General features: G+C 35.9%; 2 protein-coding genes across 2 annotated transcripts; one reads left to right on the top strand and one right to left on the bottom strand.

The window, feature by feature from the left end:
* Positions 1 to 7,257: 7,257 nt before the first annotated feature.
* Positions 7,258 to 10,258, bottom strand: NDHM (subunit NDH-M of NAD(P)H:plastoquinone dehydrogenase complex). Its single transcript, XM_086431914.1, has 2 exons — positions 9,737 to 10,258; positions 7,258 to 7,760 (listed from the first exon to the last, which is right to left on the bottom strand). Exons 1-2 carry the CDS (start codon positions 10,157 to 10,159, stop codon positions 7,578 to 7,580), a joined length of 606 nt encoding a protein of 201 aa, XP_086288040.1. The 5' UTR covers positions 10,160 to 10,258; the 3' UTR covers positions 7,258 to 7,577.
* Positions 10,259 to 17,769: 7,511 nt separating this feature from the next.
* LOC147409840 (Glutathione S-transferase family protein) lies at positions 17,770 to 28,975 on the top strand. The gene is made up of 3 exons (XM_086431913.1): positions 17,770 to 17,922; positions 27,775 to 28,109; positions 28,195 to 28,975. Exons 2-3 carry the CDS (start codon positions 27,901 to 27,903, stop codon positions 28,787 to 28,789), a joined length of 804 nt encoding a protein of 267 aa, XP_086288039.1. The 5' UTR covers positions 17,770 to 17,922; positions 27,775 to 27,900; the 3' UTR covers positions 28,790 to 28,975.
* The last annotated feature ends 31,973 nt before the right edge of the window (positions 28,976 to 60,948 follow it).

The raw sequence follows: 60,948 nt of genomic DNA, 5'->3' as shown, positions 1-60,948 counted from the left end.
GACCAATCTGCTCTTGTAGAATTGTCCCATCCTCAACTCTCATATTATCATTTATAAACCTAGCACCATAACAATTGTGCTTCTTCAGGCTTCTAAATAAGATTGAATCACCCAAGTTCCCAATCTTAGTCATAGGGCATAAAATGGGTTGGCCTTGGGACATATCTAAGTACATTAAAATTTGGATCCAAACCCAAATTATTTTTTTTATATTGGTTTGGATCTAAATTAATAATACCATTTTCGGATCCAACATGGGTCTAGTTGAGTTGGATAATTTTGGAACGTTGGACTTTTTATTTTTATTTTTAATGCATTTTACCTCTTTTGGATGAGTCGACCTCAAAGTTGATCTGCAATGTGTTAAATCAACTGAGCTATGAGTCTAAAGCATAATCTTTCATTTTGTAAGAATTCATGTCATAGAAAAGTAGTAGAAAATAATATTTTAAAAAACTTAAAAATATAATTTTCAAAACAATACATATTCAATCCAAGTGAATCTAGAGATGGATCCATATCTGACCCATGTCTGAGTATGGTCAAGGGACATTAAAACCGCTTTAGCAATTCGAACAAAATTTAATACATGAAATTTGAGTTGTATTTGATTTTGGGTTGAAAAAATTGAGTCAAACATTCGCTGAATGGAAAAAATGTGGCATGTACTTTGTCACGTCTGATTTACGACGATTCTAGGGTTTACGACCTCTTACAACCGAATTTATCCATTTTTTTGCCTTTTGACCTCAAATTTCTTACAATGTACGTGATAATCTCTGAATTTCTTCATTCTGTATGATAGTTTAATGTTTTGGGTTAGATTATAGGTAAATTGGGTTATAGATTGGGTTCAATTTTATTGGGATTGAGTTGGTTTTCGGTAGTTGATGGGTGTAGGGAATGAATTGGAGTTGGATTGAAGGATTAAGATGTGTAGGAAGATGATTTAATGGCTTGAGAGGGGCTATTTCATTTCGACACCCCACGTGTTCGATGAAATGATTTAAAGAAATGATGAGGTTTGAAGATATGTACGGTATTGGATAGGATTAAGTAAGGGTCTGGATGGTTTATGTGATATTTTTATTGACTTAGGGCGATTAATTCATGTCGAGCATGCCACTTGTTAAGCAAAATACTTTAATGGGGGGCAAATAGCTTGAGGTTTAAATTAGTTAAGGCATGATATTTTTGGTGTTTTGACATTTTTAAAAATTTTTGTGATTTTTTAGGTATAACTCTCGGTTGGCTTCTAAACTACATGTCACTCCTCAATAAGAGCCTAAAATCGCTTACTATTCCGTAATAAGAGTCTAAAATTGCTCGTGGCTCCTTTGCAAAAGTAAAAAATTACATTTTGCTCCTTAATAAGAGTCTAAAACTGTTCATCACTCCTCAATAAGATCTTAAAACTGTTTGTTGTTCCTTAACAAAAACTTAAACTACATGTTACTCCTCAACAAGAGCTTAAATTGTATGACGCTTTTTAGTAAGAATCTAAAATTACTTATTGTTCCTCAATAAGAGCCTAAAACTGCTCATTGTTCCTTAGTAAGAACTTAAACTGTATGATACTCCCCAGTACAAACCTAAACTACATGATGCTCTTTAGCAATAACTTAAAATTGCTCATCGCTCCTTAGTAAAAGCCTAAAATTGCTTGTGACTCCTTTGCAAGAGCCTAAATTGCATGTTACTCCTTAAAAAAAACTTAACCTGTATGATATTCTCTAATACGAATCTAAATTACATATTGCTCTTTAGTAAGAGCTTAAACTATATGTTGCTCATTGTCTCATGAGTATAAATTGCACGATATTCTTAGTCTTTTAAAAAATAAAAACAAAATCAAAAATAGAAAATAGAAAAAAAAATTGATCTCTTTTGGATTTTATAAGTTCGTCGTTTAAAGTAAAAGATGTTAAATCATTATCGTCGAAACACACTTAGATTGCAAATCTCATTTCCACTATTCATAATCAGTTCAATCCCTATCCAACTCCTAGTCTGAGAGACCGATTTATTTATAACAGATTTCATCCCTGTCAGACTCAAAGCTTGGGCTGATTATGTTTTCTTTTATTTTTCCAATCATTGCAATCAGAGAGTATTATGGTGAGTTTGGAAGATTCTTCCCTGCAGACTTATTAAAAGATCATCACAAGCCCCTTAGTTTCTCCAAAAGGTTTTTACTATTTGAATGTATCTCAATAAAAAAATAAAAAATCAAGAATTTAAAAAAAAAAATTTATTTTTGAGTTACATTCAATCCCAATTTGTCGAAACATGACCAAAAGTACCAGAATTTCAAAATTCATCAGACTTTCATCAAATTCGAGATCTCAAATGAGCTCCATGCCACGAGATCGAGGAATTCCAAAGTCAGTCCTGTCAGACCCCCCATGCTTGGATAGCCACTTTTAAAAAAATCATCAATTCATTCGATGTTTTAAAATCGTATTTTCAACAAAAATTTTAGACTCGTACAAACAAGGTTAAATATATTCTTTATAGTTCTTTGCACGCAAATCCTACAAAGACAAATAACTATAGACACCCCAATTTAAACGGGCCATACTAAAAAAAAACTAAAAAGGAGATTTTATCTGAATAGGCCTAAGGGCCCAAAATCCTCAAAATAATGATTTTATTTCAAAAAAATGCCTAAGGTCTCTTGTTTGACCCATGGGCTGATAAATATTGTGGGTCATCCCTCACCACCTCACTTCTTAACCCAACCCAATCCTACCATAATTAAATGCAACCCAACTTCCAAACTCATTAGACTTAAAACCCAACCCTATACACACACAACCCACCATCAAGTCCATCAGACTCAAAGCCCAACCACTATCCTAAACCCAAGTATCAAGCCAATAATCACAACTGATCACCACAATAACTCAAGATTATCACAAGTGGACATATGTCACCACACCCTTCACCCTTACAAACAAATCTACAACCTCTCCCATACATCCCTATTCTTCTAACTAAAACCCACTCATTTCAATTCACCTAACACTCAATCTACAATCACTCCTTTACGCTCCTATTCTTCTAACCAAAACACACTCATCCCATTTAGATTATAAACAGTTCATTTACACCTCTTCATACAAATATCCTTCCACCACCTTTAAATTACACACATCATATTCATAAACCTCACACCATTCTACATTTTTTCACCTGCTCATCTCACTTTATCCCTAAAAGTTATCTCCAAAATCCTATAAAACTCTCACTCCTTCTCAACGCAACCCCCTAATGAAAAAAAAGACTTGAACTCCCCCAAGACTTGAGTTCCCTATCAAGCATCACTCTCTCTTAACTCACTATCAAACACTTCCTTCTATCAATTCTCTATCAAACCCTACACATCGAATATTGAGGCAAAAAAGCTCATCACTTGAAAGCCAAAAAGAAAGTCAAAGAGAAAGAAGAAGATAGGATATGGATTAAAAAGAAAAAAAATATCTTCCTACCTCTTTCTCTCCTCCAATTTTCCCTCTTCTACTTCTCCCTTTCTCCTTATACTTATGCACACATCACAAAAAGTTTGAGATTAAGGCCTTGGGTTCTTTTCCTATGAAAATGGGCCCTTGACTAAAAGGTCTACACTTTTAAAATTTACTCAAAAGTTTGAACTATAAAAGGCTCCTTCCTCAAAAAGAAAGTCCTTAATGGTTTAAATAGAAATCAAAATCCCTCGCACTCGAAGGCACAAATCGGATCTTTCCGACTTTCACTCTTCTTTTCAAAATCGATCGAAGTGAGGTTATCACTTATGATGAAATGAGTGTGGTGTCTAACACCTTCTCTACTCCCTAATATCGACTCTCTTACCTAGATCTAGGATGGATCAATGGATCTTATCTATACGAGAGTCACTATTAAATGATTTTTTACAAAATCACTTTTAAGGAGCCTATTCACACAATTTTTTTAAAAAAGAATGGTGATGACTCCAAACCCAAGTAGGAGAGATCTTCAAACTTGAAAAATCTCATGTCTACACTACCCAAATCCCTTTCTAGTCTCTCAAGCCTCCCTATTCTCTTAAATCTCTTCCAAAATTCATTAAAGAAAGAATCTAAGAAAAAGAAAACGAAGAAGAAGAAGAAAGAAAATAAAACTAAGGTAGGGTTAAACCCTCAATTTCTCCCCTCAAATCTCCTCCTTCTTATTACCTCCAATATTTATTTTAAGTATTTTTCATATTTGCAAGTTTACTTTCATACTTTTTAATATAATTTTTTAAATATTTAATCTATAGGCTTGAGGAAAGAGAGTAATCCCTCTTACAAGTTATTTCACCCAATAAGTTTTCAATAAGCTCCTTGAGAACATTAGATTATGATGTTTTACTTTTATTTACCTTTATGCAATTTAAAGTTCATAATATAATAGTTTACATTTCATTTAGTTTTCTTGCAAATTTAATTTTTTAAACTAGATATGTATTTTTTTTTTCTTTTCTTTGATGGAAATAAAGCTAAAATGTAAACCCTCTTAAGAGGTAATCTTCTCTTGATGAATCCATCACATGCGTACACTCACTTCTAAAATGATTACAAGTAATTGTATAGGTCCCTATGGACATATATTCAACATTTAAAGCCAACAAAAATAATCCAAAAATTGACAAAAGTTTCATGCATAAGGTTTAGTTCCAATATGGGTTTTGCTCAATCCTTGAACATCACTTAAGAACCAAACTAACTAATAAAGTCTCCTAAGGGAGCACATAAACTTGTCTGGTAGTTTTGGGAACCTAAAATGATGAAATTCAAGTGGTTTTTCGTCAAAATCATTGGCTCACAAAAAAATCCAGCAAATAGCTACTAGTAGGGGCTTGTTCATTACTTTAATTTGCTTATTTTTGAGAAATAAGCTATCGTCAATTTTTATTTTTTTTTAATTTCTATAATTTCCTCTATCCTTAAAATCTCAAAAAATGAGTTTCTAATTTCACTTTTGATCAACAATTGGTAACCATCTTAGAATGGGAGGAACAAGATGCCTAACACCTTCATTGTCCCTCAATCGAACTCCCTTACTATAGAATCTCTAGGTAGACCTCTTCCCTTATCATTGGATATGGGTGTCATTACAAGCCAAAGAAAAATAGATTTCAAAACTTTTTAGTAGTGTCCATTCATACCTTAATTGAATGGTGGCGATTCCTAAATCCATGTAGATGAGCTCAAAACCTCAAAGGTTTCAAAGCCCACGTATCTACACAAAGATTTTAGCTTCAACAGATTGCTTAGTGAAATTCCTATAAACCTTTAGGGGTTGTCAAAAATAAATTTTATGTAAGAAAATAAGTATTTAGAATAAGTAATAATGTAACATATTAATGTTCATCTTGTAATAAAAGGAGCCTATGATGGTGGGGCTTATATCAATTTCTTTATTTTTAATTATTATTATTTTTTACTTTGACTAGGTTACATATGTGATATTTCTTTATATTTAGGAAACAAAATATTCATTTAATTGTTGTCTCATATGTCCATGGCTGGAGCATTCAATTAAATGTGTGAATTTGTGATAGTTGATTGCATTTCTTGTTTGAAATTAAACTCTTAGTCTTTTGTCTATAACAATTGGTATACCAGAAAGTTGGATGCAATTAGTCATTTATATGTGAAGTTAATCCCTGTTTGATGGTTTAATTGTGGCAGGTGAAGAAATATGTAATCCTGTTTTTCCACCCCTCTTGTTTTTAAAATTTGTAATATTAAATTCCAACTTACATGTCAGTTTCCTTCTTAAAAGTTTAAAGTTTGTATATTCTTTGTGGAGTGAGATTCGACAGTCAAGAAATAAAATGTTTAGAGATTGAGAATAGTAGAGATGTGGTGGGAAATACAGTGAAGGTCATCTTGTTAATGGATTGATACCTTATGTAAGGACAGAGTGATGGAGATGATATTTACCTGCGTTCTTGGATGGATACCATACCATAATTGGTCCACACAATTTTTTAACATCTCATATATTTTCTTTAAATCTACCACATAATTGTTAAGAAGTCTACTTCCATAGTCCCATCTGCCTTTCTTGTTAGTTTTTATTTTGTAAGTATATATTTATGGGAAGCGTTCAGAGGCTCTAAAGAGAGCCAAACATTGTGCCAAATATTTTTTCAAAATAGGGGTTAAAAGTTTCAGAATGGGTTAATTTTTTATGAGGATGATCTCTATGGTGAAGAGATCGTGGACCGTCCGATTTTTGTAAATCACTTTTGATGGGGTTAGAAGTTTCGGAATAGCTGATTTTTGGTGAGGATAATCTCCTCATTATAGAGATCATCCTCACAGAAAATCAGCTCATTCGGAAACTTGTAACCCATACATTGAAAAAATGTTTGGCACAATGTTTGGTTCTCTTTATGGTCTCCGAACACCACCCTATCTTAATTGATAGAAAAAGGGTAGTTGAGATGCATTAAGTTGTAGTTTGTGATCTTCCTAGCTATTATTATTTTTCAATTCTGGGTCTTCTAATATTAAAGATATAAAAAAATTGATTGTAACACTAGATGGTTTTTTACTTCTTTTTTCTGAACTTATTTTTTGATGCAATGGTCCCATTTGGATGAATGCCAGGCAAGAGAAATCCAAAATATTTGCCTAATTTTTTTTCTTTTTTGCTTAACATGAATTCTCTGGTTGGTGCATCTCATCAAAAGTGTGTTGATATCGACTTTCACGTATCTCAAATCCATGTTTTCTTCTCTTGCCACTTTACAACCTTAAAGTTGCACATCCTTTTCTAATTGGGGCTGTCATTTGCCTTTGTTGCAATGGAAAAAACTCCTAATTTTTGAAACCATACAAACCCATAACCACCTGTATTATTTACATGATTGTGCTGCCAGTGCAAATTACAGTACCATTAATGGACCCTAATCCAGGTTTTTGATCTTTTACGGAGCTATTCGCTATAACTTGATCATATGCAACAAAAACCAATTACAACCCTAGTTAGAAGGAACATGTACGTCGAAGAATTTAGACAAAATTGAATCGCGTAACAAAGAACAAGATTCATTCAACAACAACAAAGTCTCATCCCAAAGGTTTGGGGAATCCTGATCCCCCATTCCACTCTGTCTAAAGCCAAATCTTCTATGATTGAGAGAGTTGGTTTTTTTTTTTTTTTGGAAGGTAAATTGGGTCTTAAGCAGCCCCCCACCGACAAGATTAATAGAAAAACTAACAAGGATACAAGATCCACCCATTACAACCTTAAATGGATATATATAGCCCTTCTCTTGCCCTGTAACAGGAGATTACAAAGAAAAGGAGAAAACAGATTTCTATGATTGACAGAGTTGATATCTGCTTTCACTATTCACATTTGTTTAGGTCCTCCTCTCACCCTTTGGGGACCTTTTTAACTCGAATATTTTGGGGTAATTTGATTATGACGATGATAATGATTATGACAAGCTATAATTTACATACTTTGACATTTATTGGGCATGATTGAAAGTTATGAATATGTGCTTAGTAGTATTTTGCCGAAACCAGAAATCTGTTTGTTTCTATTTGCAACTCTTACGGTACATCTTGAACTTGGGCATCACTGTTATTAAAGTTAATGCGAGGCTTCCCCATACTGAAATTGAGAACCCTGGCATTCATGTTATACTTGATCTCCCCATCATATAACAGCTTCCGAATGTAATGCTCGATGTCTGAACCGATCAAACGTAATGTATATTCTGTCAATGGAGCACCCTGATTGCATACAACATATTTAATTGTGTCAGATGTGCTAAAGATGAGCAAAACATGAACTATATAAGATCTATAAGCTAGATAATGATGATTCAAATTGATTCCGACTTTAGGTTAACATTTGAAAAGGAAATCAAATACAACTTAACTATTTTATTTAATCTTTGGGTAATGCTTTTCAATGATTAATCTTTGGTGTCATGCCAATGCGTCAACTCAAATTGTCATAGATGTATGTGCGCACATCACTGGTAAAAGAGAGAACAAAGTACAGTAAGTCAAATCCAAGGTTTATTTTTCAAAACATTTGTATTTAAATCGTTAATCTTCCCAACACAAATTAAGGTTAGAAATCGTGTTAAACAATTAAGATCCCTAGATACAACGAACTGATCAATTCTACAGCTGTTTACAAGTTCAATTTGTGGAATTTAAGATTCATCCACAAACACTATTACTTTCAAGTACCTTGAGACAAACATATTCGTAGAACATAGATTATGAATTCAAAAATTCAAAATAATTTTGGAAAAAAGTCCATTTTTGTTTAAAATATCTAACTCTCTTACGTACCCAGATCCTGGAAAGATTACTTCATCACATTGGTTTTTATGCAAAGCTATTAAAGCTTTCCAGTTGATGCTTGTATTAAGGATCTTAGTCGACAATGCCCATGTTAACAGAACTACGATTCTAGAATCCATCAGCCTCTATGCTCCAAACATAAGGATCCTTGTTCATAGGGGATGGAGAGTTTCTATGGGGTCCAACAAATAAATGAAGCCAATTCTCCCATGCCTCTCTTCCAACTTTCTCCTAAAATAAAGCATGTTTTTTTTTTTCTTGGAAGAGTCTGATTTTGAACACCGTCGTCCAGTTTCTTCCACCACTTAAATATTCCATAATTCATTTTCTTCTTCAGTTTTTTTCATCCTACATTCCTACTTTGACTTAATAGAGTAATAATAGATCATGAAGCATTGCAATAAGGTGGCATGACGGGAAGTTGTGAATTTAGTCCTACATCAACTAAGTAGATGTCTAAAGCCTGAGCTACAAGGGTAAGCTTGACAATATCTTGTAAGACCCATTTTTAAGCCATGCAGGGTACAATCTAAAGAGCACAATATCCTAAAAGTGTAGGCCAGGGGCACTGCAATTACAACGATTTCCTTTTGTTTTCTATATATATTTATAAACTAAACTGTTAGGTTCTTGTAATGAGAATCAATCAAATTATTAAGGAATTCTTTTATTGACTACTCTGCTTCATAGTGTCAATACAAATCTTGGTGGTTTACTTCAAAAAGAATTTAGCCAAAAAAACTCAATAATCTTAAAGAGACAAAAAATATCAAGTCCCTTTAGTCTTAATATTGTCTTAAACTTGTGGGATACCCATTTATCAAATAATATTGTTAGGGAAGTTCACAAACTTCCTTGTCTGATAGAAGCACTTTTGAAGTATAGAAGTTTGTGTGAAGATGAGTAGAGTGACCCTAGAAGCAATTCTGGGAATTTTTGTCATTTAACTGAAAAATGGGGATATCTTCTCATCCCAAAATCCAAAACTATTAGTCATTTACAGTTCTAGGTTTCATGGCCACTTTTTCGCTTTTTAACTTTTGTGGGAATCCGGAAACCAAGTCCCTAGCAAACATGATTTTGACTCCTAAATATACTTCTGATGGTCTAGAGAAGCGCTTCCAGAAGTTTGTGCTGTTTGATGAAATTAACTAAAGAAGCAGGTTCTGTGTTCTAGATTTATATATCCTGGAATTTTTGTCTTTAGGGGTATTTTAATCCCAAGATCCAATATTTTTTAGTCCATCTAAATTACTACAAAATTTATGGCCCTTTTTGGCTTCTGACATTTGTGAGTATATGAAAGCCAAGTGCCCATCAAACATGGTTTTGATGCCAAACTACGATAACGTTAATTTGAAAGACTATACAAATAACAAAAATTAAATTACCTCGTAGTGATCGACAAGCTCCTGAAAGTAAGCATAAACTTTATTACACTTTTCGGGTGTCCACAAGAACTCATTAGTAGGATCAAGGATAAGGGTGAGCTTATCCATTTGGGTTTGATCGAAGGCGTGAGTTACGGGGTCGATGTAGGCTGCATAGATTCTCACATGGCGAGTAACACTGCTAAGCCATTGTCCTCCGTATTCTCTACTCATGTTCTTGCTCTTCACATTATATTGTTGTGATGGTTGCTTCACATTTACTTCCTCTTGTTGTTGTTGTGGTGCATTTACTTGTGATTGTTGTACTTCTGCTTGTTGAGCTGATATGAAGCATACCCTTTTACTTCTCTGTCCTCTATTCCCTCCAACCCAACCCAACATTGAGAAACTTGTTGAAGCCATAAAGGTGGAGGTGGAAGCCATGGAAGTTTGATTTTTTTATTTTTTGTTTCTTTTTTTCCCTTTTAAATATTGATTTCTTTGTGAAGGATAGTTGTGAGCATTGTTGATGTATTTTGGAAAATTTTCAAGAGCCAAGCCAAGCCTTTCATTCCCTTATATTTATGGATAAGGCTACTTTTATTTTGGCCTATCAATCCCTCAAAATAATAATAATAAATAAATAAATAAATAATCGACTAGGGGAGAGAGTGATGGAGAAAACACATAAAATGTCACCCTCAACCACAATTGAATTGTTAATGTGATACTTATATAAACAAGATGTTTGTAAATATTATCTCTAATTATGATTGATATAGTTTTCCATCGATCAGGGATAGCTGTTTGATTGATGGGCCTTTAATCTTCTGGATGATCTTAACCATATAATAAATATCGCCAATCTTATATGGCACATCCAAAGGGCTGCCCTAGCTGGATAACCATGTATAGATTTTAATTTGATTAAATCGGATTAGGGTTGTCAATGGATCGGATCAGACTCAAAATCCAATTTCAATAATTATTGGTTGGAGCCAAGGGTTTGGATTTCAATAAACCCCCATCAAGCAAGAATCCAAGTTGATAACTTATAAAGTCAGTTTTGGATCAATCATCTACCAAATCGATATGGGTCTGATCTGATAATATGTTTGATATAACAAATTAAGGATTTATATACTTAAATTTCAACGTGACATTAGATCCTGATCGTTAGATCGAACACGATCTAATAGTTGAGATGAATTGGGTGACTGTTGCTCCTTAAGTTGGCTGTCGAATGCTTCTCATATATATATATATAGGGTAGCATTCAATAGACAATCTTAGGTGGTCAATGCTAGGAGACAATACTTGTCCTATATGGTTTAAAAGTTTCGAATTGGACTAATTTTTTTTTATAGTAGATCATCCTCACAAAAAATCAATCCAATCTGAAACTTCTAACCCTTCAAAAGTGGTTTACAAAGTTGAAGAGTTGTGGACCATCTATTTTTATTGTTAATTTGTACTTTTGATGGGGTTAGAAGTTTCAGATTGGGCTAATTTTTTGTGAGGATGATCTCCCCATCATAGAGATCATCTTCACAAAAAAATCTGCCTAATCTGAAATTTTTAAGTCATATGAGACAAAGTTTGACTCTCAACAATGTCTACAGAACACTACTCATATATATGCTTTTATTAAATCTGGTCAGAATGGGACCGATCCCAAAATTTTGATTTTTAAATTCAATCAGATCGGGTCAAAATAATTTCTTACCAGATTGGTTCTAATCGGATACGAAAAAAGGCAACTCACCCCAAAGCTTATACATTTTCACTTCAATATAAAATCCTCGAAAAATACATGTTTGAATTCTTTATGAACTTGGACTAGAGATACAACTTAGCTTCTACCATCATATCATCAGATTATACTTCAATTGAAATAGAAGATTGAGTAATTTATGATTATAAGCATAGGTTTAAAACTTGAAAACTTGACTTGACTCCACTCGAATGTCCACCAAGTCAAGTCTAAAAACCTGTGATTCAACTTGGATGTATCAAATAAAAGTATATAAACTTTTTAAATAAATAATCATTTTTATTTTCTGATCTTCACAAAAGTATTTGCACTTTGAACAAAAACTTTGGGAGAGGTAAATCCGTTAGCAGCCCTTCTCATGGCTGATCTCGAACCATTTTAATAAAAGGCGAATTGATATACTTCTCCATCGATTTGGGCTATTTTATTTATTTTTGATAACCAAGTATCCCTACAGACAACGGACTAGGCCCGTATCTGAGCTTTGCGCAATCAATAAATCATGGTCTTATCCAAGGACTAGTTCCGGTGCACGTACAATGCTAGAACATCACATGTACTAGGTAAGTGAGGGTGCGCCCTTGCGGGTGGCCCCTGAGGAATTAATGCTCATACTGGGTATCGAACTCATGAACTACGGGCATTAACCGCTTATCGGTCCGAAATTGCGATTGAGCCAACCCCTTAGGGTTGATCTGGGCTTTTTGATCGATGAGTAATCTTCTGGATGATCTTAACCATCTAATAAATATCATCTTATCGATTGAATTTCAAGGTCTGGTGCATCAAAAGGATTGCCTATGGTTGTATATCTATAACTCAGATTTGGGCTGTCGGTGGATTCAATCGACCCGAAGTCCAAATAGATATCTATGGATCCGGATCAAAGATTAGGGTTTCAAGAAGGACCCGATCTATTACGATCTGATTTGATAATTTATCCTATAATTTTGGATCAACAATCACATAATCTGACAATGGAACAATCTGATAATGTGATTGGAATATCTAAAGGATGTATACTTATATTTTACTTAGACATATGCATACTTATTAAAATGAATCGCTTTGGATTAGGACCAATCCAAAAATATTGATTTTTTTGGATCGTAATCAAAATTCAAAACAATACAATCATAATGGATTGGGTCCAAATTTAAAATGATGGACTCGATCAGATATAATCAAATACATTTCTTATTCCATGGAGACGAATCCAATCCAAATCAGCAACCTAACTCAGCCCAAAAGTAGTAGACTCATATTGTGGAATAGAAGACAAGTAATTTACTATCATGAGCATGATTTTAAATTTTGTCCGAGACCAAGACAACTTGTCCGATACGTCTCAGTATCATCCACACAAGACAGATAGACAAGTCAAACATATTGGACAAGATTTAAAATCACAGTCCATTTTTCTCATTGTAAAACGAGACGACTCAAACATATCGAAATACTCGGCCAAGATTACTTAGTCTCGTTCATGGAAGAGACAAGACGCTAGACTAAGTTTTAAAACCATGATCATGAGCATAATTTTAGAACTCATAAGGCTGACTCGACTCAAATATCCATCAAGTCAAGTATATAAATTCAAAAAACTTGAGTCAACTAGATCAGTCAAATAAAAATATATTAAATTTATTTTTAAAATAAGTAAAAAATAACTAACAATAATTATTTTTTTACAAAAATATTATGTATAGTCGAATAATTTCCGTTGAATTAATAAACATATGTTACATTTTCTTAACTAAGATTTTAATTTTAAATTACAAAAAGGCATTTACAGTAGAAATTACAAAAATAGTCTTTAATTATGTTATCTTCAAAATCATTGTAGAGAGATAAAAATTCATTTTCATCTGAACCATTCATTCACATTATCACACACATCTCAAGGTAAACACATGGCACAGTTTAAGGGTGGAAATATATGTAATTAGGGAAGAATCCCAATTTAAAAGGATTCTTCCATTTTAGATAATTATCTTATTTGATAGAGTTAAAATGACATTTTCAATTTAATTAGAATTGAGATTTTTCTATTTAGAGGGTACTAAGGCCATTATAAAAGAGAAGAAGAAAATGGAGAGGAAAATAGGAGGAAAAGAGGAGGGGAGATCATGTAAAATATTTAGAATATAGTGGAACAGTTCTTCTAGCTCATGGATATAAGCACAACGTGCCGAACCACATAAAAAATCATGTGTGTTCTTTATCAACGTGTCGAATCATGTAAAAAAATCATGAGTTCTTTATTTTATTTTTTATGTTTTTCCATTATTTGTATAATTTATTTGGATACGATCTTTGATAGAATTACAAATTTCGAAACTTATCGCAAAAAAGACCTCTATAATTGATGTAATCCATGTGAATGAATCAAGAACACTCACGAAAAACACAATGGTGAGATTCAGATCAAGAAACCATGATTAAGAATCTAGATTTTGTATTATGTGTTGGGAGCTGTCATTTAGATTTCCAATCTGATCTCGCGGAGAAATGGTGTATAATCACGTGGTCAAGAGGGCATTTGGTCCAGGAAAGGCGCAGGTAGTGACTATGTGTAGGCATGGTGGAAATGAGATGTGCAATAGCGCTAGTTATTGTGCATGTGCAGGTAGGGTCTAAGGTTCCACATGTGTGAAAGAGAGACGTATGCAAAAAAATAGGGTAGGATACGAGGTTGCATATGCGCAGGATACTTGTTGAGGAGGCTAATGTAGAATCGTGTTTTGTTGGGATGAGAAAAAAAGATCAGGGTTACTCTTGGTGAGTTTAGGATAATAATGGTTTTTTTTTTTTTTTTTTTCAGATGAAGCACTAATGAAAAGTTGTGGTTATGCACATGAAATGTTCGACAAAAAAAAAAGTTTATTAGACTCATCTCCTCATCCTGGCCTTAGGATAAAGAAATAGAATTCATGGTGGATTGTATCGTACATTGGAGAGATAGAAAGGTGAAGGAAGTATCACATCGGCTGTGATATTACAAGCTATTTTATATTATGTTCAAGCTTTTCAAAAGATAAAGGTTTAGTTGCCTTGCATGCACATCGTTTTTTATGTGCATTGAATGCATCTTGTTAATAAAAGGTAATGGCTGATGCAATAAAACTGAACAGTAACATAAAAAGTGATAAGTGGGAATTGGGTTAAAATTAGTCGCTTCGCCTCTACATCATAATTGATGTATAGGATCCCTTCCCCTTGATTGAAAGAAAAATAATTTACTATTATTATTATTATTATTTTTGATTGGCGGGGGGGGGGAATGCCTTAGGTGCACACCAATTCTGTTTTCCATTGGGGCTTCTCATTGTGACGAAATCAAAATGGTATAAAAAGTAAAGGGTTGACATTAAATTTGATGTTCATTGGGACCCAATTGAGTTAGTGGGACTTATTGGTTGATCCATGACTCAATCGAGTTATGAGGGTTTGATTCAACCCGATTTGTAATTTTGTGACTTGATCGAGTTGAATAGAATAAATTGGGGTTAATCCAATTGAACTCGATAAGCCGAATTACTTACTTGTTGACTCAATTGAGTCAACCAATATTTTGTGCCGAGCTATTTAATTTTTCAGTGACTTAATCACGTTGAGCCAATTTTTGATTGTTGGGTCAACTTGATAAATAAGGTTGGAAGCTAATCTCATGCCCAATTTGACCATGTCTAGGAACTCTGTTGAGTTAAGAGGTTCAGTTCATAAAGTAATTTCTGATCTATCGTGGTATACTTGGGAGTTCAGTTTAAGTCCTGACTCTAAGAGCTACTGCTTAATTTCTACTTAGGGGCTCAGCCTAAGTATAATCTGGAACTTGGATTCAGGGTTACATATAAACGTATTTTTAATCAGATTTTAAGAAGAACTATTTTCTTTGAGGTTTTAAATAAGGTATAAAAAACGTTTTTGGTTTCTTTTCAATTTTATAAAGAAGAATGATTATATTATATGAACCTGTGTTAATAAAATAATTTTTCAATAAATCATATTGACCTCTTATTGTTCAACTTTTTCAGGTCGATTCAACGAACCAAACTTTGCTTTTGAAAGAAAATATGGCAAAAGATACAGTTAAGGTCAGTTCAACAAACTTAACCGAACTCATCGATTCAACGAATCGAAAAAGGCAAAAGAAAATGTACGGTCAGTTCAACGAATTAAAAAAGAAAATAAAAATCAATTTAACAAATTGAGTTACATTATTCAGTTCAACAAATCAAAAAGGTAAAGGTTAAGGTTAGTTCAATGAATCGATCCTTGCTCTCGAGGAAAAGCAAGGCAAAAAAGTTTAAGGTTTAATCTCAATTCTATTATTTATCTATGTCTTGGATCATTTTGGTATCCAAACCTGATCTATGACTTCGATTGATTCTTGTATTATTTATCTAAGTATTAGATCATTCTGAGATCTAAACCTGATTTGGGATTTCAATCGATTTTTTATATTATTTATCAAAGTCTTGGATTATTCTAGGATCTAAGTCTGATTTAGGACTTTAGTTAATTATTGTATTATTTATCAAAGTCTTAGATTGTTTTAAGATCGAAGTTTGATTTGAAACTTTGGTCAGTTCTTCTATTATTTATTTAAATTTTGATCATTTTAGGATCCAAGCCTGATCTAGGACTTTGCTCAGTTTTTTTTTTTTTTTTTTTTTCAAAATCTTGGATCATTCTAGGATTTAAATCCGACATAACACGTGGGTTGGTTCTTCTATCATTTGTCAAAGTCTTTGCTCATTAAGGGAGTCAAGTTCGATTTGTAAGATATTCAATTTTATTATTTGAGATGGTGCTCACTTTGGTTGGAAGGATTTCTCGAAGGCGGAGGATATCGATACATCAATTTCTACCTTCAAGTGGGAGCTATTGTGGAGGGATAAAAATTCACTCTCATTTGGACTATTTATTTGCATCATCAACAAATATCTCAGGGTAGACACATGACAAAGTTTGGGTGAAATTTTATGAAATTAGGAAATAATTCCAATTTAAAAGAATTCTTTTCTTTTAGATAATTATTTTATTTGACAGTGGTAAAAATGACATTTTCAATTTTATTAAAATTATGATTAAATTTTTTCTATTTAAAGGGGACTAAGGTCATTGTAAAAGAGAAGAAAGAAAAGGGGAGGGAGAAAGGAGATCATGTAACAAATTCAGAATATAGTGGAACGGCTCTCCAAACCCGTGGATATATGCACAACGTGCCAAATCACATGAACAATCGTGTGTTCTCTATTTTCTATGTTTTTCTATTATTTGTATGATTTATTTGAGTGTGATCTTGATTGAATTGCAGATTTCAAGGCTTGTCACAAAATCGACCTCTACAATCACCTTATTTAATATTTTAAATTACAAAAGTACATTTATAATGTTAATTTTTTAAAATAATTATAAAATATCTGATAGAACTGTTATTGACACCCTAATTTTTACTTATTACACCTCAATTTCTTAAATCATTTATTATACTTCAAATAAAGATTAAAACACACTTTTCAAATATTACTAAGGTTTGGCTCAAATTATATTTTGAACATTAAAGAACATCGTTATACTCGTTCAAACAATTTCAATCATCATTTAAAATTATGATTAGGCTTATATATGAATTCATTGCTTATATAAAAATAAATAAAAATTGATTAGGCTTATATAAAATCCTAAACCCATAAAATAAAGAGAGAGAGAGAGAGAGAGAGAGAGAGAGAGAGAGAGAGAGAGCACTTCTATTGGCACCCCAACTTTTACTTACTTTCAATAATTCACTAATTTTTTTTATTTTTTTAATTGGAGTGTAATAAGTAAAATTTGGGTTGCCAATAGTATATCTCAATATTTTAATCATGCCTCAATCATAATTTTGTTTTTTTTTAAGTACATGTATATTTGCATATGCCACCAACTAGTCAATGTTAATGAAATAATAGTGACACCTTTCCATTATAGTGGTGATTTGAAACCTTGGCCAAACAGTTCCATGTAGTGGAAAGGAGATCTGCTGTTTTAAAGGTTACGTACTAAGCTAATGAACAAATGGTAAGTCGCCACGTATATTACAAAAAAAAAAAAAAAAAAGACAAAAATGATTGGTCGGCGAAGAGAAAATTTCTGAGCGGTTAGAGTGCTTCGATTTTACCTATTTTCTCAATAAACGTTTCGGCCTTCCGTTGGTTCATCAGATTAGCCATTAAAATTCAAAATGTAGTGGGTCCCACCTTCACTTTTCCAACCGTGATTCTCTACAAACCTTTTTAAGAGTCCTTTTAACTGTCATCATTCTGCTTTTTTATTTCCTCCTCTCTGGAAAACGTTTTTGCTGCCAATTTTCCCTCTTTTGGAGCACTTTGTTATTTTGTCAACCCAAATTTTATCTTTTGCTGTCTTTCTATTTCTATTTTTTCTGGTAAGATGGATCTCTCTACCTGATTCAATTCTTCTTTCTTGATTTTAAATTCAATGTCTTTTTAAAAAAAAATTGATTATTGTTGAGCTGAGATGAAAATGATGGTTCGAATCTAACAATTTTGGTTTATAGTCTGCTTATTGTTTGAAATTTCTGGAATTTAAGTTGAATTATGGTTGAATTTGTTGATATTTTTTACTTTAATTATTAGAACTTGGAAGTTAGAACCTAGGGTTTGATTGTTCTTGGTTAGGGTATGAAGAATTTAGTGAGTAAATGCCTTTAATTTGCAGTCTGAAGAATGTTGGTGTTCATGAACTTGCTTTTGAGAATCTTTTGTGCTCAAGGAATAAAAAATTGACAAGTATGCTCAAATAGATAGCTTGACTATCACACCGAAAATTCAACTTGATGTCCCTAAAAACCTCAAAGAGAGAGCTTAATTGGTTGACTCTTTATACGCAACCATAAGGTCAAGATTTTGGGGTTTAATCTGATAAACAAAATAGATCTAGTGCACAATTAGCTCGAATCATTCATTTAATCTGATATGCCTTTGTTTCTCTTATCTAGTCACCTTATAGGCTGCCTTTGTCACTGCTCTACTATTACAGGATCCTAATTTCTAGACACACACTTTAGGAGATGTGTATTTCTGGATCTTATATCCAGAGTTTCCAACATGGTTGCAGAGATTTTAAGCAGGAAAACAGGAAATCAATGCCCCTCCAACACTTAATCAAGCTTTAACATTGTGAATTGCAAACATAATCTAGACAATTATTGATGAACTTTGGAACCAATATTGAAAACCCAAAACTTCTGGAGAGTGGTAGAAGGAACATTCACTTAGGTCATTTTTTGTATAGGTATAAACAATTTATTAATGATTCAATACAAGTATACAAGGTGCACTAGGAGGTTGAGATGACATACTTGAAAAGAAAGGAAACAATTCTACAAAACAAACAGGGAAAGAGAAGGAAAAAAAAAAGCAATTAGACGTTAAGAGGCACATGAACTAGGGTCTCCCATCTGAATTTAGTCCTAAAAAAATACCCTTTAAATGAATGTGCCACCTCATTGAGGTGTAAAGATCTTTGTGTTGTAGGTTGGGATCAAAACCCAACTTTCACATTTAAAAACCTTTAATGTTGGTGACAAGATCTTCTACTCAGCTTCCACACCTCAAAAACCTTGTTATTACTTTCATTCCAGATACCCTAGAGCATGGGGAAAAGGAGAAGCTTCAATATCATACGGACTTTTGTTCGGAAAACCATAGTATGTCACTCGCTAACCAGATCCATAATTGGCTGAGGCATTATCTAACCATCCTGAACTATTCAAAGAAAACCTTTTAAACATCACTAGGAAAACAACAATATAGGAAAATATGATTAACTAATTACTATTTGTTTTACACATACAACAAATATTAGTTGAAGGCCAAATATGAGAGATAAAACGAACAATTGTAAATATTTTGCTAAAGATGATTGTCCAACAAAAAAGGAAACTCTGGAAGGGTTTTTTGAACCCCAAAGAAAAGAAGTTGGGAAAGAATGGTTACTGAATTGAACAGACCTTTCCTATCCTTCACCTGTACTCTCGTCTCCATCAAGGGGTTGATGAGAAGTTCATCATGCCTTGATATCAAAGAATGGAACATAAAAAAACAGAATTACAAGAATGCAAAACAGCAACAACCTGCCTCCTACTACATCTTGTAACTATTCATATATTCCCATATGAAAATAAGATCTTCAAATAAGAAACCCTAATTTCTTTAAACCCATTACCAAACAAAAGGCCAATAATACCAAGGGTAACTTCCTGTTCACTAGATCCTTACTATCTAAAACCCACTTTTTGCACTCCTTCCGTATGCCCCCAATTGTTTTTTTTTTTTTCAAAGATAAATAAATCGTAAATGTTTTAAACATTTTGAATGTTTTGATATCTTAAATTATTTTGGTTGAACAAAAGAACAACATGAGACAAGGTTTTGAACCATTGGTATATCAAAGTAAAGTTAGCAAGAAAGAGATGTATCATGTCGGTGTGGAATCTTCTTGGATCTTGCTCCCTCTTATATTAGTTTTGAAATTTAAAATCTTATGTTTTTTAAATTACGAGCATTAAAACAAAATTTCAATAATTAGAGTCTTTTATGGGCAAACCTCAAACTCAATAATATTTATAGTTTCTCCCCTAAAGTTGAAACAACTCTTTCCAGACCTTATTTTTTTTCAAATTAATTACAAATTGTCCCTTTAAAAAGCATTTATTTTTAAATGACAATACTACCCCCATTTGCAAGGATTGAGTATAAAATATAAGAGGATAATTATATTGCCTAATGATGTTGGGCACTAAACATCTAATGTCATTCAAATATTATTTAATTTTAAAAGATGAAAATACCCCTTATTTACATTAAGTTGAGATTCACTTTCTTCATATAAAATACTAAGGATAGTTATAGTGTCCAGCGGTATTGTACACACAAAAAATATATATCACCATGAAGATTGTGGCATCTTTTTTTTGCAATCAAGGTCTAAGGTAGTACAAACAAAAATACAAAACTAACAATATTTTCTTGACATTTTTGAACAATATACTTTTGTAAAAAAATAGTTCTTAAGGTGAAAAAGTTAGATTAGATGATACATAACCTTGTTGCTTCCTTTTTTATTGTTTTAGAGCTTGATGGTTAAGAAAAAATGATAAAGAAAAGAAAGCAAAGGGACCTACGGAGATTTTTAGGTTTATAATATATAAATAACACAATTTTAATGTTCTGATTGAAAATAAGAGGCAATTTAATCTCTTAAAATTACTAATATTTTAATGATGTTGGACAGTTTGTGTCCAACACCATTGGATATTATAATTTTTCATTTATAACTTATATTCAATCGTTTTAAAATAAAGGGTAATCTTTTTTCATTTAAAATAAATGATTTTGTCCGATGAGAATTTTTAATAAAGTTGAAAAAAAAAAACTAAGGTCTTGCAAGAGTTGTTTTGACTATTAGGGGACTAGAAATGTTATGAAGCTTGGTTAGTGACCTACCATTTTCTTATATTAATCAATTGAGTAAATTATAGGAGTACTCTACATTATATACTTACAATACAAACACCAACAACACTATACATACACCAACACTCTCTCTCAAGTTGGAGCATACATGACAAACATGCCCCAACTTGATAGAAACTTCATGAAGAGTAGTAAGCGCAATTGCTTTGGTGAAGATATCCGCAAGTTGTTGAGAAGAAAAGACATGTTGAAGGATTATGGAGTTATTAGAAACTTTCTCTCTAACAAAGTGCACTTCTTCTTCAATATGCTTAGTCCTCTCATAAAAGACTGAATCAAATGCAATTTTTTGAGCTACTTCATTATCACAAAAAAGATGTAAGGAACCGTTAATAGGAAACCCTAACTTAGAAATGAAGGAATGAAGACATAAAATCTCACATGCTCCATAAACTATGGCTCGATACTTTGCCTCAACACTTCAGTGAGCTACAATAGGATGTTTCTTTACTTTTCCATGAAACCAGTTTCCTCCAAGAAATGTACAATATCCTGTAGTAGAACGGCAATTTGTGGCTGCTCCTGCCCAATCAACATTAGTATATCCAGATATATCAAGATGGCCGTGAGAAAGGTACATAAGTCCACAACTGGGACTAGACTTGGTTTACTGAATAATGCGATGGACAGCAACAAGGTGAGAGGCATGAGGAACATGCATGAACTGACTCACCAGGTTAACACAATGTGATGTTTGGTCAAGTGATAGTAAGATAAATAAGAGACCCACAAGTCGTTGGTATTCTTGAGGATCAGAAAAAAAATCACCATCATTTTCATGAAGCGAGTGCTTAGAATCCATGGGAGATGAAGAGGATTTGTGCCCAAGTATACCAGTATCACTAAGGAGATCAATGGCATATTTACTTTGAGAAAGAAATATTCATTTCCTTGAGCGAGCCACCTCAAATCCAAGAAAATACTTCAAACTTCCCAAATCTTTGACCTCAAACATGCAACCAAGCTCATCCTTCACATGAGAGATTAAGTAAGAATCATTCTCAGTAAGAATAATAACGTCTACATAGACCAATAAAATAGTACATCCAATCTCACAGCACGAGGCGACTGCTTCAAATCATATGTAGATCTCGAAGACGACAAACCTTTCCAAGAAACTCCCTCTAAAGCAAGAAGCCAGTAGGAGGATCCATATAGACCTACTATGTGAGATGCTCAAGACAGAATGCATTCTTCATATCTAACTGATATATAAACTGATCTTGATTAGCAACAAGAGAAATAAGAACACGAATAGATGTCAATTTGGCCACAAGAGCAAATATGGCATCATAGTCTAGACCATAAGACTGAGTAAAATTCCGAGCAACTAGATGAGCCTTGTATCGAGCAACAGTGTCATCCGAGTTGTGTTTCACAACAAATACCCAATGTTAATTAATAATGTGCTTCCCTGATGAAAGAGAGATTATGTCCCATGTATGATTACGTTGCAAAGCATTCATTTCTTCCCCTATCGCAATTTTCCACTTAAGATGAATAAGAGCAATAGAGATAGAAAGAGGGAAGGACACAATATCAACAATAGAGAGAAAATCTTTGTAAGGTGGAGATATAGCCTGGTAACACATATACTAAGTAATAGGGTAAGGAGTGGAAACACACTTACAAACTCCTTTGCGGATAATAATAGGCAAATCAATATCAAAAGAATTAGCAAAAGAAAAATTCGTATGAGATAAATCGAGAGGCATAGCTAAAGGATTGAGATTACCAGTTGGAGCTACCAGTGAAGAGGATGAAGATTGTTATAGGATAGAGGAGGAAGGCTCACGTTATTGCAAAGAAGGGTAAGAAGAAATCACTGGAATAGATAAAGAGAGTAAGAGATAGGAAAATTGATGCGGAACTATCAGAAGAAAAATAGGGAACTTGTTAAAAAAAATTGATATCCATTAAAGTGAAGAAACTTCTCGATTGAGGATCAAAGCATCTATATCTCGTAGACACCCCAAAATAGCCAACAAAAATACTACGGATCGTGGTATCATTCAATTTTTGCTTACTAGGACGATGATCTTGAACAAAGTAGATACAACCAAAACCCCGAGGCTCAATGGAAAAGAGGGAAAAGAGGGGATCCTGAGGACGAATAGAGGGAAAAGGAGTACGATTAATTAAGAAACATGCAATAAGCAATGCCATAGACCAATATGACTTCGGCATGTGCATACCTTGTAACAAAGAACGGGTCACACCAATAAGATGCCTATTCTCTTACGTTCGGCAACACCATTTTGTTGTGGGGTGTATAGACATGAAAACTGATGTACCATACCATGTTGTTCAAGATAGTGAAAAAATGTATAGGAAGTGTATTCACCACCATCATTGGAACGCAGAGATTTAAGAAGAACACTATACTGAGTATGCACCATAGCATGAAATTCTTGAAATTTAGAAAGAACCTCATCTTTAGACTTCAAGAGATAAACCCATTTAGTTCGAGTACAAGCATCGATAAAAATAACAAAGTATCGAAATTCATCAATAGATGTAACTGGAGAAAGACCCCATACGAATTAATTCAAAAGGAAAATGACATCAATGCATGCGAGATGGATAAACATTCCTAGTATGTTTTGAAAGTTCACATACATTGAAACTTAATAGATTTGCAAACTTGTCTAAAAAATGGAATCATAGAACATAATGTCTTAAAAACCACATGCCCAAGGTTGGCATGCCACAAAAACAAGGTATGTCGAGTAGCTACAATAGGAAATGAAAATATAGAGCCAAAAATAGGAGTAGATCCATCATGAACAATAATAGCAACGACTTTAGCAGTGACATGAAACACTGATGGAGCATCCAAGTAGTACAGTCCCCCTCACTCAACACCTCTACCAACAATCCTCCTTGAATTGAGCTCTTGAAAAACACAATGAGAGTGGTAAAAGATAACACAATAATTTAGTCATTTTGTGATGTTACTAACCGACAAAAGTTAGGAGGAAATATTAGGAACATATAACATATGGGAAAAAGAAAGGGGAAGATACTGGGATGGTTCCTACTTCCAGAATAGAAGTAAAAGAATCATCAGCTAAGTGAAATTGAGCTGATGTGGAAAGAGAATAAATCATAAGGAACTTGTCACACTCATCCATCATATGGTTAGTGACACCTAAATTGATGACCCACCGAAAAGATGATGATGAAGTAGAGGCAACAAACGCAGAGCTAGTATTAATGCCTAAGGGAGCTAAAGATGGTGATGGTCTAGAAATATCAAAAGAAGAAGCCTGAGATCGCAACTCTGATAGAATTATCTCAACTATCTGAGCCATCAATTGCCTATCGAGTCTAAGGGAACATCTGTAGAAACAGACTTAGAGTTTAAGACTATGGAAACAACCGTATGAGCTGCAGAACGCGCAAGCTGACCACCTGGATATCCATGGAGACGATAGCAGTAATCACGAACATGGCCATCTATTCCTCAATAGGAGCAAAGGATAGAAGATCGGCTTTAACCACGTTCACGAACTCTACGGCCCCTATCATTCCATCTGCCAAGACCTACAAAAGGAGGGCAAACGGATGAAACAAATGTAGCACACTCCTGAGGGACACCTGTAGAAGGGTGGACAAAAGTCATAACAACACGACGACGCTCCTCACTAAACACAGTAGCATATAATAATCTGAGAGAAGGAAGAGACGTCACAAGAATCTGAGTCCGATGTTGTTCAAATTCAAATCGAAGACCGACCAACCAACAATCATAAATCTAGTGTCTCCCAGTGCATATGGCAATAATCTTCGCTAACTCTGACGACAATTCAAATAGTGGTTCATAGTGACTCAACTCCTCCCATCTCCGTTTAAGAGCTAAAAAATAATCACTAATCAAGCTCTTATCTTGTTGGAAGTGAGAAATCTCTAAAAAACAACTGATAAATGCGAGCATCATTCTTCGTGAGAGAGTGAATCTAGGTAAAAGCTTCCCAAATCTCGTGAATAGTCTCGTAAAAATATATTTTGTTGCAAATTGAGGTTTCATGGAATTTCCTAGAAGAATTCAATTATCTGCCTCCCATCTATCAGCATCAATAGATCTAAGAAGAGGTTTAGGAGTAGTCTCTTCAAGATACCCTAGCTTCGATCGACCCCCAATGTACAACTTGACCACTCGAGACCAAGTCAAGAAATTATCACCATTAAACTTAAGGATGGTGATAGAATGAACAAGGGAGTCAGAAAGAGAAGAAGGGGCAAGGCTTTTGGACTCCATTTGATATATAAAAAAAAGGTCTAAAAAAAAAAGAAAAACAGGTTTGGGTAAAAGAAACTCCCAAGAAATATCACCCAACACCTAGAAATATTTCCAAAACTCAAGAAAAGAAGAAATCAGACCTACTAAATACCAATAACAAGTTTGATTAGATGCAAATTGAACCAAATATGATCAAACAAGAGAGCTAAGTCAACTTGTTCAAGAACAGTGCCACTGAACTGTTGAGTGTTGTGTTATCCGCCTCCGCTCCCAAGTATCATGTGCTCACGTATCATGCCTTCGTTTGACCCATGACCCTCTTATATTCATAGTTGCACCTTCTCCAACAAATCAGTTTTTTGGAGTAGTTGGTTGGTTATTAGAGCATTGGTTCGTGTAGGTCACAGGTTCGAATCTTTCCACCCTTACGGGTGAGGGGGAGTGTTGAGTGTATATTTTCCTCTACTCTCGGGTGAGTCATACCCTAGTTAAGCCCCGTAACCCTCTTATATTCATAGTTCTCACCTTCCCCATTAGATCGGTCTTTTGGAGTAGTTGGTTGGTTAACATGGTATTAGAGCGCTGGTTCGTATAGGTCACGGGTTCGAATCTTTCCCATCCTTATGGGTGAGGGGGAGTGTTGAGTGTATATTTTCCTCTACTCTAGGGTGAGTCATACCCCAGTTAAGCCCTGTGACCCTCTTATATGCATAGTTCTCCCGTTCAATAGATCGGTCTCTTGGAGTGTTGTTGGTTGCTTAACATGAACCGTCATAAAACAAAGAAAAGAGGGTTTAAAAACCATATAGATTTAAAAAAACAAGCAAATGGAGGCTACGGATTGCCTCTACTAGAAAAAAATACCAACCCTTCAAGTGGAGATGTCAATCGAAACAGTGGATCATCATCAGATTAACGATTTACGGATTTCGAGCAAACTGCTCTTCAATCGTTAAATTCAAGAAAAAATCCATAAAACAGCAGAAAATCCTACAAATGAGGCTTCCATGATAAAGAGAAGACCAAAAGCTCTTGAAAAATGGATTTTGGAAGCATTTGGGGATGAACTAGGGATGAGGTCATGCTGATGTCATCAGAAAAATGCAGATTTTGCTCTGGTTTGGCTTTGATACCAACTTGAATTGTAAGGAAGCTTGGTTTGAGATGCCATCTCTACCATAATTCTTATATTAGTCAAATTAGTAAGTTACAAGAGTACCCTATGCTATTGAAAACAGTACACCTTATTGAAAAACTGAAACATTTATAGAATGAATAATGCATAAATGACCTCAAGTACACCTCATATCTCACTTTCCTGAGATGGAAGTTTGTAGGAACCATAGATGCTTTTCATCGAGATATGAGTGAAAAAGCATCTATGGTTCTTACACACTTCCACGTCAGGACAGTGAGATATGAGGTATAATCTTGAGATCACTCTAGCACAACTCTTATATAATTCCCAGTGGATATATGATTTAATCTAAGTTTCTTAGTATGCTAGTTTAATCATTATGTCCTAAGTACTTGAATGTAGTACTGCTTTGCTTTTTGTTGTTGTTAAAAACTAAAAATGGAAAGCATAGAAAGATACGTGAGAATTAGTAACGGGTATCATTTAAGCGCGTGTTTTATATATTTTTGTGCTCTTAAGGGTAGTTCCCATGTTGTCTAATGTGGGTTTTCATCTTTTGCAATACAAACAATATGTCTGAGATGAACAGAATTTGTATCATAACATTGTCTCAATGGCCTGACACTATAATTATAAAGGATTTCTTGAGGGTCGATAGAACAAAAGGCCTGTGATCTTTCAATGTGTTATTTATACTTCTATCTTTCTTTCATGAAGTTAACATGAATTATTTGATGATAAGGATCATTTTCATGTGTAATTTTGTTTGTTAGACTAATAGATACCTGCGACATATAATAGATTGTTGTGGAACATCATTTCCAAACTCCATATAGTTTCTATTTTAATTTAATACCTTATTGGAGTGGTTTATTTATTTATGTTTTATCAATTCCTAAAGCTTAAAAAATGTTTATATCATTTCCATGAAAAATATAGGATTTCCACCCTATACATATTTATATATATCCACTTCTAGAGTTGTGCCTTATTTGAAATCATTGATCAAGTTTTGTAAACCAAAGAGTGCTCATGCACAAAAGAGGAAGGTAGATTGAATCGTTAGAACTCAAAGGTTCTGTGAAGATAATTTCTTATGACTGAGATATTAGAGATAATAAAAATATTCTTAAAGATTCAGACCAATGTAAACTAATGTTATAAGAATGTAGCTTTTTTTCCTTCTATATTTACTCTTAAGCTTTCAATTCTGCCTGCACTACATCTACATATACACCACAATGTATCATTTCTTGATTCTTTGAACCTTGGTCCTCCTATTTAGTCATCTATTCTATTCTACGAATTATTTTAAATTATTCTGATTGAAATAAGGCTAACCCATCTGTTATCATTCAGGTTTCCTCTCTTGATTGACTCTTAATGAAGCTTATCTTTTGTGCATGAGAAATACAAAACCCAATTTGCAATCTATTGACTTTTGATACCATCAGTACACTCTGTAGAGCCAATGTTGAGAAAATCATGCAGCTATACCATCATCCATACTCGTTGGATAGTCAGAAGGTCAGACTTGCATTGGAAGAGAAAGGCATTGATTATACTTCAAACCACGTGAATCCTCTCACAGGCAAGAACATGGATTCCTCGTTCTTCCGCATGAACACGGCTGCAAAACTTCCCGTTTTTCAAAATGGTTCTCACATTCTATTCGATACCATCGATATAATCCAGTAAGTCTCATCTGTAACCGACCATTCAATTTTCTTTCCTAACGAAGAAGGGTAAAATCTTAAAAAGTGGCATACAATTTTACAGGTACATAGAAAGAGTCACAATAGTCTCTTCAGGTCTTGAAAGTGATACCACTAATAGTAGAGAAATTAAAGAATGGATGCAAAAGATTCAAGGATGGAATCCCAAGATATTCACTCTCTCCCACATCCCTGAAAAACATCGACTCTTCGTTTCCAAATTCAGAAGGCGGGTTGTGATTGCTCGGATGACCGACTCCCCGGATTTAGCAAGTGTATACCACTCGAAGCTGAAAAATGAATATGAGACTGAAGAGAAGTTGAAAAACCCCGATGTTTTGAAACAAAGTGTGGAACATCTAGTCAGAATTCTGGATGAGGTGGAGATGCAACTGAGTGAGACAACCTATTTGGCTGGAGAAGAGTTCACAATGGCAGATGTCATGTTAATTCCCTTGCTGGCACGTATAGCTCTATTGGATCTTGAAGATGAGTACATTGGTGGGAGGCCCAAAATTGGTGAGTATTGGAAATTGGTTAAGCAAAGGCCTAGTTATAAAGTGGTTATTGGGAAGTATTTCTCAGGGTGGAGAAAATATAGAACACTGTTAAAGACTTGGTGTTTTGTTCGTATCAGAAGCATGCTCGGGAGATATTAAGATTGAAGGATGGAATGGTGAAGGGAAGGAAAGGTAAATGCAAAGTGGAAATATTTACGTTCTTTGATGTATATTAAGGATGGTGATTCTACCATAAAGTTGGATGGATCGCTTAGTCTTTGGATATATAAGTTTTGTATGTAACAGAATTCGTTACTACTTGATGGTTTCTTTTTTACTCAATTATGTTCTTTGTCAGGTAGAATAAGAAACAAGATGTGCCATGTAAGATGATTCTAGCTGTGTATTTATTTTTTTTACCTTTTTTTTTTTCCTCCTTATTTGAGCTTCTTGAGCTTGTCCTTCATATTCACAGTATTAATGGGTTAATTCCTCCATGATTTGCAAGGAAAAATTGTCTTTCAAATTGAGAACTTAATGTCTTTTGGACTATTATATAAGTTCATGTTCTCTGGTGTATTTGGTTGCAATGAGAACTTTACTGTCATAGCGCCATCGCCAATGCAAGGCAAATCAAGTTTCTATGAAAGAAGGATCAGGTAAGGTGTCCCGTTCCTATAGAATTGGAGTGGTGTCTACATGGCGCGTCTACAAATTTAATTTCAAGTATTAAAAAACAAAAACAAAAATTCACAATTTATGGTATGAATTGCAAGGATGTGTCGAACGTTTGAAGTTCATGGGGCTCAATGTGTCTTGCACTTCATACTAGTTGCGGGACGTGACACTTGTATATATTGTCTTTGTTATATATATTAGAATGCAATAATGGATAAAATCACATGGAAACACTCCTTTTAGATGAAGACTACTAATCGTAACCTATATATCCTTCTCAGGTCAAGTAAGAAAATAACTGCTCATGGTTCCAAGTTTTGTTTCGTTGGTGCAATGTCTTGTTCAAAACTTTTCACTCTAGAGTGAATGGAATGGGTTTCTCGATTGAGCAGAGACATACTTTGAGATGGAGATTGTCTAAAAAATTTCTATCATTTTCTAACCAACTCCATTTTTTCTTATGCTATATCATTTTTCAATCATCAATCTGTTTGCTAGCATTTTTTCTCCTTTTCTACTAATGGAAAATTAGATCTTGGATGAGCTTATAATCTTTGTTTTTTAATTTACATTATTGTATTTCTTAGTCCATAGGCCTGGGAATTTACATAGGCATTTTAATTTTCATACCTCTCTTCTTGTCTTATGTATCATGAAGAATTCTTAGAATTCTCACCAATATCTTATTATCGCATTATTTTCTCTCAGTTTATCCCATTTACATAAGAGCATTGTCCAGAGTGTTCATGAACATAGTTCAATATTTTGTTGCTATTTTGAAATATTTCAACGAAGCATTCTAGTTTCACCCGACCGAAACATTGCTTCAAAATGACACACTTTTGATACATTCTAGGCCACATCGACTACCCCGTTGATCCAAATGACAATTCAGCCCTCTTGTATCTGGTCTAGATTGGATTTGAAAAAAAAAAATCCTCAAGAAAAAGTATTTTTTGGAGTCAATTCTTAAATTTAAAAATGGACGGCTATTGAACTCTTAGATTTAAAATTTAAATCCACCAATGAAAAAATCTCTTTTTTCAATTCTGTTTTTTGGGGGAGTTAATTGAATTTCATGCTCTACATACATGTAGCACTCGATGATGTAGTTGGGTACCATGTTGACATATGATCCATGGAGATGGATGGTCCTTCAGTTCATATAACCCCATCTCATACATATATATATATATGGGGGCGGTCCATGGGACATATGTAAAAACAATGGTTTTTCAAAATATGGTTTAGAGGTTTTGGATTGAGCTGATTTTTTGTGAGGATGGTCACTATGATGAGAAGATCATCCTCACAAAAAATCAGCTCAATCTGAAACTTCTAAATCCATCAAAAGTGATTTACAAATTATTGGTAAAAATTGACAAAAAATCGATGGTCCACATTCTAAATCACTTTTAATGGGGTTAGAAGTTTCAGATTGGCCTGATTTTTTTTTTTTTTCGGATGATCTTCCCATCATAGAGATCATCTTCACAACAAATCAGCTCAATCTGAAACTTCTAACCCATATTTTGCAAATTTATTAATGTTACATTATTTTTACAAATGTTTTTTCATATGTACCTTGATCCATTCATATATATATGGGGGCGGTTCAAGGGCCATATGTAAAAACATATGAAAAAACAATGGTTTTTCAAAATATGGGTTAGAGGTTTTGGATTGAGCTGATTTTTTGCGAGGATGGTCACTATGATGAAAAGATCATCCTCACAAAAAATCAGCTCAATCTGAAACTTCTAAATCCATCAAAAGTGATTTACAAATTATTGACAAAAATTGACAAAAAATCGACGGTCCACAGTCTAAATCACTTTTAATGGGGTTGGAAGTTTCAGATTGGACTGATTTTTTATTTTTATTTTCGGGTCCCATCATAGAGATCATCCTCACAAAATATCAACTCAATCTGAAACTTCTAACCCATATTTTGAAAATTTATTAACGTTACATTATTTTTACAAATGTTTTTTCATATGTCTCTTGATCCATTCATATATATATATATAGGGTCAGGTTCAAGGGCCATATGAGAAAACATATATAAAAACTTTCGTTTTTAATAAAATTTTAAAATATGGGTTAGAAATTTTGGATTGAGCTGATTTTTTGTGAGGATGATCTCTATGATGGGAAGATCATCCAAAAAAAAAAAAAAATCAGCCCAATCTGAAACTTCTAATCCCATTAAAAGTGATTTAGAATGTGGACCGTCGATTTTTTACCAATTTTTATCACTAATTTGTAAATCACTTTTGATGGATTTAGAAGTTTCTGATTGAGCTGATTTTTTGTGAGGATGATCTTTTCATCATAGTGACCATCCTTGCAAAAAATCAGCTCAATCCAAAACCTCTAACTCTTATTTTGAAAAACGAAAGTTTTTTCATATGTTTTCTCATATGGCCCTTGAACCACCCCCATATATATATATATATATGGGTTAGAGGTTTTGGATTGAGCTGATTTTTTGTGAGGATGGTCACTATGATGAGAAGATCATCCTTACAAAAAATCAGCTCAATCGGAAACTTTTAAATCCATCAAAAGTGATTTACAAATTATTGACAAAAATTGGCAAAAAATCGACGGTCCACAGTCTAAATCACTTTTAATGGGGTTAGAAGTTTCAGATTAGACTGATTTTTTTTTTCCGGATGATCTTCCCATCATAGAGATCATCCTCACAAAAAATCAGCTCAATCCGAAATTTCTAACCCATATTTTGGAAATTTATTAATGTTACATTGTTTTTACATATGTTTTCCCATATGTCCCTTGAACCTGACCCTATATATAATAGCTCATTCTGAAACTTCCATCCCCTATTTTGAAAAATGTTTGGCTCTCTTTAGGGCCTCCAAATGCTTCCCCTATATATGTGGTAGCGTTCATTTGCCAAATTCTTAGACAAAATGTTTTGTCTTGTATGGTCTAACATTTCTAGAATTGACTGATTTTCTGTGAGGATGATCTCTGTGGTGAGGAGACCATCCTCACAAAAAAAAAAAAAAATCAGCCCATTCTGAAATTTCTAACCCTAGTTTATAAGTTGAAGAAACATGGACCGTCAATTTTAACTGCAAGTTTGTAACCATTTTTCATAGGGTTAGAAGTTTTAGATTGGGCTCTCCTGACCATAGATATCATTCTCACAAAAAATCAGCCTATTCCAAATTTTTATCCCATATAAGACAAAACTGTGTCCAAGAAATCTCTTTGTTGAGGATACCATCTTCACAAAAAATCAACCCATTCTGAAATTTCTAACCCTAGTTTATAAGTTGAAGAAACATGGATCGTCAATTTTTAACCATTAGTTTGTATTCATTTTTCTTGGGTTTAATCACCATAGAGATTATCCTCGCCAAAAATCAGCTCATTTTGAAACTTGTAACCCCATCAAAAGTGGTTTACAAAATAATTGACGGTCCACGATTCTTCAACTTGTAAATTGGGGTTAGAAGTTTTCGGAATGAGCTGATGTTTGGTAAGGATGATCTCTTCACCATAGAGATCATCCTCACCAAAAATCAACCCATTCTGAAACTTCTTACCCCATAAAAAGTGGATTATAAAAAACTATTAACATAGATTTTGTCACAATTATTGTCCCATGAATTGCCTCATATATATATATATATATATATATATATATATATATATATATATATATATATATATATATATATATATATATATATATGGGTCGGGTTCAATACCCAAATTTCTAGCCAAAATCCTGGACCATAGAGATCATCCTCACAAAAAATGAACCCATTCTGAAACTTCTAACCACATGAAAAATGGTTACAAATTAACTGTTACAAATTGACAGTCCACAATTCTTCAACTTATAAATTAGGGTTAGAAATTTCAGATGGATTGATCTTTTGGGAGGATGGTCTCTTCACCAAAGAGATCATCCACACAAAACATTAGCCCATTCTAAAAATTTTTGCCTACATAGACAAAACACTTTGCTTAGAAATTTGACAAATGAACACTACTGAGTTGGAACAATTGTGTGTGACACAAACGTCCAATCAATTACAATGCTGTGAGTTAAACCTTCCATTAAGCTATAATGTCATGGATGGGACCCACTTTATTTCCTTTATTCTTGATCGCCTCTAATTTTATTATATTTTCGCTTTTGTCCCTTTAATCTATTTTTTATCTTTTACCCTTTTAATCTTAATTTATTTTAATAATATCCCTCAAATTTTATTTTTTCCATTTTTACCCCTTAAATCAAAAGATGATGTCCCATTATCTAACTTTAGTATATTTTCTCTTTTACCCCTATAATCAAATTTATTATTTTTCATCTCTTACCCCCTTTAATATCATTTTTTTTAATAATACCATTTCTATCAAGCTATAGTTTCTTGGGACCCACTTTATTTAATTTTATTCTTCACCTCCCATAACTTTACTATATTTCCTCTATTACCCATTTAATCCATTTTATTGTTTTTCATCTTTTACCTCAATTTTATTTTATAATAATACCCTTCTAACTTCTTTTTTTTTCGGTTTTACTTCTTTAACTTGAACGAGGATGCCTGTGTGTAGGCACGGGTAAACTCTAGAATATAAATATATATATAATAAAACACAACTGAGTTGGAATAATTGTGTATGACACAAATGTCCAATTAATTACAGTGTTTTCGGATAAAAATCCAACTAGAACAAACCTCTCATTAATTATAATTTGTGGGTTAAATATCCTAGCAAGCTATAGTGTCATAGGACCTACTTTATTTTCTTTATTCTTCACTTTTCTAATTTTACTATATTTTCTCTTCTACCCATTTAATCTACTTTATTATTTTTCATCTTTTACCACTTTAAACTCAATTTTTTTTAATAATATCCCTCCAACTCTATTTTTTTTATTTTTACTCCCGTAACTCGAAAGAGGACGCCCCCCCCTAACTTTACTATATTTTCTCTTTTACTTCTTTAATTCATTTTATTATTTTTCATCTCTTACCCTTTTAATCTCATTTTTTTTAATAATACCCCTTCTATCAAACTATAATTTCTTGGGACCCACTTTATTTAATTTATTATTCACCTCCCCTAACTTTACTATATTTCCACTATTATCCCTTTAATCCACTTTATTATTTTTCATCTTTTACCCCTTTAATCTCAATTTTTTTTAATAACAATACCCCTCCTCATTTATTATTTTTTCTTTTGCCCCCTTAACTCAATAGAGGATGCTCATGTTGTAACTATAGTTGAACTCTAGTATATATAATAAAACACAATTGAGTTGCTACATTTTTATGTTTTTTGCGTTGGGATAAATGTCCCTTCAACTACAGTTTTGTGGTAGGACAAATGTCGCATCAAACCTACACCAATTTTTTTTTTCTTTCCTCTTCACCCCTTCGAACTTTATTATATGTCCTATTTAACCCATTTTATTATTTTTTATTTTTTTCTTCTTAACCTCAAGAAATTTTAATTACAACAGTAGGGCCCACTTTATTTCCTTTATTCTTTACTCATTCCAACTTTACTATATTTTCTCTTTACTTTTTTAAATCTTCTTCATTGTTTTTCATCTTTTACCCTTTTAATCTCAAAATTCTTTAATAATACCTTTTCAAATTTATTTTTTTCACTTTTACCCCCATTAAGCTATAGTTTTATGGCACCCATTTGACTTTCTTTACATTTCACCCCTATAACTTTCCTATATTTTCTCTTGTGCGCTCCCTGAACGCTAACACAAATCCCCATGCCAGATCTCGAGGTACTAGATGGTGCCCCGAGACTTCAGAATGGTTTCCTTCGTTTATGTTAGCTTTCTAAGGTATTCAAAAATCTTATAAACTAATATAACAAATCATGTATATATAAATATAAGATAACAACGGCAACCTAATTACATTGAACAACGTAAAATAGATCAGAGTGCGTAAGATGTAACAATATACATGATTTAAAAAAATATACTCCCTCTAACATGAACCTAACACTCAACCCAAAATCTATGTACAACTTACATGGGCTAACGCTGCTAGATATAGCCCCAGTGTTTACCAGGTAGTAAACTATGGTCACCTATATGACCAACCAGGTACTCCTCACCCGTCGGTTCCACACCCACCTCAGTAACTGTAGGTTTTGAAACAAAAAAAAGGAAGAAAATGGTAAGTAACAATGGTTACCTAGTAGGTAAACAAACAATTCCCATTAATAACCTCTCTTGGCATGAACAAGTAAGCATTCTCAATCATTTCAATACATGCATGATTTTATAAGATAAATTACGATTAACTAGCATATATTATAATCAGGGATGAGCAACTAAACAGTTAAAATTCACATTACAACGAGTAGTAGTACTTATAATATAACATTTCATTTTTATCTAATTCTAATTGATAACATTGAAACAGTAAATATGTTTTTCATTTTATAATTCAAAATAAAACAACAGTAGATACATAATACACAATGGTAGAGTAGTGAAATTAGAGAGTTGGAATTCTATGACTGGATCGTTCCCTATTTGAACATGATGTTCTAACAATAAAGTATTAGTCCCTAAATTTGTGGCTGATCGATGCATTACTACACTTGCGAGATCATTTATCCGGTTTAAGCTGACCGTTTGACGTGACTGTAAGCAATGAGTTTCTTTTCAACATGTTAAGATGTTTGACTATTATAGACTATTAGTGATTATTGACCAATCATCTTCGTCTATGCCTATCAAGTGTGTATGTGATTTCCATTATACATTCCTATTCGTGTATGACCACCTTTACAGTACAAGTTCACTGGTGAAGATAAAAATGAATAAACCTAGATTCTAGTTGTAATTCCACTCTTATACGCGTCCCATACCACGTATGAGCTTGGTTGTCCCTACTGTACATCCTAAGAAAATATGTTACTCTGGATGATATGATGAGCTATCCTTTCAGATATTCACAAGCTCTTTAACAGTTCACAAAATAGTTACATATATATATTTATCATTTTTCTTTGAAAATAAATGAAAAATTAACAGTACAGAATTAAAAATGGATATCTAGACCCACCGGCCTAAAATAAATAACAGTACAGAAATTAAACTGCATCTCGTACTATAGAAAGAAAATAAACATGCATCCGAAAGTAAATTACCCTTGATATATGTTCGTCAACTCACACACAACACAACCATGTAAAATGCAGACATCACCCCTCAAGTGTGACTCTAACATTTTACCGTTTATCCCATTTTTCGATATTTACACTTTTCGCCATTTTCAAACACAAACTACTTCTTTCGGCATTTATCAAAATAGTGTAATTTCTTATATACTAATCATTTTCAAATTTTCAAATTTATTTTTCACAATTTAATTGAAAACTATTGCAAATAGTATCTAAACGGGGTTTCGAAAATGCACGAAAATCAAAATGTCAAAAATAGGATTGTCGTTAGCTAACGGTGGCAGAAGGTTGTTTCTAACGGTAGCACCGCCATAACTAATAGATTGCGCAAAAATTGGATTTTCGACAATTCACAAATTTTCGTTAAAAATCTTAAATATAATTTTTGTCATCTACGATTACCAATAAGAATTGAGAGTCCCCTATCAATGATCGTGGTTGTCGAAAGTGAAGAGCTAGTACAAAAATCGAGGCTGAAAACATAAAAATCGAGGTTGGATGGACTTGGGTGTGAACAAACGATGGTTTTACGAAAATCTTGATGACGGTGCTCACCTTTCCTTCTATGATAGAAGACGAGTCCACCACCAAATAGATGAAGCCTCTAGTGGAGTGTGTCGAAACTCACTCGTTGATTTTTGATGAGAGACGGAGAAGAAGAAATGAAAATTAGGATCAAGGATAGTGGAAACATAGAGTTCGTCGATGCTGACAATTTTTTCTTCTTCATCGACAATCAACTAGGACTCATTCATGATGGATTTTGATAAGAAGGGGTTGACTCTTGGTTGTTTTAATCGGCTGGACTTGTTGAAGAGAAGAATGAAATAAAATAACTTTAAGTTATTTTATTTATAAGGGCTTGAGGGCAAAATGGGTATTTTCTAATTTGTTTATATTGTTGGTGGTATTTTGAATTTTCGGACTATAAAATTGACGAATGAATATTCTATTTTTTATAATTTTTTGTTGTGAACTTAATGGTGCGATTGAAATCTACAAATTCTCGTTCTAACGAAAATTCACCTTTTTAAATCTCGATTAGCATGAAAATCGAGGATTTTATAACTTTTTCATCCGAGCTTGAATTCGAGCCTGCTTACAAACTAAAGTATGTTTTTTGACCATTTTGAATCTAAAGGTGAAGTTACTTTTCATTAAAAATGAACATAACAAAATTCAAAAATTTTATCCTAAGTCCCATTTTTAGAAGTTTCCTAAAATTCCACTATTTGATTTTCTCGAGATACGAATTAAAAACTTGGGGTATTACATTTTTTCCCTTTAATAAAAATTTTGTCATCACAATTGAAATCATACCTTAATCTCGAAATAGTTCTAGATACTTAGTATGCATCTCTACCTCTTATTCCTATGTAATTTTTTTTCATGTTGTGGTGTCTCCACGATACCTTGACTACAGGAATATATTTAGATCTAAGTTGATTTACTCTCTTGTCGAGTATCTACATTGCACCTTCCTCGTGGGACATATCTTTGTCTACCTCTAATTCCCGTAACTCGATCACATGTGAAGAATCTGACAAGTACTTCTTCAACATGGACACATGGAACACATTGTGAACCTAATCAAGTTGCGATGGTAGAATCAATCTGTTAGCCACCGACCCTATCTATTCAACTACCTCAATGGTCCCACAATCTGTATGCCACACACTTTCTTACTCTACCCCCAAAATCACAATTTTACTAATTACTACTTAAATATCAATTAAACCTTATTCATTTAACTTTATCTTACCCATTTCACACATATTTTCACTTATCATCCCATACTAATATTACCATAATTAACCTTTACAAATCTCATAACTATCTTACATGAACTTCAACTCATAAGCATACTATTGCTATCTTACCTTTTGCAACCATAACAGTCACCTTATTTTATTACGATCTTAACTTCTTCATCTACATTTCACAACTCCCTTAAATCACCATTAATACCATATTGTCACAAAATTATTCTTTCTCACATCTTACATTGACATCCACCACCTCCTAACTTATACTCTATTAAATCTCTTTTTTTTTACATACTACATGCTTCTTCAAAACTGTGTGTTACACTTCTCAAACTTCACCAATTCCTCAACTAAACCATATATAATATCAATTATTACACATACTTTTACATGCTACATAGTCACATTAGCAGCCTTACAAATTGCATTCATCTTCTCATACTTTATAACAATCTAACACTTAAAACATACTCATTAATTAACATAACACACGTTATCATCAACCTTTTATTAATACATACATTACTTTCAAAACTACCTTCTTTATCTAACTCTTATATACTGCAATTTTATCTTATTAACAATATTTTTAACTTATGCAATCGTTAAATCCAACATGCTCCACTATTCATAAATTTATCTCTTACATCTTCTATAGAAATGCATTTTTATACATCAAGTTTACCTCTAAATACTCGTTCATTTTTGTCACGTATCAATTTTCAATTTCAGATTGTACACCTATGTTTTATAAGTTCCTAAATAATCTCCCAAAAACCTTATTCTTTCTTCACAAGGCCTTTATCTAACATGAACCTAATACTCAACCTAGAATCTATGTACAACCTACAGGGATTGACACTACTACATATAGCCCTAATGATCACCAGGTAACAAACTCTGATCATTTATATGGCCAACCAGGTATTCCTTACCCACCAACTCCACACCCAATTCGATAACTGCAGGCTCTGAAACTAAAAAAAAAAGGAAGGAAAGAGTAAGTAACAATGATTTTCCAATAGGTAAACAAAATATTCCCATTAATAACATCTTTTAACATGAACGAATAAGCATTCTCAATCTTTTCAATACATGCATGATTTTACAAGATAAACTACGATTAACTGGTGTAGATACGTGATTCTTGATTATGAGTATCACATCTACTAAGGTTTGGAGTCGCCACCATTCATATTGTAAGTGGGTGTGAATGATCACCCGGAATGTAAATTTTTTAAAATAGTACAATTTTTGGCATATAGTGACTCTCGATAGATAAGGTACCAATCTAATCTTGAGATCGGGGTAAGTAGCTTGATTAGAGAAAATGGAAAGTGTTAGGCACCCTTTTCTCCCTACCAAGTGGTGGTAACCTCAACTCAACTCTGTCATTTCGATTAAAAATGCAAAATAAAGTAAAGTGTCATGTGTCAATAACTTGTACCCTAAGTAGGGATTTATTTTTTACTCGATTATAGGATTATCCAATTGAAGGGGATGATCCTTATAAATGCTTAGCTTTGGCAACTACATGTGCTTTTGAAAAATGTTGACGATGATTATGGATCCATTCTTATGAGTTGAGAAGGACCCAAAAATCGATTGTCTCAAAAAGATTTAAGAGGTTTAAAAAATCAATTTTATTTTGAAAATGGTTACAATCCCTATTCTTTCAACCGAACTGAAGTCCAATCTACCGGAGATAGGGGAAGGGGAACATTACATCCTAAGTTTCTCTAAGAATAAAAATTAAAGAGAGGAATGGGATAGTAGAAGAGGGACATGGAGAGGGTAGAGAGAGGGGGGTGTATCCTTTGACCCACCTTGAAATTTCAAATGGTTCTTTTTTTTCTTTTTGAGTCTTCTTGAGTCTTTAGTACTTTATAAAAATGTAACCTTTTGAATATATAAAGTGAGGGAGTTGAGAAGAGATGATGGGAGAGTTGAGTTGAATTTTTTAGTGTGAGACTTGGTAGGGTTTGATTTGAGAAATGAAGGACGTATTTATACGTGTTGGGAGGATACTTTAGGGATATAATGGGGTGAAGTGTTGAGAGAGTAGATAATGGCATGAGTTTTGAATATGGGGGTATGAAATTTAGAGTTAGAATGAGGGTAGTAGTGTAATGAGGGTAAATGGGTGATATTTGATCCAAATGGTTTGGATCCTACCCAATCCATTTGGGTGGAGTATTTGGTGAGGTGAAATGATGGGTGTTTGGTTTAAAAGAATAGGGGTGTAAGGGAGTGATGTGTTGATGGAGTGTTAGATTTGTTAAAGAGGTGGGATGTTTAGATTAGGAGAATGGGTTGTTTAAGGAGTTATGTATTTGAGTTTTTGGAAGGATTAAGGAGATGATGACATGTGTTAAAAGGATGGGGAGATGAGGTGATTTAGATGGATTGATTAGAGAAAAGGAATGTTAGATTGGAGATGAGGGGTGTAGGTTTGGTTTGTAAAAATAGATTGTAAGTGATGATGAGGGGAGGTGTGCGTTGTGATGTGAGTTGGTGGAGTGTTTAGAGAAAGGTGATGGATTAGGGTGTAGGGGATATGGGTTGTGATGTGGTGGGTGGTTGGTTGTGTTAGAGAAAGGTGAGGTGGGTAGGTTATGGAAGGGTATGGATTGAGGTGATTTTTGGAGAGAGGTGATGTGGGTAGATAGATTGTTAGATAAAGGTGATGGGGGTAGGTAGATGAGGGGTTGAGATGGGGTGATGACATGTGTCATTTTTTATGATCAAAATGGTGGTTGGTTGATGTGGATAATGGTTTGTGGGTTAGGGTTATGGGTATTGAGGTGGATTGGATATGGATAATGGTTTGTGGGCTTTAGTGTATTGAGCTTGGGTTTTAGGAAGGGTTTTGGGTTATTTGGAATGGGTTAGGATTATTTTGGATTGGGTTTTTGAGAGTGGGTATGTTTTTAGGTTTTAGGTGGTGTGAGATTGGACTTAGGTTAGGGGATAAAGTGAGAAATTCATTTTTGGAGAGTTGAGGGCTTATAGGCTTTAGGTGGGCTTGGGGTAATCCAATTTTGAGAGTGGAGCGGTGAAAAGTAAGGAAGATGGGGGAGGTCCCAAGTTTCATTTGATGGATCCCTTAAAACTTTAGGGGGTTTTAGAGACCTTAAATCGATGAAAGTGTCACATGTTGACGAATTGGGCTTTTTAGGCTTGTCAGCAAGTTTTATAAAAAATCTAGTATTTTTTATTTAAGGAGAGGAGCGGTGAAAGTGGGGGTACACCAAATCTTTTTGGGTAGGTCCACTAGGCCTTTAGGAGGTCTTAGAATCCTCCAAATCGATTAAAATGTCGTATTTTGTTTATTGGGCCTTAGAGGCCCGTTAAGAAATTTTGTTGAAAAATCGATATTTTTGGACCCTTTCGAGTGGGGGCCCGTTCAAATTGGGGTGTCTACAACTGGTACATATAGCCAGGGATAAATAACTAAATAGTTAAAATTCACATTATAATGAGCAACATTACTTATAATATAATATTTCCTTTTTATTCAATTCTAATTGATAACATCGAAACAGTAAACATGTTTTTCATTTTATAATTAAAAATAGAGTAGTAGATACATAATAGACAATGGTAAAGTAGTGGAATTAGAGAGTTGGGATTCTACGACTGGATCGTTCCTTGTCGGAACATGATGTTTCAACAATAAAGTATTAGTTCCTGATTTTTTGCCTAGTTGATACATTACCACACTTGCGGGACCATTTATCTGGTTTAGGTTGGCCGTTTGACATGATCATAAGCAATTTGTCTTTTTTCAACATGTCAAGACGTTTGACTATTATAGACTGTTAGTGATCATTGGCCAATCATCTTCGTCTATGCGTATCAAGTGTGCATGTGATTCCTATTATATATCTCCATTCGTGTACGACCATCTTTATAGTATAAGTTTACTAGTAAAAATATAAAGGAATAAACGTTGTGACTCCACTCTCATGCGCATCCCATACAACATATGAGCTTGGTTGTCCATACTGTACATCCTAAGAAAATATATCACTCTGGATGATATGATGGACTATCCTTTCAAGTATTCACAAGCTCTTTAACAGTTCACAAAATAACTACATATATATTTATCATTTTTTTTAAACAAATGATAAATTAACATTACAAAATTGAGAATGGATATCCAATCTTCTACCATGCAATAGTGGCTCATCAGCCTAAAATAAATAATAGTATGAAAATTAAACTGAGCCTCATACTACATAATGTAAATAAACATGTATTAGAAAATAAATTACCCTGGATATCCCTTCGTCAACCCACACACAATACAACTATGTAAAATGCAAACATCACCCCTTAGGTATGACTCTAACATTTTATCGTTTCTTCCATTTTCCCCAATTTTTCGATATTTACACTTTTCTCCATTTTCGAACACAAACTACTTTTTTTGGCATTTATCAAAACAATGTAATTCTTTAATACTAATCATTTTCAAATTTTAAAATTCATTTTTCACAATTTAATTGAAAACTATTGCAAATGGTATCGAAACGGGATTCTAAAAATGCACAAAATTCAAAATGTCAAAAATAGGGTTGTCGGCAGTAGTGGTGGCAAAAGGTTATTTATGGCGGTGGCACCACCAATCTTGCAGTCAGAATTGGCAAACTGTGTGAAAATTGGATTTTCGATCAATTTTTTGGATTCTTTCATCGATTATTTGATCTATTAACCCACTCACGAATCAATTATTAAAATACAATAAAACATATCAAACATAAAGGTCTTAGTGTGAATTTGAAATAAACAAAAAGAAGTCTACATTTTAAAACACATCACAAATTTTTATTAAAATCCTAAATACAATTTTTGTAATCTACTATTACCAATAGGAATTGAGAGTCCCCTACCAATGGTCGTGGTTGTTGGAAGTGAAGAGTTAGCACAAAAATCGATATTAAAAATACAAAAATCGAGGTTAGATGGACTTAGGTGCGAACAAACGACGATTTTGCGAAGATCTTTATGACGACGATCACCTTCCTTTTTACGATGAAGGCTGAGTCCACCTCCAAATAAATGAAGTCTCGAGTGGAGTGTGTCGAAACCCACTCATTGGTTTTTGGTGAGAGACAATGAAGAAGAAAAGGAAACTAGGATCAAGGATGGTGGAAATTAGAGCTTGTCGACATTAGTAACTTCTTCTTTTTCATCGACGATCAACTAAGACTCATTTGTAATGGATCTTGATGAGAAGGAGTTGAAATCCTTTGTTGTTTTAATCGGCTGGGTTTTGAGCTCGTTGGAGAGAATAATAAAATAAAATAACTTTAAGTTCTTTTATTTATAAGGGGTTGATGGCAAAATAGGTATTTTCTAATTTATTTCGATTGTTGGCACTATTTCGACTTTCTAGACTTTGAAATTGGTAAATGAATATTCCATTTTTTATAATTTTTCATTATGGACCTAATGGTCCAATCGAATTTTATAAATTCTCGTTCTAATGGAAATTCACCTTTTTAGGTCTCGTTCGACATGAAAATCAAGGATTCTGTAACTTTTTCATTCGAACTTGAATTCGAGCGTGCTTACAGGCTACAATATGTTTTTTTGACCATTTTGAATCCAATGGTAGAGTTAGTTTTCATTAAAAATCAACATAACGAAATCCAAATAGTTTACCCTATGTCTCACTTTAAGAATTTTCCTAAAATTCCAGTATTTAATTTTCTTCGAGATACGAATTAAAAACTTGGTGTATCACACATCTTTTTTGATCTTGTAAGTTTATTATAGTTTCATATACTAATGTTTCTACTTTATCAGACGAATACATATTCAATGTTGAACAATATCCAAGCTTGCACCCAACATATCCTCATAAGAACATGCGAACAAGTTTTTGAATTTTTTGAGTAAGTTCATTATCTCCTTGTGTTTCTCTGGAGATAAGCTCATTCCAATCTGAATTTCTTGAAGATTATCTTTTGTTCCAAGGTTAATGACCTCTACTTCTTCTATTAAAGGTTGAGCCCGACATTTATCTTCTTATTCAAGTGACTTAATCAGTTCAGAAAGGTTCCTCGTCAGAGGATTCTCCTTCCAAAGCCAAATTATCAGTTAATTTGTTACTGCACTCGGGATAATGAAATTTTTTTATTAAAATCAGATGGGGTGATAGACACCATTGCAGATTTGACAAATTAACTTAATTCTGTAAAAATAAAAAAAAACTAGACTCAACCTAAAAAAATAGAACATTATAGACTCAATAAAAAAAAAACTATACTCAAACTAAATCAAAGGAGTCGTGACAATGAAAAAAAAGAGACAAGCACCCACAATAGGCTTGATCAAAGGCTAAGAATTCGGGACAGCACTTCCAATCGGTAGGACCTAGACATTGCAATCTTCAAGAGATTCTGCAACAATTTGCCAGTCTTGAACTTCTTTTTTAGATCCTTTATTTTCTTCCTAGGCTTCCTTGGTTCTTCTCTCTTAGCCATGGTTGTAGAGTTATCAATACTAAGTTCACATTATTTGAAAACTCTTTCTTCATGGGTCATATGTCTAAATTCATTGTAAGAGATAAAGAAAGTTTGTATTCTTTGACCCACAGTTAAGGATCCTCATCTTTTAGAGTGAAGGGTTTTTCTGGATTCATCTGAACTAAGAGGTAATTGGTAAAAGCCAGATCATCATAACAAGGTGGTGATAAGTAATAGGATTCTTCTGAAGGTAAGCCGAAGGGATCATAATTAGTGGTGAGAATTTCATTGGGGACCGTGATCCCAACGAGAAGGAAACTAGGTGGTTTGGGATCGATTGGGTGGATAAAAAGGACTGTGTCAAGCAAGAGCTGGGTGTTGGATTCTATATTCAAGGTCTGAGGAGGTTGGTAAGTGGATAAAGGGTTGGTGGTAATTGAAAGCGCCCTCGATCCGCGGGGTGCGCGGATCCGCTTTTGACCCTTGAGGTTTGGGAGTCGCCACCTAGTTATTACGGTCTAGGAACCAAATTGACCCTACAATGGATAAAAAGAACTAATCTACTATAGAAATCTGAACCCGGGGATCATGTTACGGGGTTGGAAGGTGTTAGGCACCAACCCCGCCCAGCCAATACCGGTCTCTACTTATCCCAAATAGATCTACATTGCTAATGATAAACCTAGATTAAAAAAAATAAAAAATAAAAATTGCCTTTGATCTGCAAAAGTGTTATTCCCTCAGATCTAGTTAGAATGGCTCCTTGTACCGTATTCCTTAGTACGTTCTATCTCCGGATCTGATTCCTGATCTCCGAGGTAAGGTATCTCCTTCTTGGATCTGAGTGCTTCAAATTTGTTGTAGATTTTTGGGATGTTTTTGAGAGATTTTTGGGTGTTTTTTAGGCTAAAATCGGAGTAGGGTGTTAGGGAAGGAGTTGGGGCTCCAAAATCAGGGTTTTGGGGAGGCTATGGAGGCTTCTTTACCTACTTTTACTAGGGTTTTTTCTTTGATACGAAAATAGGGTGTGGAGGCTCCTATTTATAAAGTTTTTAGAAGCATTAGGGTTTGATTAGGGTTTCTTTTAGGATTTCAATTAGGGTTTTGACTTTAGTCTTATGAGATTGACTTTAATACTTGACTCTAGTCTTGCTTAATTGACTTTAATTTTGACTTTGGTTTTATTTGATTGACTTTAATATCTTGACTTTAGTCTTGCTTGATTGATTTTAAATTTTTGGAGAACCCCTTTCTATTATATCTTTAATTCTTTGGACCCCCAAATGGAGGGGTCCTTAAAGAAATATCCCACGAACCCTCAACAATTTTGCCTGAGAGTCCAATTAATCGATTTTTTATGTTCAATTTTTTAAATTAATTTCATTAATTTTTCACTTTAATTATTTAATATTTTATTTATTAATTTCGAATTTTTTAATTATGAAAATTGTGAAATTACCGTTTTGCCCCCGGAGAGGACTTTTCACGTTTCAAGTCGGTTTTTAATGTTCTAAGATGTTTTAGAATCAGTTTTTCGTAAGGAATTCAATGAGAATGTTGGTTTGTGTCATTTATGAAAATTTTTATGTGAAATTATTGTGAACTTTATGAAGGGCATTTTCGTAATTTTGTCAAATTCTGTTAAAATTGGTAAAATGATTTATTTGGTTCCGATTTGTTATTTTATGTGTTCGAGAGAGTTTTCCTAAGCATAACGTAGGCTCTAGGGTTGTTTTGAGGTTAGGGGTATTTTGATAATTTAATCATTTTTAGTGATTTTTATCGTGAAGCTTCTTTTTGGTTTGCAAGATGATGATTTCTATGTTTCTGGGGTCGTATTTTCCTAGCGTAGCGTGGTTTCTAAGTTTTGTCAGTTCGAGATACCTCATCCGGATTTCTGAAACATATCTGGTAACAAAATAAAGTATTGGAATAGACATCCATCATTGGGAACCTTTGCGATCGGGTTGACGACTTGATTAATCAGGCGGATGCAAAAATGGGGTGTCTACAGTAATACTTGGTTGTATGGGAGTAGAGACCGTAACCTTCTTTACATTGACAAGGTCTTTACTGATGTGACAAAGAGTGATGCACTGATCAGTAAGGTAGCCATGGTTTTAGTGGTACTCATAAAATAGGTTTGGATTGTGTGAGGTTAGGAGAAGATTTGGCAAATATCAAGGTTAGAGGGTAAGGATGAGATCCTTTTTAGTAGTTTTTGAAAAATTATACTAAGGGAATCCCAAAATTAATGAATTGTTGACAAGGTCGAGGATGTCCAGGAATGGCTTGCTTAGTAGGCTGGGTATAAGTGGCGGATGCGTTGACTTCATGAAGATGGTCTATATTGGGCTTGAAGTTGGTGAAAGGTTTCTTGGACTTGTTATCCGAAGGGTCGATAAGGATTCTAGAGGCAAAAACATCTTCGAGTTAACTACCAGCTTATAGTAAATATTCAAAAGTAGGGAGGTATGGGGCTACCAGGTGCTGGGTATACCCCTAAGTGATGTTTTTCAACATGATGGCTATATGTTCCTTTTCTAAGGGCCTATCCAACATTTGTGCAGCCTTAGTCATTCAACGACTAATGAAATTCGTGAAGGTTTCCTCGTTTTTTTGTTTCGTTACTTTTAGGTCTCTTCGAGAAGTCTCAATTTTAGTATTGTACTTGTACTAATGCCATAACAATTTCGACATATTCTCTCATATCTTGATGGTAGTCGGATCTTAAGATATTAGCCAGCGTAATATTGACCCAGACAAGGTGTGTTGAAAGAGTAATATCATTTGTTCATCATTGAGTCCCAGAAGTCACATGTAGCTCACATGTTGAATTTATCTATTTTTGGCATTACGAACTTGTTAGGTACTCAGGCTTTAGGAATAAGATTTTGTGCGTCAATAATTATTGTGACTTATTCAATTCCTTGAATAATCTTCAAAGTTATTTTCAACTGAGTCATTTGTCTGGTTAGCATCGGGTTTTCAATAAGAAGCCCTTCGTCACTGTCGAGTTCAAAAGCTTTTTGTGGATGTTAGTCATGATGTTTTCTGATTTATTGCCTTTCAATTCATTAGAGGTGGTTTCCATTGATTCTAAAGCACATTCTAACTGTGGACACGGGGTTTTGAGTGTTCTTCAAATCTCCCTCCACTTTGGGGTGTTTTGGAGTCGCCACCATTCAAGTATGGAATTGGGTGTGAATGGTCACCCGATGTCTCGTTTTTTGAAAATTAAGTCATTTTTGATGTGATGACTCTCGTAGGATAATGCATGTGGTCCAACCTTTGATTCAAGGTAAGGGGGTCCATTTATGGAGTAGGGAAGGTGTTAGGCATCCTACTCCACCCACCATAGGTGGTAACCTCGGATCCGGTCATTTTTAAAATAAAGAAAATAAAATCGAAAATGGTTTGAGGTGTGCCCTCAAGTGTGAGGGGCTTTGATATAGATTTAGTCCATTGAGGGCACCCTTATTGAAAAAGGGGCCCTTGAAGGACTCAAATCATTGTGGTGTGTGCAAAGTGTGGGAAAAGGGGAAGTAGAAGAGGGGATGTAGAGGGGGTGTTCCTTTTGTTGAACCCACCTTGACCCTTCCTTGACTTCCTTTGACCTTCCTTTGAGTTGGCTTGGACTTGCTTGAAGTTGTAGGAGAGTGAGTTGAGTTGAGGGTGAGGTGTTGAGAGTAGAGTAGAGAGTTTTGATTGTGGAGGATTTTCTTATCAAGTTTTCATTAGGGATTGAGAGTTGAGAGTGATGGGGTTTTATAGAGATTGTGGGGTTATTTTAGGGGTAGAGTTGGGTGAAAGATTGGGAAGTGGTAGAATGGTATGGGGTTTAAGAGAAGGGTATGTGTAAATTGATGGGATTTGAGGGGTATTTGTGTAAGAAGGTTAAATGGGTGAGTTTTGACCCAAATGGTTTGGATCCAACCCAACCCATTTGGGTTGAGTGTTTGGTGAGGTGAGTTTAAGGTAGTAGTTGTGATTAAATGGTGTTTGGTTTAAGAGAATGGATGATTTAATGAGGTGGTTGATGATATTTTGGGAGGGTGAGGGAGATGATGACATGTGTCAAAGTGGGTGGAAATGAAGGGTTGAGATGAGTTGATATGATAGGATGAGTGTTTGATTTGAGATGATAGGTGTAGGTGTAGATTGTAGAGATGGGTTTTGTAGGAAATGATGGGGGTAGATTAGGGGAGGGTGATAGGTTATGAGTGTTTGATTTGAGAGAATGGGTAGGATAGGTTAGGGTAGGGTTATGGGTTGAATTAATTTTTGGAGGGAAGTAATGGAGTTGGTTGGTTGGTTGGTTAGATGAGGGAGGTGGAAGGGGATGATGACATGTGTCATCTCTTGGTGATTGGTTTGATGTGATGATGATGGGTTGGATTGGATTTGGATAGTGGATTGGGCTTTGGTTATGAGTTGGGCTTAGGTTGGATTAGGTTTAAGTTGGATTGGGTTTAGGTTGAATGGTTTGGGCTTATGTTAGATTGGGCTTGGGTTTGGTTAAATAAAAATGGGTTTGGGGATTGAGTTGAGTGGACTAGTTTTTGGTCCGTGGGCTACGTAAGAAGCCTTGGGCCATTTATTGAAAAATGAATTACAAAATTCATTGGATTTTTATAGGTTTGGGCCTCGGAGCCCATTCCAATTTTTACGATTTTTGGGGCATTTTGCATCGAGGGCCCGATCAAATTTGGGTGTCTACAGCTGCCCCTCTTTGCAGGATTTGCGAGCAAAGAACTGCAAAGAATAGACGAAACCCTGATTTGTACGGGCCCGAGGATTTTGCTCAGACAAGTTTGAAAACACTGATTTGATTTGACAAATTTGATGGTAAGAAGTGGCTACCCAAGCACGGGGTCTGACAGGGTGAGCCTTTTGATTTCCTCAACCTCGTGGCGCGGAGCTCGTGTGGGGTCTCGGATTTGTGGTAGTTTGGAGAAAAACTTTGAAGCAGGAGTTTTCTAACAAGTCTTGGACAAATGAGTTGAGCTTTTGCAAAAATGCTGTTTTTTTTTCGATTTGTTAATTTTTTTTTTTTTTTTTTGATTTTTTTTTTTTTTTTTGATTTTTTGATTTTTTTGATTTTTGATTTTTGATTTTTGATTTTTGATTTTTTGATTTTTTGATTTTTTGATTTTTTTTTTTTTTTTTTTTTTTTTTTTGTAATGATGCATTTGATTCTCAATGGTGCAAGCAATATGATTGTTAACAGTTGCCACAGATCTAAGAGAGAGTTTTGCTGTCGCTGGACCATATGCAATATGGTTGTTAATAACTGTCACTGGTCCAAGAGAGAGTTTTGTTGTTGTTGGACCACATGCAATATGGTTGTTAACAGCTGTCACTGATCCGAGAGAGAGTTTTGCTGTCGCTGGACCATAAGCAATATGGTTGTTAACAGCTGTCACTGATCCGAGAGAGAGTTTTACTGTCGCTGGACCACATGCAATATGGTTGTTAACAGCTGTCACTGATCCGAGAGAGAGTTTTGCTGTCGCTGGACCACATGCAATATGGTTGTTAACAGCTGTCACTGGTCCAAGAGAGAGTTTTGCTGTTGGAACACAAGCTAATCCCCTCGGTATGTTGTTTACAATACCTTACAAAGAAACTCTCTCAAGTCGAAATCAGAGGTGGAGGGACTTTGAAATTCTGCTGTCATCACTTGGAGGATTCCATTATAGTTTTCTGCTAGCCTGTTGGTACGACCTCAAGAGTCATTGCTCTTGAAACAATGTTAGAAAACACGATGGGCCACTGATTCACATCCATAAGGATATTAACAAGGTTAATGTGATTCATGATAACAACGACAGTTTCTCGAGAAGCTTCTGATTTCAATCCAAATGGTTTTGGCTCAATCCTCCTTGGGAATGTTTGAATGTACTCATCTTTAGAATCTCATCAGCATGATTAAGGTTATGTACCCACAATGGTTCCCCTCAGTAGGCCTGGAAAGTGATCTCAGGGGGAGGCTTGCTCATGGTCCCTGTTCTGATGCCTTCACGTCTTCCCTGGTGAGTCACGATGTTTCAGATACTGAGGTGGTGATGATGGAGAAAGTTGCCTGAATTTGTGCCTTAGAAGAGAGGCACAAATTTCTTCTTTTTTTTTTTTTTTTTTTTTTTTTTTTTAATTTTTTTTTTTTTTTTATGAAAAGAAAATAGGTTTTTTATTTACTTGGCCTCAGGTGTATCTATTGCTTTGAAAACATGATGTTTGAATAAGTCCTAGACTTTTCATCATTGGCCAAAATAGTAGTTTTGAAAGCATTTGAATTTTTAGTGATTTGTCTTTGTCGAATTGATATTGTAGATCCAAAATATGAAGACTTTTCGAAAAACCTTTGTTATCTCGATGATATTTGTGTTCTTGCCAACTACTGAGGATATGGATGTCAGCGGTTCTCAGGCTCTTTTTAGAGTCATCCCCAGTGCCCCAGTGCTGGGTGAATATCGATTGAGCGTGGGATTTTGGGAAATTTTCTTACCGTTCACAGTTTATACTCATGCGGGCCAGGAGTTCTTTTTTTTTTTTTTTGTTTTTTGTTTTTTTGTTGTTTTTTTTTTATTTTTGTATTTTTTTTTTTGTTTGTCCCTTATTGCCCCTGGTGCCAGTTACGGTTTTCACCAGACCCGGTTTCCACATTTTTGCGCATCGATGCCCTTTCAGGTTTTCATCGTGCCGGTGGCTTTGATCTTGCCATAGTCTGATTTTTTTACTCATAGCGCCCTCTCGGGTTTTCACTATGCCCTTTCAGACTATGCTTGTATTTTTTTGGATTTTTACATTGCAAATATTGTTTGGAGCCTCTGTGTCTTTGTGGCTTGGTGACTCAAGTTGAGCTGCGAGATCGGCGACTCTACTCTTGTAGTGGTACTCTTTCTTGAGTAACAGATCTAGATTCCCCTCTCGAGTTTGCTGACGACTATTCGTGGCTCGGCAACTCAAGTTGAGCCGCGAGATCAATTACTCTATACTTCGAGTACTCTTTTTTTTCGAATATCCGACCTGGACTCCCCTCTCGAATCTTCCAACGACTAGCAAGACTTTGGGGTCCGGACCAAGTCGCAAGATCATTGGTGCTGCCACCGTCATTATGATACCTTAGAACATTCCCTGATCTGAAAGGACTTTTGGTGGGACGAAATGTTGGCTAAGGCTAAGTGTGATGGAAAGGTACAAAAGAGGTTAAGGTCTGAGTTTATCTAAAGTGGGTTAGACATGGGGTTCGTCTATTTTTGTTTCGAAAAGGTGATCTATGTCTCCTCCCAGCGTCTCTCGAACTTGTTTAGGCTGGAGATTTGGGTCGAGCTCAGATCAAATGTCCGAGTTTTTGAATTTTTTTTTTTTTGATTTTTTTGTATTTTAGCCGTTCACAGTTTATCCTCATGCGGGCCAGGAGTACTTTCTTCTCTTTTTTTTTGTTTTTGTTTTGTTTTTTTTTTTTTTTTTGAAGTATTGACTTGCCCCAGTCTTGGGTTAAGAAATGAATGTGATGGCTCAAAGGGGTTGACTAGGGTTAGATAGTTTGTTTGGGATAGCAAAGATGGCCTTTCGTCATCTCAGGGTCAGATCTCAAGCGTAGTACTTCTTAACGGTGTCAGCATTGATCGGCTGAGGGAAGACTTGTCCGTCCATTTCTGTAAGGATCAAAGCTCCTCCCGTCATTACCTTCTGCACAATGAATGGTCCCTCGTAATTTGGTCTGAATTTTCCCCTAGCATTTTCTTGTATTGGTAAGATCTTTTTCAAGACCAGGTCTCCTGGTGAGAAATTCCGAGGTTTGACTTTCTTGTTGTAAGCTCGTGCAATTCGCCGTTGGTAAATTTGACCATGACAGATAGCTGCGAGACGCTTCTCTTCAATCAGATTTAGTTGATCAAATCGAGCTTGAACCCATTCTGTTTCATCCAACTCTGCTTCTTTTAAGATCCGGAGGGAGGGAATCTCGACCTCGACAGGTAAGACTGCTTCCATTCCATACACCAATGAGTACGGAGTTGCCCCAGTTGAAGTTCGAAATGAAGTTCGATAAGCATGAAGAGCGAAAGGCAACATGTCGTGCCAATCTTTGTAAGTGACTGCCATCTTTCGATGATTCTTTTGATATTCTTGTTGGCGGCCTCAACTGCTCCGTTTCATTTTGGGTCTATACGGTACAGAATTGTGATGAGTGATTTGAAAGTCTTCGCACATCTTGATCATGTCCTTGTTTTTGAAGTTCTTGGCGTTGTCTGTCACTAAACCACTAGGAAGCCCATATCTGCAGATAATATTGTTCTTGACAAACTTCAGAACACTGCTCTTTGTGACATTGGCATAAGAAGCGGCCTCTACCCATTTCGTAAAGTAATCGATAGCGACTAGGATGAAGCGGTGCCCATTTGAAGCTTTTGGCGAAATCTGTCCAATGACGTCCATGCCCCAGAGTGAGAAGGGCCAAGGAGTAGTCATATTGTGCAATTCTGATGGTGGCGCGTTGATCTTATTGGCATAGATCTGGCAGAGATGGCTTTTACGGACGTGTGATAACAGTCACTTTCCATGGTTGTCCAGTAATATCCCATTCTCATGACCTTTTTAGCAAGCATGTGACCATTCATGTGAGGTCCGCAGACTCCACCATGTACGGTTTCGATCAGTCGTTTTGCTTCTAGTTCTGCCACACATCGGAGTAAGACTTCATGATGTGATTTCTTGTACAGAATGCCATTGCTTAGGAAGAATTGGCCTGCTAGCTTCTGGATAGTCCTTCGATCATTAGACGTTGCATCTGATAGGAAAGTTCGATCTTCGATGTAGGCTTTGATGTCTGAGTACCAAGGTTTTTCTTCAGATTCTTCGACTTCGACGGGTAGGCAGTAAGCTGGCTCGTCTTGAAGTCCAATCTCAATAGGATCAATGACTAAATCCTCTGAGATACTGATCATGGAAGCGAGCGTTGCTAGTGCATCAGCAAATTGATTCTTAGCTCTCGGCATATAAGTGAAGGAGATTCTATCGAAGCATGAGCTTAGTTCTTCTAGATACTCGTGGTAAGGATCAATCTCTGCTCTCGAGTCTTCCATTCTCCAGTCGTCTGATAGACTACTAGGCTTGAATCTCCGAAAACATCGATCTCATCTACCTCGAGATCCAGTGCTGCTTTCAGCCCTGCTATGGCACGCTTCGTATTCAGCCTCGTTGTTGGAACATTGGAATTTTAGTCTGATTGCAATTGGCACGTGAGACCTGTCTGGTTTGATCAAGACTGCCCCTATTCCGTTTCCTTTTTGATTTGCTGCTCCGTCGAAATACATTTTCCAACCTGGTTCTTCATCATCGTCCTCAATCTCAGTGAGCAATATTGGCTTCGTCAGGAAAGTTTGTCTTCAATGGTTCGTAATCAGGTAATGGATGCTCGGCTAAATGGTCGGCAATGGCTTGCCCCTTGATGGCCTTTTGAGTGACATAGGTGATGTCGAACTCAGATAATAGTAATTGCCACTTTGCAGTACGACCTGTTAGTGCTGTGGTTTTCAAAGAGATACTTGAGCGGATCCATTCGAGCAATGAGCATAGTCGAGTAGCTGAGGAGGTAGTGGCGCAGTCGTTGAGATGCCCAGACCAATGCACAACAAGTTCTTCTCGAGTGCCGAATACTTTGTCTCATAATCAGTGAACTTTTTGCTGGAGAATAGTAAATGGCTTGCTCTTTTCTCCCTGATCCTCGTGTTGTCCCAGTACACAGCCCATAGACTTTTCTTGAACCGAGATTGACATCAGTAAGGGTCGTCCTGGCGTAGGAGGAACCGAGATGTACATCAGTAAGGGTCGTCCTGGCGTAGGAGGAACCAAGACCGGTGGATTGAGCAAATATTTCTTTATCTTGTCGAAGGCTTCTTGACAGTCTTCGTTCCATGCTTTCGGCATATCTTTTCTGAGCAGTTTAAATACTGGTTCACAGATAGGCGTGAGTTGCGCAATGAACCTGCTGATATACTGTATTCTACCCAGAAATGCTCGGACATCCTTTTCTGACACCGGTGCTTTCATTTCGAGAATGTACTTGGTCTTTGCTGGATCTATCTCGATGCCTCTTCTACTGACGATAAAACCCAATAACTTGCCTGATGTTGCCCCGAAGACACACTTTGCTGGATTGAGCCTTAAGCTGTATTTCCTTAGCCTGTCGAACAATTTCTTGAGATTTATCAGATGATCTTCTTCTATGCCCGATTTAGCGATCATATCATCTACGTAGACTTCCATTTCCTTGTGGATCATGTCGTGGAATAAAGCCGTCATTGCACGTTGATAGGTTGCCCCTGCATTTTTAAGCCCGAATGGCATAACTTTGTAATGAAAAGTACCCCAGGGCGTAATGAATGCTGTTTTCTCTTGGTCTTCTTCTGCCATTTTATCTGATTGTACCCGGAGAAACCATCCATGAATGAGAACATACCATGCCCGCTGTACTATCGACTAGAGTGTCGATATGAGGTAGTGGAAAATCGTCCTTAGGACTGGCTTTGTTCAAATCCCGATAGTCGACACACATTCTTACTTTCCCATCCTTCTTTGGTACCGGAACGACATTGGCTAGCCATTCGGGGTATGTGGAGACGGCGAGAAATCCTGCTTGAAACTGTTTCATCACTTCATCTTTGACTTTGAGTGTCCATTCTGGCTTAAGTCTTCTCAACTTTTGTTTGATCGGCTTGCTCCCAGGTGCGATCGGCAACTTATGAACAACAAGATCCGTATCCAAACCGGGCATATCTTTGTAGGACCAGGCGAAGATGTCTTGATAGTTACGCAATAGTTCAATCATTTCTTCTTTCTGCTGAGGGGTTAGCAAGGCTCCGATTTTCACAACACGTGGGTCATCTTCAGTGCCGAGATTAACTGAGTCTGTATCCTCAATGTTTGGCTGAACACCTTTTTCATGTCGTTCTAACAGGTCCTTGATTTCTTTAGGAGGGTATTCCACTTCGTCCTCAGACTCTTCTTCAATTCCCATGAGATCGAAGTCGAGTTCAAGATCGAAGTCATACTCATCCTTTTCATATTCTGTTCTGTCCAAAGGTCCATTCGCTTGAGACAAATCCCTTAAATTTTGAGAAAACTCTTTTTTTGGTTTTCGAAATATATCTGTTTTTTTGAAATTTTGAAAACTTTTTGATTTTTTTGTTTTTTGAAGACTTTTTGATTTTTTTGGTTTTTGAAGACTTTTTGATTTTTTTGATTTTTGAGTACTATTTTCCGGATATCTGAAATAAGAAGAACAGTCATGCATTAGTAAAGATAGGGAGCCCTCAAAACAGTCTTTACCCGAGGACGAGGGCTCGTTATGATCCTCGGGCAAACTGGTGCCGCCTAACGGCGTTTTTTTTGGAGGCCTCGACAGCCTCAAATGTCAATGGGAACTCTTCCCAATTGTGCAGTGTCTCCCCTACTCTGAGGGGGCGGATGAGATGTGAAGGGTGATGTGTTGGGTGATTTGGTTGATGGTTCGGAGATAACCATGATCTCCGTTTGATTGTTGTTGTTGTCAGGTTGGGGCACAGTCCCTCCCAAACTCGGTGGGATGACGACTGATGCCCAGTCAATGCCCTTTGGAAAGGGTGATTTGTTCCCTTGGTCAGTAGTGATTTTGACTTTGATGGATGTTGGCACGGTCTCTAATGGACTTTTCTTCTCGGAATCCCCATTGAACAAAACGTCAATGCCTTCTACGAAGGATGGTTGGGACTCGACGATTGGTCTTTGCGAATGTGCACGGGCTTGAGATTTACCGTTTTTGACCTTTTAGCCGTTGGTGGTTCTGATAAGCCCTCAGGTCTGATATGGGATTTCGGGAAGCTTACGCTGATGTGAGGGACTCGGCCCGGGTTCCAGACATTCGATTCCCGATTTTGCTTTCTTGCTAGTCGAAGTTCTTTCTTCTTTTCTTTCATTTCTGCTATGTCTTTCTTTGTGGGCCTGAACCCTAGACCAAAATAAGGAGTATATTTGCTTGCTTCGACTGGTGTAGCTCTTCCTTTTCCCCCTGGTCCTAACCCTTGCTTGGGCCGGTAACCTCCCCTTTTCATGACCCGACCAACCATAATGTTCGCTCTCGATAGCTTTGCCTTTACATTCTCCTTTCCTTTCTCGATATGGTTGACAGCCGCAAATTGATACGAATGGTAGAGTGCCTTGTCCTTCGTCATCTCTATATCAATGAAAGGCACGTCTGGGGCTCTCCCAGCTGGAATAAGGTTCTCTGCCAATACTGATACCATCCTTTGCCCCATGATAAATTAGACTCTTTGGTGGTGCAACGAGGAAGGCACAGCCCCGGCAGTATGGATCCAAGGCCTACCCAGTAACAAGTTGAAGGTCGTTGGTATTTCCATGACTTCAAATGTCACTTCAAAGGTGCAGGGTCCTATTGTGATTGGTAGGTTCACCTCGCCCACGAGGTTTCACATACGACCAATCGGCGTTCAGCTTTCGGAAGGTCTCAAGTGGACAAACATTAAGCGCTGAGCCATTGTCATCAAGTGGACCACACATTAAGCGCTGAGCCATTGTCAATCAGCACCCTGGCAACCATCATGCCTTGCATATGACCATAATGTTCAGTGGTTCGACATGCCCTGTCCCCTCAGGCGTAAACTCACTTTCAGTGAAAATAATAGGATTGTGGGCCATGATTTGGCCAACTGTTTGCTCTAACTGCGCTGGTGTCGTGGTCGAAGGTAACATGTGATCCTTTTAGGACTTTTAAAAATGCATTTTGGTGTTCTTCCGATTTTTGCATTAGTCCTAGGATGCTGACTTGGTCTGGCTGCTTGTTTAATTCTGTCTATTATATTATGCTCTCTCTTGAGGATGAGCTTAATAAAGTCAGTGGCTTCTGTCTATTATATTATGCTCTCTCTTGAGGATGAGCTTAATAAAGTCAGTGGCTTCTTTGTCTGTCACTTTTGCTTCAGCTTCTTTATCTGCCGCTCTCACCTCCTCTTTCTTCTGGTCATTCTCGTTCATCTTGCCCTTTCCTTTTTCCTTCCTTTTTTCCTCCTCTGTTATCCCATGTGTCGTTTCTTCAGTCTTTTCCTTGATGCTTACCCCCTTTGTTGGTATTTTTTTGCATCTCCCTGTCTTTGTCATATTACCGATATCGGCCACCAATGCCTTCTTCATTGTTTCGACCCCGGCGGTTGTGGTGATGGTAGTCTCATAACTCCAAGGAACTGCCTGGAGAGAGCTATAGGGGAATGGCTTAGGTGAATGTATGGTCATGGGGGGTGGATCGGGTTTCATATTGAGAATGAGAGGAGGTAGTGATGATTTGGGTGTAGTGATGGTAGGGGAAGTTATGTGAGGAGTCGATGGAGTATATGGAATGACGAGTGGTGGACGTGGAGATGAGGTATATGGTATATGGAGGGGGGGTCGAGTTGATCCTCGGGAATATGGTGGTGCGTGGGGTATAACAAGGGGAGGCCTGGTTGAATTTTGATGATGGGGTGATCCGTAAGGTATGACTAAAGGAGGTTGGGTAGTAGCATTTTGATGAGTGGGATGGATGGTGAGGTCGGCTAATCTGAGTGGTAGTGAATTTTGGGGTGAGTTGGTTGTGTAATGGTTGACTGTGCTGACTGTTGGTGCTTCTGATCCTTGAGTTAGATGGACCCTGATTTTGGACCCGACAGGTGCTATCAGATCCGAGGGGTTGAAGTCGTGTTCTCCACAAATGACATTTACCCTGTGCCCACTCCCCTCCCCGTTATGAGTAGGTAGGGGGTTTTGATTGATATTCTGTTGTTGGGGTGGGTTAGGAGGCCCATCCAGGATAAGAGCCTTCTTGTCAATCAAGTTCTGTACCTGATGTTTGAGCTGCCAGCATTGGTCTGTCGAGTGCCCCGGTGCACCCATATGAAATTCACAAACAAATTGGGGTTGTACCCTGGCCCCTTGACAGCCTCAGGATTTGGCGGACGTTTTGCGAGATATTCACCCCTAAGCAAGATTGGCAGTAACTCAGATAGTGTCATGGGTAACCTGGTAAATACTCTATTTACTCGGTTCGGTCTTGCTTGCTGATTCTGCCCATACTGTTGTGCTGGCTGTGCTGGCATGGCTTGTGGAGGAACTGTTCGGAAGGGATTCTGCGGTGCTGGAGCCCAGGCAGCTCGAGGTACCGGCGCCCAATGTGCCTGGGGTGCCTGTGGCCGCTGAGCTGGTGCTTGAATGATGAGAGGTTGGCTGGGTTGTACATTATTGACTTGGGTATCCTCTTTCTTCTTGACAAAAGGCACTGATTTCTTTTGTGCCGAGGTCCCCGCTGCTGCACTCAAGGCTGTAAAGTCAAATATTAGACCGGTTCGGATCCCGTCCTCGACCCGGTCTGCCACTTGAACTAAATTCGAGAATGTGCCTGTAGTGTGTGTCCAACCAAATGAGTGTAAAAGGCATGCCCCAGTGTTGAGATAAACGTAGTGTTCATCTCCTGTTCGGTCATTGCGGGCCGTACTTGTGAAGCGGACTCCCGCCATCTCTGGGCATATTCTTTCACTGTTTCTTTATGTTTCCTCGTCATCTTAGCCATATCATTCCGATCCAGACCCACATCTGTATTGAACCGATAATTGTGCCAGAACATTTCTGCTAAATCCTGCCAACTCTTGATGAGGGTATGGTCCAATCCTGAGAACCATTTAAGGGCCGGTCCTGTTAAGCTTCTTTGAAAAGTTGCACCAATAGTCTATCATCCTCGCCATACTGGCACATTGATCCACAATATAATTTGAGGTGTGACAGAGGACACCCAACACCTTATATTTCTCAAATTCCGGGCATTTAAACTTGGCGGCAGCTGTGCGTTGGGATAGAAGCATAGGTCCCTGAATCTTGTCCTCCCAGAGTATTTGTGCCCTCATCCGCCGCATTTCCTCCTGGAGAGATTCAATCTGTCGGGTAGCACTCTTAGCTTCAGGAGCCCTAAAGTCACACTCGTCATCTGGGATCATCACCGGAGGCGGTGGGTTCGGTTCTGTGGATATAGAGCGGAGGACCCTGATATATTGGCACAGTAGGAGGTGGGGTGGTTTGTTGGTCTGGTCGTATTTGCTCGGGGGGTTCGGGGTTTGACCCGGATGCTTGATGCTGAGTTGCCTGTGCTTGCAGAAAATTGGTGCTACTCAAGACAGCCGCTAAGATTTGTTCCTGCCTTTTCGTTGTTTCTAACAGCTTTGCTATCATTGCATTGGCTTCGGCCAGTTCATTTGTCGCAGGTTGTGGTTCATCTGAGTTACTCATAGCTGATGAAGATGATCGGAGAAAGTATGGAGGCTTCTCAGGATGTTTGTACTTTTTTCGTTTGGCCACCTGTGGGTACAGAAGACCAAGTGTTACTATCTTATTTACAAAAAGAGAAATGCATGATGTTTTATTAGGTCCGGTAATTATTATGGGATGGTACTCAAAAATGGAAATTTAGTTAGGTGAGCTTGAAAACATGGTTCGTCAGCGCGGAGCTGGATTGTTTTTGAGAGAAAATAATTACATCAGCGCGAAGCTGGCATCGACACGGAGTCGGTAAAACGGTTTTGAAAAAGAAATTACATCAGCAAGCACGGAGCTGGCATCGACACGGAGTCGGTAAAACGGTTTTGAAAAGAAATTACATCAGCACGGAGCTGGCATCGACACGGAGTCGGTAAAACGGTTTGAGAAGAAGTTACATCAGCACGGAGCTGGCATCGACACGGAGTCGGTAAAACATTTTGAAAGAAAGTTACATCAGCACGGAGCTGGCATCGACACGGAGTCGGTAAAAATTTTGAAAAGAAGTTACATCAGCACGGAGCTGGCATCGACACGGAGTCGGTAAACGTTTTGAAAAGAATTACATCAGCACGGGACTGGCATCGACACGGAGTCGGTAAAACATTTTGAAAAAGAAATTTCATCAGCACGGACTGGCATCGACACGGAGTCGGGAAAACGTTTTGAAAAGAATTTACATCAGCACGGAGCTGGCATCGACACGGAGTCGGAAAACATTTTTTAAAAGGTAATTCATCAGCACGGGGCTGGCATCGACACGGAGTCGGTAAACATTTTGAAAAAGGTAATTTCATCAGCACGGGACTGGCATCGACACGGAGTCGGGAAAACGTTTTGAAAGAAA

Source organism: Akebia trifoliata, chromosome 2 (genome assembly GCF_017979445.1).
Source record: "Akebia trifoliata isolate Shusen 1 chromosome 2, ASM1797944v1, whole genome shotgun sequence".
Taxonomy (NCBI): domain Eukaryota; kingdom Viridiplantae; phylum Streptophyta; class Magnoliopsida; order Ranunculales; family Lardizabalaceae; genus Akebia; species Akebia trifoliata.
This window is presented reverse-complemented; position numbering and strand designations above follow the sequence as displayed.

Excerpts from the sequence above, each read along its gene's own strand:
- NDHM (XM_086431914.1), bottom strand. The coding sequence starts at position 10,159 with ATGGCTTCCACCTCCACCTTTATGGCTTCAACAAGTTTCTCAATGTTG. Across the intron at positions 7,761-9,736 it reads AGCTTGTCGATCACTACGAG|GGTGCTCCATTGACAGAATA; the intron begins GTAATTTAATTT and ends GTATGCAATCAG.
- LOC147409840 (XM_086431913.1), top strand. The coding sequence starts at position 27,901 with ATGCAGCTATACCATCATCCATACTCGTTGGATAGTCAGAAGGTCAGA. Across the intron at positions 28,110-28,194 it reads GATACCATCGATATAATCCA|GTACATAGAAAGAGTCACAA; the intron begins GTAAGTCTCATC and ends ACAATTTTACAG.